The sequence below is a fragment of the Poeciliopsis prolifica genome, unplaced genomic scaffold (assembly GCF_027474105.1).
Source record: "Poeciliopsis prolifica strain line A6 unplaced genomic scaffold, Auburn_PproV2 SCAFFOLD068, whole genome shotgun sequence".
Taxonomy (NCBI): Eukaryota; Metazoa; Chordata; class Actinopteri; order Cyprinodontiformes; family Poeciliidae; genus Poeciliopsis; species Poeciliopsis prolifica.
Window position 1 is genome coordinate 1,085,120 of NW_026562443.1, and position 56,195 is coordinate 1,141,314.

Genomic DNA, 56,195 nt, shown 5'->3' on the forward strand with positions numbered 1-56,195 from the left:
TTTCTTGAGTTGAACCTGTCTGATTGTATGAAGTAGGTTTAGAGGTCTCCAAACACACATCATCTTGCACCAATCTGAAGAAAATGTATGACGGATGTGAAACAGTCACTGACAGTCTGGACAGACTATCAGTCTGGAAAGGTCACAAAGTCTTTTCTAAGGCATTGGGGCTCCAGTGAACAACACTGGGGGCCATTATGCACACATGGAGAAAACTTGGAACAGTGCTGACCCTAGAGTGGGTCACCCACCAAAATTACTCCATTAGCGCATCAGTGACTCACCCAAAAAGTCAAAGAAGAAGCTGCAAGAAAGAGCAAAAACTTCTAAGGCACAGACTTTAAATTACTCTTACTCCAGGCAAAAAAAGAGCAGGAAGGGGTTCTGCTGGTTCTTCCTTCGAATATTATCCTAAAAACATTCTGATGGTCTCCAAGACTGTCAGGAAAATATTCTGTGGACTGCTGAGTTTCAGTTTGTTTGTGACCATAAGCTGACTTGGGTTATGCATGAGTACAATGAACCAAAGTAGAACAGCAAGTAAACCGCTGAATCTGGCTTTTACATGAACCTGAAGGCTTCGGAGTGGCCTAATCAAAGTATGGACTTGAACCATACTAGAATTGTGCAGAATTGGGATTCTGCACTTTAACCTTGCATGAGCAGATTATTCATGCTTTAAAACCCCTCACTGTGGCAGAATTAAAACAATTCCATCCAGAAGATTTGACTAATATTCATACACTGTCATGTAAAGACTGAGTGTCGGTTCTTCCAAACACTTGATGACAGAATTAAAGTTGGCTCACATCTTTTTTTTCACAAATGAAATTGACATTTGAAAACTACATTTCGAATTTACTCAGTTTATAATTACGGTGCAACACAAAAAAGCCACCTATGGATTATTTTCAGCTTCTGTTTTTTTTTAAACAGTTTTACATGTTGATTTTGTGTTGTGCTGTATGCATATTTAAAGCTTTGATTTGAACAGAATTGTGTTGAAGTGCACAAAAGACCCATCTCCTCCACTCCACCACCACAAGACAACTGGACTCCTTGTGTGTTTAGTCTGAATTTGTAGAAGCAGAAATCCGTTACGCTCTGACTTTGATCAAGCTTTTCTTTTTTGTCAATCTTTTTAATTCTAAAATCCAGACATAGTTGACATTCAGCTACAAAGCGAGTCTCCTACTTCCCCCCAGCCATGAGGCATGCTGGCGTGGTTACAGCTAAAATCTAGGTTAATAAAGAATGTGAGCATTGTAGTGATGCTGGGATCGTTCAGCGCCGACACAGCATGCAGCACCAACAGCTGCTGTCTGCAAACTAAAGGGACATGACACATATTTCTCCAGAGTAAAACCACTCTCACATTGTATTGAGCCAACGGGAACGTTTGGAGGCAACTTTTGGATCACAAATAAAGATAATCTTGTTGTTATGGCAACAAATCTCTGGGATCTTATCAACGAGGGCTTAAATCTATTAACTTACAGAAGAAATTTTATTTCATCAGCTTCATTTGATTTATTTTTTTAGCATTAGCATTTTACCTTGCAGCATAAAACACTAGCGGTACTTTCAGATTTTTTATTTTATTTTATTATTTTGGAAACAAAAAAAAATCTATTGAGTCCATCAAAAGTCTAATGGAGCAACAAGAACCTGTGAGTCATTAAGAGGTCAAGGTCAGTGGAGACCAGCAGTGGAACAACATCAGCTGCAACCGCACTCATTTAGATGGTGCAGCAAGACTGTGGTGGGTTTGAGTCCCAGCCCAGTGCCAAGGAGTCTGCAGCAAAGAGGAGGCAGTGTGACATGTGTTCTCCATGTCCAGAGATGGAGGTCCACTCCCTGTTTCACCCCAGGTTTATCTGGAACACGTCTGTTACTGTTGGAACCTTCTTCTAATCTACTGACTTGCAGATACTTGAAGCTGACAATGACCAATATTAAAACAAAAGACTTTCCTTCAACAACATGCCTTTCTGGCCAGATCACAGAGGCATGCATCAACGTCTGCAGATCAGTTTCACTAGTGGATGTGAAGAGGTTCACATCTTTAAAGCCCTTAATGCCTCCAGCTCCATGGGGATGTGTCAGATATTCAACACCTCACGCTGCCTTTCCCACACAGGGAATTCCCAGGCAGCGCTGAGGGTGGGACACCGAGAAGGAACAGCTCAGCTAACCATAGCCATGTTGGCACGATGAGACGAGGTTTATACGGCTAAAGTGAGTCATGCCTTCAAGAAAGACATTCATAATGCTGTTCTGGCATAATGTTACATGGTAAGATACGCTTCATGCTTGAAATTATATTGCGGTTAATCAAATGAGTGAAGAATGTATCTGAAACACTACAAGCACATGTGGGACAATGAAAACCAGGGAAAATAAAATCTGATGGGTTGATCTAAGAGAAGAAGCATTTAGGGTTAAAAAAAAAAAAAATTGTGTAAAGAGTTCCTGAAGGTTCCAAAAGCCTTCGTCCATCAGCTTACACAGAACGCTGCTCAGGAGATCAGAACAAGCACATGGCAGTGAGCAAAGCAGAAGTCACAGTCAAAAATACAATTGATTGTCCCTGGAAAAAGAGAGAATATGAACCATTAAACTTATCTTTGTGTCTGTATGGCTGCATATCAAGCAGGACCACCGTTACTCTCGTGTGGAAGGAAAGTGTTTGAGAATACGTGCAGCAGAAAGAACAACATGGAAGATTTATTCTCAGCACCTAAATGATGTCCAGAGCAGCCAACCTTATTCATAAGTCGGCCAAATAGTAAACAAAGTCCACCTGTGTGTGTTTGAGTTGCAGCACTGTGACAGGAAAATGCCTTCAAAGTCTCTGTGGTGCAGCTGTGGCTCAGTGGAAAAAGGAGTTGTCAATTAGGTCAGGAGTTCTATTCCAGGTTCCCCCTACCATATGTGGACGTGTTCATGAGCAAGGCACTAAACCTCCCCAATGATGGAGGGAACGGTTGGGTTTGCATTGATGAAAAATAATCTACTTAAGTATATTTTCAATAGGCTGCATCTTTCTGAAATATATATCAGTTGGATATTATCAGTTGGATTATTCAACATTTTAAATAATGATATTTGAGTGTGTCACATTAAAACCTCACCAGTTGAAATACATTAAAGTAAAATTCAGGTCGTATTGACAGTAAGGGTGACATGTTTAAACACCCTGGGTTTACATTTCTGGGCTCAATGTAAACCCAGAAACATCATTGCTGTGGTGCCTTCACTGACCTAACTATAACAGGGACAAATCAGTCATTTAATTGGTGCTGAAATGTACAAGGAACACCAAACTGCATGTGCTTAACTGTGACGAGTTAAACATTGGTTTCCCTCACAAACACCTCAATTTCTATGTTACTGACGCGAAAGACAAGTCAGAGAGACGATGGTGATTTTAATTAAATATCCTGTTTCACTGGAAATGATCTAGAAGGAGCCAATCAGGCTCTTCTCATCAGTTTACTTTCACATTGATGACTGTTTACTGTTAGAATGAGTCTAGTCCAGGCACATCCTGTTTTTATCTACATGTGTCACAATCACCACTTTAACATTTCATCAGAATGTAAATGGTCCATCCCTTCATGTTGAGCTGGTGGAGCTTGTTGTGTTTGATTACCATGACCACGACTGGCAGAATCAATCACCATGGGAACAGCTCCAGCAGACACAGTGGGTTCTGTAAACTACTTCCTGTTGCTGCAGCAGTGGAACTGCTGCAGCTCAGGAACATAAAACATAAAACATAAAACGATGAGCCGAAACCTGATGAGCAGAGGTGGACGTTTGCTAAAACTAGTGACATCTCTTCATGCACCCTTACATCATTTGTTCTGTGTGTGAAAATACAGATAGTTGCCAACAAAATTTCTCTGCAGTTTACTCTGGATCCCAGTGAAGTTTCACATAGAAAGGCCAAGTCGTTTGTCGGGCTCACCACTTGGCTTGTTGTCAGGAAGTCTGGCCCTGGCTCTCCCCGCAGGGCTGACCTCAACATGAGAAACAAATCAAGACTCTAAAATAAGTTCTGATTCTGCAAAAGGATATTTTCTCAGGATTCAAGATTCATGTGCAAAATCATTTCCCCCTTGAAAGGCACCGCACAAAAACACTTCGTTCTGGCATCAGAGCGCATCAGAGTCCTCATGAAAAACTCAAACACTCAAACTGCCAAAAGAATGTGGAAATCCTCGCTTGAACGCTGCTCCCTGGAGGACTGTCAATCTCCACCGGGAAAAACATCTCTAACAAATTTGAGAAACAGACAGACAAGTTGAATAATCTCAATTTCAGAAAACGTCCGTCAGCATGAGCACAAGTTTTCGACACATCCCTTCTAGATGCATCGGTAGTTTGCTGTTGCTTCCCCAGAATCTGGACTGTTTGGTATTCACCCCTCAGTTAGAAACCATTACATCATCATTCAGCTCCTACAGGCCCCTACATGGAACATAACAATGTTCCAAGTCGTCAGGAACCAATTCCACCAGTTACACCACATTAATATTTATATTACTAAAACTTGACCAAATAGTTGCTGATCAATTGTTTCTTGATCAAGAAACAGTTTCTGTGCTGTTTGTGTTATCATGTGAAGAAAAACTTTCTTCACATGACAATTCATTACAAAACATTCTGTGCTATCATCCTCTTCCTGTCGTCCTCATGGTGATTTGCGCCAGCGGCAACATCCAGTTGTTGATCATGTGACTCGTGTGATGTCAAAATAAGTGTTTCTATTACATTTTTGTAATAGAATGTAATAGAAACACATTCTATTGTTTTATTTGCAAGTGGAGCAAATAAAACAATTTTGACACAGCTAAAAAACACCTCATAATTTTTATTAAAAAACAGATTTATGTTTGAAATGTCATGTTGCACAATAATATGGTCAATGGAAATGCAGCTAACGTTAGCTTAGAGATCACTGTGACCTGACACTGGGGGAGAGAATGCACGCCTGGTTGTTTGTTTGTTTGTTTGTTTGGTTGTTTGTTTGTTTGTTTGTTTGTTTGTTTGTTTGTTTGTTTGTTTGTTTGGTTGGTTGGTTGGTTGGTTGGTTGGTTGGTTGGTTGGTTGGTTGGTTGGTTGGTGGGTTGTGAGTTGGTGGGTTGGTGGGTTGTGGGTTGGTGGGTTGGTGGTTGGTTGGTTGGTTGGTTGGTGGGTTGGTGGGTGGTTGGTTGGTTGGTTGGTTGGTTGGTTGGTGGGTTGGTGGGTTGGTTGGTTGGTTGGTTGTTTGGTTTGGTTGGTTGGTTGGTGGGTTGGTGGGTTGGTGGGTTGGTTGGTTGGGTTGGTTGGTTGGTTGGTTGGTTGGTTGGTTGGTTGGTGGGTTGGTTGGTTGGTTGGTTGGTTGGTGGGTTGGGGGTTGGTTGGTTGGTTGGTTGGTTGGTTGGTTGGTTGGGTATCTTCTTCTTCATCTTTCTGTTGGTCCTGTGAATACCAAGTGACCTTTTCCATATGTACACTGCCTGTTGCCCAGCAACAGCTATAACAGTCCATGCTCCAGAGCAAGTGGAGCAAATAGATTTTATTTTCTATGGACGTGTTTCTTACTGATCATAATCAATGAGTGCATTTAAGTAGTAGCATTTGGCTGCTATTTAAAGCAGCCAAATGCTGCTTTAAATGCTGTATCTCTATTAATGTTTGATGTGTTTCTGCCTCTGCCTTTAGGTTTCACTGTGTTTAACCATTATGATCACACTAACACACTAACTGCTCCAGGTCAAGAACAGCTGCTTGGCTCTCCAAAACCTGTCATAGTTGAAAGGGTGTAACAGTGAAATACTTCTTCCCACTAAAGTCACACAACCAGATCTGCAGTTGAAGGTCTCATTGGTGTGTGCAGCCAAAAGGGAAGGGTGGAAGTAGTGACCCATTGAAGCTCCGCTGGCCTCCACCCACAAACAGAACCCTGACGTCAGGGTTCAGAGCAGGAAAGCCCCCTGCATTATGCAGAGGATACAACATAAAGATAAACTGGACAAGAGTGGCAGAGGAAGGAAAACATTCCACTCTCTCTGACATCAGCCTGTATTGGGATTCTATTCGTCAGGAAAAGATTTCTTTGGAAAAGGGAAAGTTTAGGGGAGTCCACATTTAAGATTTAGCCTTTTCTTACAGACAAGAGAGAGAGGCTCACTCAGGAAATCCCACCAGTTGGGGGAGGGGTGGTCAGTAAATGGACTTTTTATAAATACAAAAACACATGAATTGATGTAACCATATTGTCTATTTATACAAACTAGTGACATAAACATTGTCATTAAAAAAATGCTGCATAATTATGCTCAGATTAGCATAACCTTTAGCTACCTTCATATGTTGTAGAAACTGTTTCCAATCTCTGAAAAATGTTTCTTTAAATGCAAAATCAGACAGTGATGTGTGAGAAATAAGTTGCAGCCAAAAATAATACAAAGAAAAATATTTTGGATTGTGAATGAGAGTAATCCTGAAATGTCTAACTGGGCTTTAACACATGCAATTAATCTGAAATGTTAACTTGTTAATATCTCAGGATGCAGATCAATCGAATGACCTGTTTTGACCTAAAAGCCTCTCCAGCCGAGTTCACAGCAGCGACTACACTTCACTGAGCCACCAACCATAGAGGAAGGTGAAAGTTTTCCACAGCAGCAGACAGCAACAGAAGCTCAACATTTTAAATGTTCTTGTTCCTGCAAGAACCACAACTGTGTGCATATTTATATTTCAAGTCAGGCATAGCAACCACAGCACTACCATGATTAATCTGATTTAATGTTTAATAAATTGATAGCAATAGTCTAAACCCTGTCCTGATACCTGCTGTTTTCTCCCTGCAACCCATCTCTTTTTGTCAGCAAGTCATAACCTCTCCTTACCTGGAAAAGTTTGGAGGACGATCTGTTTTTATTTCACTTTATTATATTTGTGCCAGTTTTGGGGGTTTTCATTCTGCTTTTGTTGTTTCTTTGAATAGATTTCTTATTTTGAGTGTTATTTCCCCAGCCTGGTTTATTCTTTCAGTTTTGGATTTCCTTTGCACTCAGTGTTAACTTCTCATTCTCACTTATGTCTTTTGTTAGCTTAGTTTCCCCTTTTAGATGTTGGATTTATTTTTGTTAGATTTGGTTATTTCGAGTTTCCTCTTTGTTTTTGCTGTTTGCTCCTCTTCCCAACTGCTGGTCCTTTCCCACATCAGGCCTCACTCGTTCCTTTGTCAGCTGCAGTCTGTCCTCTGTGTTTCTGCCTCTTGGACACATTAGATTCTGCATCTCTTGGTTCCGTTTCATGTTCCTGTTACCTGGTTTTTTTTAGTCCTTCCTTTTCTTTATTAAAACACGTCTCAAACAAAACACGTCAAAAACACACTGAACATGTCAAAATTGGAATGTATTTTCATGATAAGTCCAAATTGTTATGATGATAGGAAAATTATGATGCTGATGACAAATGGTACAACCCATTGTTGTTCAATTTTGTTTTTTTAAGAGTCCTGTTTGTTCTACCGGACAGAGAGGAGGAGCCGGTGCAGGTGAATATTTCTGCTTTCTGAGCAGGACTGAAGTTTATGATGTTGAAGTGGTCAGGATTCAGAGGAAGCACAAAACGACTCCTCTCCCCCGACACTCAGAGGGAACACTACGCATCACAGAGCCAGCAGAGTGTAACACTAAGGACCTGTCTGCAAATTAATTCTTCAAATCACCCAAAACCGACAGATGCTTTTCTGCAGACCAGATTTAATTTCTCTCTTGGGCTCAACTGAAAAGCAACTTCATGTAAGCAAAGATGAAAATGCATATTATTAATGTGCTGCTTTCACAAGAACGGCACTGACTACAAGGGGATTTGGTCGTGACTTCAGGGCTCAATTAATATTATTTAGCAATGAGAAAATTTACAAGGCATATAAAGAGAGGAGAGGTTGTAATGAGACGAGGAGACTGCCAGCCAGAGCTTGTGGGAGACAGCGAGGCATGTGAGAAATAATATTTATTGTTTTTGCAACAAAATTTTTCCCACAGGAGTAATTAGTCTCCTCTTAGAGCAACAGATAAAAGTGTCACCGCGGCCCTGCTCGACGCTCAGCCCTACATGAGCTGGCTAATAGCACATTGCTCTGTTTATGGCAGAGGTGGTGAAGGATCATGTGAAGCCTTATCCCCCCCAAAGGCCTGTGGGAAGATCACACATGCTCTCTATTAATGTCTCCAAGGCAAGGCTTAGTGGCTCACTTTATAAACATAAACATCCTTATTGAGTCACTTCCAAAGGAATACTAAAACATCGCTCTAAATATATTCACCATAAAACCACAATGTTTAATTCACACAACAGTACCAAAGTGAACATGCAGCCCAGTGTCAGTACCTGCTGCTTGTGGGACGACTCTGAATGGCAACATTTGAACTAAGTTGTGTTACTGGAATGTTGCTATAAAGTAGAGCTTAGATCTATATGGACCAAGCCTGAAGCAAATACACAGAATTATTTGCTTGATGATCAGGTCGGGGCAGGGCGGGTTGGGCTCAGATTTCTGTGGCTTAATAAGCCTACAGTACATACAGAACAGACCAGACCAAATGTAAAGTTGTGTTTGTTACAGTCTAAATAGGTGATTAGGAAATGTTTTTTGTCAAGAAAAGAAACAAAGTAAGGTGCAGAGGTTCATTAGACTGTAGCAAAGCAGCTCACTGCACATTCCTGCACACAGAGCCGAGCACTGACAGATCTAAACTCTACTGTAAAGGGACAAAATACAAGTGATCCAGGAAGAAGTTGGTTTTAACACGTTAGATCAATTTTGGATCATTTTACAGAAACAAAAGCATTAAATGTGGGAAGTCAGATTTGATCCATTTTTCAGTCAGATGTGCAGTAAGAACAACCTGTGATGTTGGAGTTATCAGCTCAGGTACGGTTATGGGTTTGACCCGGCAGACTGGGTTAGGCTCACTAAAGCAGGGAACGGAATAAAGTAACTAATGTCACACATTAACAAAATCATAAACTGAGCATGACCTCAATTACTACTCAGGTTTTTCACCTACTGTATGTTCAAAATGCAGTTTGGAAAGAACCAGGTCCTGCCTACTTGCTTCAGGTTGATCTCAATACGAAGTAAAAGGCTGTAGTTGTGATAAGGGAATAAACTTGCTCTGACTGCAGTCATGAAAACCAACATGAGCACTAGAGAAGTTCAGTAAAGTGTGAGCAGATCCTTCAGAACAGCTGTCTGAGAATTCAACTCCTTCTTCAATCTAATAAACTGGCTCACAGTTTCTGGTGCAATAATTGTTTAAAACCAGCCAGCATCTGTCCCAACACTATAACTCCAGCTGTTAGAATAAATAAATGTTCTTTTTATGTTCAGCATCACTGTCGAGGCTGAGTGAGCGAGTTCACCACCTGCAACAACCAGCATTCAGAGGCTGCCGTTGAAAGCCTTTTTAAGGTGACTCAGAAACGAGAAAAGCAGTAAACTGATGTGAACTTCAACTGAAAGGAAGCTGCTTCATCTGAACTCCAATCCAGCTGGCCAGAAAGTCTGCTTTATTTGGGGGCGGTAGGGGGCGGGGGGTGAATGTGTTGTCAAACTTTAATGCAGACCAAGAAATCGAACTCAGTTCCTACTACCGACCTCGGTCTCGGTTCGGCTGAAGTGAACTGAAGGTGCGGTTTGAAAGCGAACGCTCTAAAAGCAGGAAGCAGACTATAGCGCAAGGCATTCTGGGTAAATACAATCAGCCCAATCATGTGTGTCTGACTCGAGAAAGACAAATGGTCTTTTACCAAATACAGAGTGAAAACTAACCACAGAAACTGGAAATGTAGCAAATGTGACAAATTTGGTCCCTGAAGAAACCGAGCCTCCTGGCCCATCGGGTGTGAAATAAGACTTATTGATTTCGGCTCTGTCAGGTCTCCACATCACAATGATTCTGGACCTGGTGCTTTCAAACATGCTTCTTTATTCCTCATCACATTTCACCTGGACATCATAAAAAAGACGGCTTATGTAATCAGTGCATAAATGAAAACAGGCACCAGCTACAAATCTTTCTCTGAAGTATTCAGTTCCACGTCTGGGTGAAAGTGGGCAGAAGAAAACCTGCTATAAATTCCTATCTGCACCTGTCCTGTTTTCATGTTAAATCTGTGTGACACGGAAATAAAAGCCCCTTTAATCCACAGAGAAATTTTAAGCTGAGTGATCACACATGATCTTCCAGCTCCAGTGGCTCTCTTCATCCAGTGACTGGCAGGGTTCGTGGTACGGCCTCTTTGAACTGTCCAGGCCGGGATCAGGAACATGTGGACGAATTCCTCTCCCTGTATTTTTTCATGGGTGTTCCCGGAACACCTGGAGCCGTGAACAGTGCGGTGTGACGTTCCACCAGAGGTTTGGTTCCCAGAAACAGTGTTCAGAAAACGGTATTTTCACTAGTATTCAAGCTTTTCTTTGAAACATTTATTTTTTCATTGAAACTATTAAAAGCTACAATAAACTATTAAAAGCCTCAATTTAAATTGAAAGTAATTTTGGAATTTAATGCAATTTACTGCAATTTATGCGTAAGCCCAGAGTCTCCATCAGCTGCTCTTCAAATGGATTCAATTAGACAAATATTCAGACATTAGAGCCAAATTTTTTATCCAAGTTATGAGCCAACACAAAATAATTCATGACAGTGCAGAAGATAATGCACAACATATTTTTGTTTGCATTTAGCCCCCTTTCCTCTGTTGTCCCTAAATGCAGTTCAGCACATTTGACAGTGGAGTCTTTGTGCAGCGACCTGGTTGGCGTGTCTGCTGTGTGTGGGACAATCTCCACATGCAGAAGCAGGTTGTTGTTTTTGTCACAGTCTACAAAAGGTTTCATCTGCTCACCATCCTGGATGAGACCCACCACTGTTGTCATCAACATACTTCATGATGTAATAATCTATGTTGTACTTTTGGAACAACAGTTGCTGGTGATCATGGTGTAAAGTAGGGGGCTGAGGACACATCCCTGAGGAGAGTTTGTTCTCAGTTCTCACAGAGGAGTGGACTTTCTGCTGATCTAATGCTGTGGGATTTTAGCACATTTTCCAGGTGTTTCAGTGGATATGACATGCGTTAGGGCGATATGGAAACTGAAATGAAACGAAGGGGGAAGGATGGACCGTTGACCAGCATTTCAAGATCATGGGTGTGAGTTCTCAGTTTGTTGTTCATGTGTCATGGAATGTTAGCATACAGTACATTTATTCAGCCTGTCGTTGCCTCTATTCTATTTGTATTGCCTTTCAAGATGACATGTCTGTTCTTGGTGTTGGATTTTATCAAATAAATTTCCCTCAAAAATGCGACTTATACTCTGATGCGACTTATATATGTATTTTTCTTCTTTATTATGCATTTTATGGCTGTGCGACTTATACTCCGGAGTGACTTATGGTCCGGAAAATACAGTAATGCTTTGTGCTGCTCTATCAAATTGTTTTTGGCTGAAATATGACAACATGTTAAAAAATTATTTAAGGCTGGATGTCAGAGACTTTGCAGGACGCTGTAAAGTAATACACATGACTAGAATTGGGTGTTTATTCTGGAGGAGGATCAAAATGTTTTCATGTTCCCATAATGTGATCCTACCACTTTGTGACTATATGAACTTATCTTTTGGATTAATTTGCCAGATCTAAACATTCCCAATATTTTATTACTCATCTAGACTCCAAAACATTCAAGTTCTGTTTTACAAACTTCTTTCATCGTGGTTGCGGCGCGTTTAAACTGATCTTAATTAGAACAAATTGTTTCTCGACATTGTGATGAAATCCATGCTTGTTCTGCTTTGCCTCAGTGAACAGGAGGCTTGTTTTCCAAGCAACGTCAGACTGGATTTGTTTGATATTTTTGTTTCTGGTTGTAATGTGACAAGACGCCAAAAAGCGCTAAGCATGTGAATAACACCTGTGATGTGTGGTCTGTTCAATTCAGTCAACAGTCAATAGAGTAAATCAGGTCTGTTTGAAACATGTGAATACAGTAGAGGTAGGTTTCCTCTAAATTTTATAATGTTTGACCTATAATTAAATTTGCTACAAAAAGTTTGACTTTGTCTCAGTTCAATGGAAGAGGATTATGTGAAATCTGTTGTTTTGTACATTCTTATTAACTTTGTACCATCCCAGTATAAATAATTTCGAACAATTTTTATTTCATCCCAATGCAGAATTGAAAGACAGCGGGCTTTCTTTTATAATGACTGTAGAAATTTATTGTGTTTTTAAATGTATTCATGATGATGATTTACTTTGAAACAGTATGCAACCTCTATTAAAAAAAATAAAAAAGATAAATGTTTTTTACATATTTGGTGAAACTGTCACCATGTTGTGTCATTATGCTGAGGCAGACATTATATAAAACAATTGAGCTCATCCACCTTCTCCCTGTGCAGGACGGAGATAACACACTGAGAGATAACATGGTGACAGTTTTAACAACTATGTACAAAACGTACAAAATAAAAGTTATATACTGCAGTTCTGAAAAGCCATTAAAACACAGAAGTCCAGAGCAGCTCCAGACAGACAGCATTATTGTATTTCATTTACAACCAAAGAGTTTAAACCTGCAGGTTGCTGAGAGCTTGGTGATCTATTTGCACGTTTAGATAGCTGAAGAACCACAAGAGCATTCTGTGGTTCTGTGGTTCATTCCTCAATTTTGAGCTGTTTTAATAGTACAATAATAATCATGTAATCAGAGATAATAGCTCTTGGCAGAAGGACGCCATGTTGTTCGCAGTCCTGGGTAAAAATCCCTGCTCCTTTTTGTTTCAAGTTTGTATTTTCTCCAGATGTTTTCTTTGCAGGCATTTCTTCTTTCTCCGGCACCTTGAAAATTCCCACGGGTCAGTGTGTGCGCCCGGCTGTTTGTGTCTCTGTGTTGCCCTGTTGACTGCCAAAGAAAGTGGATGGTCAGGAGTCAGAGCACCTAAATTAGCCAATGACATGTACTCTTTCAATCTATCATTAAGGTAGTTAAAGTCAAATCATTAAAAAAATAAAAGCAAACATTTCAGACACTGACTGATCTAACCTCAAAGATCTTTACTTCAGATCTGACTGAGTTTCCATCCCAACATAAAAGCCGTTCAGCTCCAAATAAAATGAGCCCAAATCTCAACCTAATAAAATTCAGAAGTTTTTTTATATTTCGGATCCTACATTTCAGTTCCCATGAAATCAAGTCCACCTGATAACAATGACTACTGACAATGGCCTCAATATCAGTAGGAATGAAGTGTACCTCTTGAAATCGGAGATAAATCCTGGTCTCAATCCTTTCCAGTTTCCATACAGACATGGACGGCCATCACACACTGAACACTTAAAACCTCTTGAAAAACCAAAACCTGGTGCTGTCTTTTGTTTGTAGATCTCAGTTCTGCTTTTAATCCCCTCCAGGCTGACCTGCTCATCAAGAGATTACAGCCGATGAATCTCAATCCACTTCTTACTAAATGGTTTCATTCTTTTTTGACAATCAGATCACAGCTTGTTAGAGTCAACACCAGCGAATCAGAGTCCGGGGTTTTCCCCAGGCTGTGTTCCTTCTCCTGTCCTTTCCTCTATTTACACTAATGAATGAATCAGCAGCTGTCTGGGTTTTTAAATCCTCAGATGATACTGCTGTTCTCAGCTGGATGCGCAAGGATTCAGCTCATGTTTTTTTCTGTATTGAAAAGAATCACCAGGTTTGGAATGATAATCAATAAACTAAAACTAACATATACATTTAGTTACACGATATAACCTGGTGATAGGAAGGACTGAGAACTCCTCCCTGCAGTCCATCTAGGAAGAGTGTGACCTCTGACCTCAGTGTGCTGTCTGACCCCTCTCACATCATCTCACAATACCAACTGTTACCATCTGGCAAACGCTTTAGAGTCCCTGCTTGCAGATTTAACAGATCAGACACACAGAGTTTTGTCAGGCTGTTGATGCTCCGGTCTGATTTGCTGGAATGTATGGGAATGAGCAACATGTTTATTATTCCACTGTGATGTTCACAAGTCATCTATCTATCTATCTATCTATCTATCTATCTATCTATCTATCTATCTATCTATCTATCTATCTATCTATCTATCTATCTATCTATCTATCTATCTATCTATCTATCTAATCTATCTATCTATCTATCTATCTATCTATCTATCTATCTATCTATCTATCTATCTATCTATCTATCTATCTATCTATCTATCTATCTATCTATCTATCTATCTATCTATCTATCTATCTATCTATCTATCTATCTATCTATCTATCTATCTATCTATCTATAATGTTAACTTTCTAAACAACCCGATAGATGTTGTGAAAAGCAGTCTGATCTTGAACACTCCCTCCTCCTCCCATAGTTTCAAGCCAAACATGTTCATAAGCAGCCCAACCCAATGTGGCTTTATGAAACACAGGTACTTACTCCTCACAAGTGCAACATTAACACATTATTATCATTTCAAACCAAAGTTAGCTTTGTTCAACTTCTTTTTCTTTTTTTTTTTTTTTTTGCACAGAAGGTTTTGGGTTGAGAATCATTTAGTGAATGTTGAGCTTCTTATTAACTTTGTACCATCCCAGTAGTAAGAAAGACATGAAGGAACAGAAAATGAGAATCATTTTTGCACTTGATTCCAACTGTCTGAGTTTATTAACAATGTCTCCTTATTAGCAGAAAGGCCTCACCAGTCCAGGATGGTTTATAGCTATTGGTCGAGTTTCATTTGGAGCCTTTAATAAAGCTCACCGCAGCTCATTTGGCATTTAAAGCTGCTGCTACGTCCTAACAGTCCAGTTCCCACAGAGTGCTTCAAGGAAAACTATGAAGCACTCGTGATTCACAGAGTGGTTCAGGAGTGGACCAGGTAATCAGGGAGGGAAAATGCATCGTTAAAATATTTGCTGTTATGCCATTGTTACACAAAAACCCACAGGCCTGTAATGACGAGGGGAGAGAGCCATGGCGGCCCACTCTGCCCAGCACCCCGTCAGCCACTGACAAACCCACAGAATGAAGTCGCCGTGCCCTGAACAGCAGTGGAGAGGACCGATGGCGACAGGCATCATGGTAACCTCAGCAGCAGGGTGTGAAGGCACAATCAGAGGAACATTACAGGACAGGAACTGTGTCGTTCCTCAGAGCTCAGCCAGGGGGATGGGAGCAGGTGAGAGCTGGAGCAGAACTCTGAACAATGCTGGGAAGTTTCTGGAAGCAAACCGTAACCATGAGAACACACATGCTTTGTGTTAAAATGCTGTTGATAACCCTGCTTGTTCAAAGCACTCCAAATGGAAAGCATTCTGCTTTTCTTTAAACATTCATCTGTTCACTAACTGGTTTAAAACTGAGTGATCTATCAGTTTCTACATGTTGTGAGGAGATAACAGACAGATTTCACAATCAGTCAGTCAATAATCTGTAATCTAATGAAATCTAAATCAGTCTGTTTGCTTCTTTCTAATGGTTTGTTTTTAAAAAGACTTTATAGTCACCATTTGGAGACAACCTCCACTGCTTAAATTAAGCTTAAAAAATATATAATTACCATTCTTGTAATACTGGTAATTAATTGTCACCAGTACTTACTCTCAATGTGCTTTTCAACAAACAAGAAATATATTTGCAAAGAAAAGATGAAAGCAAAGGAATGAAAAACAAAATATAATTGTAGAAGACATGGAGAAACTGATTAAATGATTAAATCAATTCAATTGAAACCAGTGGAAGAATTTCAGTTTTAGAGTTAATGTGTTACTCTTTTTCTTCAGCAGGTTTCAGAATGGATTCATTTTTTTCAATTTGATGAAAATTTCAGTAAATAGGCTTTTTCTAAACATAAGTGTTGTAGTAAAAGTGACTGACAAAAAAAATTCTTACAGCTTTTCTATCTTTTTGGGAACTTTATGTTCTTAACGACATTATTCTTCATGACCTCATTTTCAACAACCTAGAATTTAAGAACTTCTATTAGTTCAGCAAAGATTAAACGTGTGTTTATATTATAAAGGCAAATAATCAAAGACCTTATTGTTAATATCTACAAGTAAAGATGAATATAACTGAATATTGTCTGTATATTGATCAAAGCTGGTGAGGTTTTTCTTTATTGCATCATACAGTGTTAAACTGGAAAGGGCCTAACATGGAGCTTTGAGGAATGCCACATGTTAAAGGATAAAATGTCTTGTTAAAACGGATCTAAACCATCAAACCGCCAGAGAGAAACAGCATTTTCACTCTTGACAGATGAATGCAGGGAGGCTTATTGAAGTTATAACATTCTTTCTCTAAAACTAAATAAGTAAAACCTGATTGATATCTTCACCTAAAGCAGGAAGAGAAATGGCATCTAGATATTAACACTGCACTGATCTGGGACTAAACCTCAGAAACCAACTCCAACAGATGCTGTCAGTAAGACACAAACTAAAGGAACAGACCGTTCTTATCCTCACTAAATACATTAACACATCAATGCATTGTTCAATGGGTCTGACATGTAAGAAGTTGAAGTCTGCAGCAGATCTCTGTCTCTCTCTCTAGTGTTTTTCTCTCTATTCTGTAGTAATAAAGCCCTGAAAGAACCAGTCAGGATGGGACAACAGCATGTAATGGCACAGATATATTTCTTAACATTTCCCAAAATGTGTTCTCTCTATGAGGACTAAAAATACTGAGGCTGGCCCATGTGGCTGACACATCATGTGGCTGACACATTGAGTTGTAGCATCCTGGTTCCAGTTATTAGAAGCACCACCAGATATTTCTGGAATGTCTCAGCTCCTAAAGTATAAATGCAATAAATATAATAAAATACAGATTCTGAGCAGATGCTTTGATTTATTTTTCTCCATGTACTGTATTCATTCCATGCTACAAAGCACAGCGAATAAATTATGTTATTTTCTGAGGCTTTGAAAAGTCTATAAAGGCCCATAAAGTTGTTTATGTGCTGCTTCTCAGCTGTGCAACACAAACATGTTGGACATGCGAGTGTTTTACTCCCAATATGTCCATATAAATGATGATGTGTCATAAAGAGCAGGAGGAAGACCAAAATGAAGTGTGCAGAAGATGAAAGTCTGAAGTTCCGTCTGAAGGAGCGTTCAGCCTAAAACCGTCTGGAAGGAACTCAGACCGTTCAGCTGGAGGTCCAGCTTTTCTCTAGAGACCCGGATCTCTGAGCCTACAAGGTAAACACTGGCATAGAACGCTGGCGTATTTTATTTCTTCAGTTTTCAAAATGACCATATTCGGCTAATTTCACTGAAAACTCCATTCGTACAACAGCAGAGAACACCATGTTCCCTTAATAGATGATGGACTTTATTCAGACTTTCTGTTTAACCTTTCCCTTCTCCTGGACGTTTTTCTTTCTTAAGACAGAATTAAGTGAAGTTGACTTTTTTTTTAGCTTTAAATCTTGTCAAATTGTTATTTCATCATCAAAAACATACTTGCAGTGTTGCCTTGCTTCTTTCATACATGTTTGAGAAATCCTATAATCTCCATGGCAACCATTCAGCTGTGTGAAACACCTGGGTGGACCTGTAGCTCTGCCTTCAAGGACACAGCTCCGCCTTCAAGGACACAGCTCCGCCTCAGTGCTGCTGGTTCCGAGTTTCAGAGCTTCAGAGGCCTGATTTCAAATTTAAATTACAAAGCTGAATATATTTTAAGCTATATCTGATACATACAGTATTTTTATAAAGTTACAGTTACTTGACTATAAAACTAAAACTATGTGCCTGGAAAATACAAAACAATATCCCTTTAACAGAGAATTAACCACTGGATCTTCTTTGTGTCTTTATTTTGTGCATCCTGCTTTTTCTTCTCAAACCCCCAGTGTGTCATGGCAAATGGCCCCTTGTACTGAGCCCAGTTCTGGTTCTGCTGGAGGTTTCTTCCTGTTAAAGGGGAGTTTTTCCTCTCCATTGTTGCTACTTGCATCATGACTATGAGAGATTGCTGTAAAGTCAACCACATAAGCAGGTGTCTACATTCTCGTCCAGGAGCAGTGAATGCTGCAGGTCGTTGACTGGATGCAGTCTGCTGGGTTTCCTTACATAGAAACTTGTTGAACTATTGGGAATAGTTCAACAATTTATTTTTATGTGATCTCTCAATTCTACTATTTCACATTATTTAAAATTTTCTTCAAAGTTCTTACTGGAGGTGTTTGTTACCTTACTTTAAGTTAAATTTAGTCATTAATCTCAATGAAAATTGAATATTTTTCCCTAAGATGAAAAATGTGTGTGTTTACAGAGCAGGGATTCTGCTGCCCTCTGCTGCAAAGCCGCAACAGAGGGAGGCTGGAAAGCAGAGCTCCTCTACTTACTCTCTGGTGCAGAGTGGGAACAAAGTTGAAAAGGTCCATTAGGAAGGTGGGGCTGCACTTGGAAGAAACTGGAGAGATCCAGTCAGTCACACAGCAAGTGAGTAATTGAAAAAGCATGTTCAAATCGAACCTGTGCAGCTCTGCTAAGTTCTAGGGCAGAGTTCTGTGAAACCAACCGAACGACCGTTCTTTTATCCCTCCCTCTGGCATTCCAAGGCTTTCCCAGATCTGAAGGGAGATGGAGCCAAGTTTACGAGTACAGCACATTCAGGAACAAGGCAGTTTGAAACATAATACAGTAAGCACTTATGAAACAATCAATAAACATTACATTTTGTCCTATGCCTTCATCAATGCTCTGAGTCAACAACAGCTCCGATCAGGTGGGTTTTTATTTTGGATTTAAAGGAACTCAGGGTTTTAGCTGTTTTTGGTTTTCTGGACGTTTGTTCCAGATTTGTAGTGAATAGAAGCTGAATGCTGCTTCTCCATGTTTGGTTCTATTTCTGGTCTGCATACCAGAACCAGAAGACCAGAGAGGTCTGTTGATAAAACAACAGCAGAGTTTTATGTATTGTGGTGCTGAGTCACTCAGTAATCAGCAGTATTTTAAAGTCTGTTCTCTCAGTGAAGGACTTTAGAACTGGGTGATGTGATCTATCTTCCTGGTTTTGGTGACAATACCAGCAGCAGCGTTCTGGATCAGCTGCAGCTGGAGGATTGATTTTTTTGTAGGCAGACCTGTGACAACACTGTTGCAGTAATCAGTGCAACAAAAGATAAATGTGTGAACACATTTCTCTAGATCTTGCTGAGACATAAGTTCTTTAATCCTGGAAATGTTCTTCAGGTGATCGAAGGCTGACTTTGTAACTGTCTCTATGTGTCTGAAGGTTCAGATCAGAGTCAATCACTCTGTCCTCCCAGGCTGACAATAAAGGAAGCATTAAATCAGATGCCCAGATAGCTGACTCCTCTCTTGTCTCTACTCTGAGAGCCGCAGTATTGACTAAAGAACCTGAGTCTGATGTGACTAACATGATGAACGGTCAGAAATCTCAGTCAGGGATCATCTGAAGCGGAGCCACCACAGATCTTTCTGTGGTGCTGAAATGTGACAGTTTATTCTCACTGCTAACCACTTGAAAGGAAATTTGAATCAGCATGTACGCAAACATAACAGCTTCCAAGTGCCAGCAAGTCTCTCTAATTGGGTCCAGACAATGCGCATATTTGAGTTTTCTTCTGGCTTTGGGCGGGAACAGCTGTGCTTGTTTGTGATGATTCAAACAAAATTTCACTGCCAGTTGACATGAATGTTTCTGTGTTTTGCATTCTTTGCTTATTACGCAGATTGGCATTGCTGACAGTTTTTTTCCTTTGTAGCAGTTTTGCATGATTACAACTTTGGTGATAAGCTGCAATCAGTTGTTCAGATTGTTTGTTTTCATTCAATCACCCAGTTCTGGCTAGTAATCAATGTTGGCAAATCCTAAATTACATCTCAGTAATGAATTTGACTAAATTTATTTTGCCTGCAGAAATACCCATAATTCCCTGCAATGACAAGAAGCAGGTTTAGTTTAGAACATCATGGCTCTCCACGGGTTTCTAGACTGGATCTGTATCTCCCTTCAGCAATTTGTGAGGAGAATAAGCAGAATGCTGAGGACGTGAGGCGAGGGTTATGAATGGTGTTAAAAATGCGTAGGCGCTGCTGCAGGTCATGCAAACAAAGCCATCTGCATCACTTTTATTAAATGTTTCTTTGACAGATTTTATGTGTTTTACTCTCCTATCCTGCATAGAATGATCCCAGTTGGAGGGTGGGGAGACAAAAGTTATTTTCCCAAGCAATTAGAACAACTGCAGCGCATGAGAAAGCATGCCCACTGGGTCTAACAGGGATATGTTATTGCATATCCAAGGAATCATGGCGTGTAACACAAAGGTCCATGAGGATGAAGTTACACCACGTTCTACAGTAAAGAATTCAGTGAAAATATGTGAGCAGAAACAGCTAAGGATGGAGATAAAGGGTGGGGGTCTCTGGACATGCATGAGGGTTTAGGCTAAAACTACAGTCATAAAAAAAAAAAGCTTAGACATAAAGACCCTGGAGAGTGAAACGTGCTGTTTATATGACCTAAAAATGTAGTTTTTAAGTCACTACAAACTACATTTTTAGGAAATAATTTATTATAATTTGAAATAAATCACCATGTTTTCTGCATGTATTTAACATGCAGAAAACCAATAAGTCAGACCCAAAACAAAAGTCTGATGGCTTTGAAGTTAACTTCATATCACAAAAGACTTACACTTAAAAAACACAAATCTTACTAATTTAAATAGCTTAATGCACTTTAAATAAGACAAAAGTATCTGACAAGTAGGTTTTCAGCTATGTATAGAAGCTTTTTTTAAATTAATCCAATAATGAGCTCAGCAGATGCACAGTTCCACCAGGTTTTGCTAATTGCTGCTGGCTAGTCTGAAGGAGCTGAATGGCAGAGCCATGAAGGGAGGGGTGCTTGGAAACAGCAGCTGTGAGGAGAAGCTGTGACCATTAAGGCGGGGCTAGGTCCACCCAGGTGTTGTTCACAGCTGAATGGTTGTCATGGAGATTCACAGATTTCTCAGACGTGCATGACAGAATCAAGGCAACACACCAGGTATGTGTTTGTTCTGGGAATAACATTATGACCTCATTAAAGCTCAAAAAAGTTGATTTTAGATGATCCCGTCCCTTTAAACAAGGCAGTGCTCAGTGTCAGTACTGGAAGGAAACGGCTGAGATATATTTAATGAACTGACCTCTTCGCAGTGAGATGCTACCGTTCTCTGTGCTCCTGTGTTCTCTGCAGACCTGAAGAATGCGAGGTCGAAACCAAACGACGTTCAGGCTTCACATACCGTCAGTGGCCGGCCATGGGCCCCTCTGACATCACAGCAGAAACAACATGGCACAGGGCAGATAACAGATTGAGCCGGTTCACCTCCGAAATACCTCCACATGACTCAACACTGCTGCTGGTTCCAAACAACCTACACACTGACCAGAGAGACTCCGACCAGGAAGCTTCTGGTGAAGAACTCCCAACAGCTCCAGCAGAAAAAATGTTCCTCAACCAAAAGACCAACATGATAAGGAAGTTTGGGACAAGCCATGCACTAATGCCACACAAATGACCTCCTAAGTGAAACAGGTGTTCTGTATTTGTTTCATAATAAAAGACAGCTGCAAAGGCAAGTTGGGACCACACAGAGAGAAGAGATGGAGGTAACATTCTAACCACTAATTAGTCACAAAGAATGAGACGCCGGGGGAGCAGGAGTCTGGCCCAAAGCCCGCTACTAATTAAACTAATCAGAAAGTCGTTTGTTTTCTGCTCGGCTTTGTTTTCTTACATTATCTGAGGTCAAATTAAAACAAGCCAAAGAAACAATTTTCTCTTTAGTTTTTAATACAGATTTCCAGGTTATGTTGGTTTTTAAAAATCTGCTCAACTCTATTAAACACCAGGGTTTTGTGATAAAATTATTTAAAATTTCAAAGCTTTTTTCATGTGTAATATTAAAAAAAAACTGTTCAACTGAGAAACAAAGTCATTTGTTAGGAGTACAGAAATGTGGCAGTGCCATGCGGACCGACATCGGAACCCCTGATAGAGCAGAAAGCTGCGGTCCAATCAGATCCCCCCAAATCCAACTAGCTGCCTCCTACCACAGTGAAGACCAGTGCAGGTTCTGGAAACAGGGCCACAGACCCATACAGGACCAATCTAGCAGGTGCACCCAAACTCTCAACCCCACACAGCTGCCCACCCCAAAAAGGGCTGAAACAACACACACACACACACATGCAGCTGACCAATCCCCATCACCACAACCAGCAGAGCAACTAAAAGTGTGTGGGGGTTGAGAGGTGGCTCCTGCTGAGTGTGGTCCTCCAGCCCCCAACAAGTTTTTCTCATCCCAGAATCCTGGCATTTTAACTGTTTCTGCTTTGGTTCCGTTTTAAAATCTCGTTTTAATGCATAATGCACAAGTCAAACATCATCACCACTGATGATCAGATGCCTTTCACAAAACAATCTAAACTCTGCTGACTCTTCTGATCCTTTTCAGCCCAGGCGCAGAGTCGACTGAGAGCGTGGTGTTGGTCGTGTCTCACTGCAGAAGTAGCAGATCATGCACCACACGCTGCGCTCTGGAGAGATCTGCATCCCGCTGCTGCTCTGGAACGGTCGGAGAGCGCAGGAACCTGTAGACACAGAGGAGCTCAGTACCATGTCATGGTGTTCTTGGGTCGTATTTGGTTCCCTGGGAATTTAGACATCTAAACCTAATTCTGCTGAGAGTTAGGTTGTTAGGTTGTCCAGCGACAGCTGTCACTGGATGACAGTATAAGTCTTTACAAGAATCCAGTTCACAATGAACAAGGAGACATAGAAGCAAACAAGCACATAAAAACAGTCTGCAATCGAACAAATCTGAACATGTTTGGACCAGTCTCCAGAGAAAACCCAAAGCAGACATGCAAACCCCAAACGGATGTAATTACTGTGACCAACACAAGATGCAGCATAATTGTGAATCATACAGAGATCATCAAAATCTTTCACAAATAAAAATCTGGAAAGTGTGACATACCGTTGTATTTAATATGCACATACATATTTGTTAAAACTGTCACCGTGTCGTAACAGTCTGAGACAGATAATTTGTGAAAAGATTGATTTTCTTTCTGAGCTATTGTTGCCGCTCCCAACCAAAAACAACCAATCAGAGCCAGGAGGAGGGGCTTAGGACTGTCAACTGACCATGCTATCAGGAAGAAGCTGCAGCTTGAGAAATGAGGGGGAGACCCACCTCCTGGCTCTCATTGGTTGTTTCTACCGGGAAAAAGGCAGAGCTCGATTATCTGTCTCATACCAAACTGTCATATCATAGTCAGTTTCAACATATATGCAAACATTTATTTTTTATAAGTTACTTGCTCCAGTTTGAAAGTGTAACTAAGCCCCCTCTGAGAGCAAAACCCAGCCCCTGACTACAGTTGTAATGAACTTTTAAATAAAGTTAAAAGGCAAATAGTCATTAAAAGAATTTGTTATAATGCATAATTGCTCTTTTACTTCACAATCATGCATAGCTCGTTTGGCAATTCAAAATGAGCAAAACTTTTAAGATGCATAAATACTTTTTAATGCACATTTCATGGCATAAAAGTAGGATCGTCTCGTTCCTTCAGGAGACAAAACACTACCAAGGATGAAGTATGCTGCTGCGCAGAGTGAGAGGATGATGATGAAGATGGTGCCCAGACCCAGGTCCCCCACAGCGCAGGCGTTTGGACAAGCACAGGGGCTCTCCACCCAGATGTGCAGGGGGCCCTGGCTGCTGAGGCTCTGGACTCGGAGGGAGGATGTGGACTGGTTGGGACTGCAGTGGTAATGGGCTGCAGTCATTGGCTGTTCCCTGTGAGCTGGACACAGAGACTGCTGTGATGTCATGATGAAAGCAAAAATTCAACATAGGAAAATGTTTGTGTTCCTGCTCACCAAAGTAAAACACAGTCAGCGTCTTCAGAGTCTGGTTGTAGTGGAACTCGTTGCCCTCGTGCATCCCATAGTTCACATAGCGGCTGATGTGGCCCCTGGCCCCCGGGGACCTCACCAAGCAAGAAAAACACCACATAGCTGCAACGTGTTTGATTTCACTTGATACATAAGAATGAATATTTAACATTTTAAACACATCAATCCTATCAGAATCCCTCAGCACCATCAAAGTTCTGCAAAAATCTGATGAACCACGTCAAGTTCAACATATAACTTAATAAAATATGCATTTTAATAAGCTGCAGTCATTTTCGCAAATACATCTGCACAGTATTGTTTGAATGAGAGCAGATACCCTTTCTTTTGTGTGTTAGGGGTCCCCCTAGTGGTGAATATTCCATCAACAGCTGGAAACAGTCCAACAAACTCAGGAGATGCATATATTTGCTTTGATCAATAAGTTTCAGAATTTTTAAATGATAAATAAGCGTCAAGTAAAGAACTAAGGGCTAAATTAAGCTTTTTTGATTAGACTCAAAAAATAATAAAGCACAACATTTATGACATGTAGGATCTTGAGTCACATTCCCTTTTGATGCATTCTGCTTTTCACAACATTAAAAAATGTGATCATTGAAAAGTCCATTTGTTTTAAACTTCATTAAATAAAACACAATATATAGATTAACTCTCCAGACGGATGTTTGAAAAAGTATGTTTAATTCGTGCTGAACGGCTGTTTCTTTTTCAAAAGCTGATTTTAATCTGACAAGACTCTTCAGGACATACATATGAAATATTGAATATAACTATGTGCCTTCTCTGCTCCAACTTCAGTCATCAACATTCACAAGAAGTAAATATTCTGAATTTTTAACTTAATGACAGTTTTTATTAATCTAACCATCCTATTCTTTCCATCTTAAAAAAATTATCTGGATGTTTATTTTTTTCCATCCAAACCTGGGAGTGTCAAAAATTGACAATAATTTCATGTGCTGTGCAAAGTTATTAAAACTTGTCAAATTTTGTGAATTGACAGTATGGGAAGCAATAAAAGATGAGTTGCTAAAGAATGTCAACACCAGGAGAGACAAAAGGAAAACTCTGTCTTAGTTTAGTCAATAAAATATGCAGCCATGAGATCAAGTGGCAAAATAAAAGGTAGAAAAACAACTATTTTTAATTTATAAAATGTAATGCAATATAAGATAGTCATACCAAATATATAATTTGAATCAACAGAACCAAGGTTTAAACAAATAATAAATAAGTTTATAAGAAATATAAATTAAATGTCAACGAGGACAAAAAAAACTCTTATTTTTTCCCTGTCTTGTTCTACCTGATGATGAGGCAGGCAGCAACACTGGAGCAGGCGGCTCCTGGAAGGTCCAGGTCCAGGTCCAGGTCCTCTGGCTGGGAGAAGTCCTGGCAGGGACTGAAGGAAAACAGGCTCTCCGTTTCCAGGGACTTGCTGTCCACTGGGACGGCCATCAAATGCCCCAAGAAACCATCTGCATCTCCCATGCCTCTCAGGTTTATCACTCCACTGCCATCCTTCATGATGCATTTGCAGCTGTTGACCTTGAAGCAGCCTGGATCACCAGCAGGGTTTAGATGAGGTAGAGGAGAAGAAGAAAGCATGCTAACACACACAGACAGAGAGAGAAGGCCTGCTGGAGGCTTCATGGTGGTGAGGCGGTCCACAGGAGGCTGACTGCGTTGTGACTGTAGGAAAGTAACTAGTGGAAAGGTGACAGGCATTCTGAGCATTCAGCTCACCGTCTTTCCAGCAACATGGCTGTCTTTGTCACATGTAGAAGTAATCTAATATATATGTGGCAAAAATCCAGGGGCTATATACACTAAGTAAACAAAAGGGATGAATGGGTGACGTTATGAAACATAATCTATTAGTTTTAAATAAAAACTGATTTAGGCATTTCACCACCTTGTGAAATCCACTGGCTCTAAATAGTTCTAACTTCCAGTCTGCGTTCCACAAGTCTTCATAGTTGCGTTCAGCACCCCCTGCTGGCCACATTATACATTACACTTCATCCGTAATGACAGGCTTCCAGCTTCCCTGTAAAATTTTTGTGTTTTTCAGTGTAGAATATTTTGGCTAACATTCCCATAAATAAAATATGGTTATATCAGATTAGCACAATGTAAAATTTGGAATTAGAAAGTTTCCTGATTAAGGATGTCGACTTTTTCCAATGTTTAAATAATCAACTTCATAGTAACTTCTTAGTGATATGAAATCAAAATTGTCATTTGAATAAGCAAGTAAATTTTGACTGAAGCATGTAAGATCATTTAAGAGAGCTATTCACGAAAACAAAGTTTTTCAGACAGATTTTATTTTATCAATAACAAACAGCCTTTAAGCTTTGACAGCAAATTTGCGCATGGAGTAGAGGAGGTCTTTCCTCTGCTGTTTCTTTGTGCGCAGACTCTCTTCGTGCTTGTTGAGCTGGCGGCGCATTGCCCTGGTCTTCTTGGGTCTCAGATCCAGGGGCTTGTACTTCTTGCCCTGAAACAACAATGTTAGGGTCAGGAGAGTTGGTCATGCAGCCTGCTGAACGGTTCATCTGACACTGAACTTGTTTAGAATTATCTGAATGAAGTGCGTAAGACAAAAAAGAAAAAAAAAAAAGCTGTGCATCCCAAAGCAACCACAAACACTGTATTCCCATGCCAAAAACAGTATTTCAGAATTAGATGGTTAAAGATGTTCTGATGCAGCAGCAACAATACCAAGATATCAGAGCAGCCATTTTAACCAGGGTCAGTCCTCTCAAGTCTCAGTCTTTTGGTAAGCAGTTGTTGACAATCAGCAAAACATCAGCTCAACAAGTATCATCTCAGACCAGAGAAACTGAACATCCCAAACTGACGGCTCAGTGTGTGTGTATTCATTGAACAGAGACTAAGAATGTGGCTCTTACCTTGTAGAACTTCCTCAGATTCTCCTTCTGTGTCTGATTGATGACAGTCAGGACTCGGGCGATGGATTTGCGAACGACACGGCTGTGAAACAGAGTCAGACAGTTGATCAACCCACTGATGAACACAAGAGCTGAGGAATTTACATCCTGACTGGATGAAAACAGCTTCCTAATGAATTGATTCCATCTCCTCCAGGCCGCTGGGTGCTTCCTCCTCTGAACATGTTCTGACCAGCTTGGCTTATAAATGTCAGTTACACCCGCAGAATTCCAACATCAACACAATAAACTGGAAGATTCCCACAACACTTCTGCAACTCTCATTTTCTTTAAATCAACACCACACTGGTTGAAACTCAGCAGTTAGAATGCATGTTTGTTTTTTTTTTTGTTTTTTATCTGGATTTGGGGTTGTTTAAGTTAACTGCTTCAATGAGCAGGTGAATTTGTAAAGTTATAGTTTTGCTTTCATCCAGGGAGCATCTCTAGAGACTAGTCTTCTCTGATTCTAGCAAAGTAGTTCTGGCAGAAACATCCAACAAGCAGTGAAAAGTTTCCAACTTTCACCCAAAGATGAAGGTCCAGGTCCTCTGGCTGGGAGAAGACCTGGCAGGGACTGAAGGAAAACAGGCTCTCCATTTCCAGGGACTTGCTGTCCACTGGGACGGCCATCAAATGCCCCAAGAAACCGTCTGCATCTCCTATGTAGACGGTTTCTTGAACAAGAAGATTCTAAGATTGAACAAGAAGTGGACTGGAGCAGGGCTGATTTGCAAAATATTTCAAATACATAGTTAATAAGATTTCAAATGAAATTTTATTTCTTTTGAAATAAGATTTCAAAGCTAAACTACATTTTGCTACTGTAGTTCAGCTTTCAAGACAGTAAGTTCTTCAGCCAGCTGCAGGAGTCCCACATTTGACAAACTGGACAGCAGGAGGCGCTGCAATGACTGGGCAGAGAACAGGAGGGTTTGGTGTGTGAGGTGGTTAACACTGCCTGGAACAGAAGCACACACCCCTACCCTCCATCAGAGACTGAGCTGGAATCCACTGAACTCAGTCACTTTAACAACTGATTTCACTAATAGACACTCCAGCTTGTTCCAGTCAAACTCTTCACTAATCCCTCACAGTGCTGCCCATAGAAAACTAGCTGACCTCAAGTCCAGTGGACTGCAGATGAGAACCAATACAGAAAGACATTTAAATTGTCTTTAACAGAGATTTGACAGATTAATGTCTCTGCAGTAAATCCAGATTTTGATCTTTATTTTTAATCATTTCTGACAGGAAATGACAGACATAACCCAAGAGATCTCATACAATGTGCACTACTGTGGAAATTAATCTTTTTACTTGAATATGAACAAAAACCTCATGTCCCAAGATTATGTAGAAATATTAGTAATGGCAGACTTGGTTGCAGCAACCAAATGCTTCTCCCAGCTGCTGAAACTTATTGTACGTCTCCAATGAGCTTTTTTAAGGAGCAGCAGGGCTTCTGGCTGGAAGACCTCTCTGAACTCTACACAGATTCTCTATGAGAAACAAGTCCGAACTCCAAACCATTAAGAGTTTGTTGTCGACCCAACTGTGCATTTTGGATCACTGTCATGTAAAATCATGACGTTTCTAACATCACCTTGAAGTATCCTTTTGAATGAAAAACAGCTCAACAGCATCATGTTCCCAGAACTAAGCTCAGTAATGGTATCGTCTACTTTGGTCTGGACCCCTATACAGGTCTGTGATCGCGCTGGGCACATTCTGTCCCAAAAATAATCAAACTCTTAACATTTCTTACAAACGCCACATCTATATAGAGAATATTCTTGACACATTTGCCTTTTTTAAAAGCTGGTGAATTACAATTATGTTTGCATCACCAAACCCTGGTCATAAAAAAAAAGAACCTTCAGAAAGATCTTCCTGTCCTAACTACAGTGATTTAAATATTGATATGGATACATTTGTCACAACTAGCTGAGGAGAAGCGGAAGCAGTTCGTTTGTGTAGATGTGGATCAAGCAGCACCAGCGGGCTCACACTCACATCTTTGAGAGCTTGGAAGCGGCTCCGCCGGTCACTTTGGCCACCCGGAGCTGGGACAGCTCGTTCTTCAGGTCATCCAGCTGTTTGAGCAGCTCCTCCTTCTTCTTGCCCCGCAAATCTCTTGCCTTGATTTTGGCCTGTAGTCAGACAGGGAAAAGACGTGCTTCAGAAAGCTGCTAGTTCTGCACACAGGCCATCTCCAGACCTCCTACTTCTCTACAGACACAGCTTCCACCGTTAAACTATCCGTTACATAATATACAGTTCCATTGGCAAACCTACTGCGTTTAATTTTAAGTAAATGTACAAATAAATGTTCTATAAACAAAACATACGAGTCATCGCTAGTCCCACCGTGTTCCTCAAGCTAGCTGTTAGCTTCTTAGTAGCACCGCTCGGCAGGAGCGCTTCATAATTAACTATTTATTCCAAAACTTTAGTAACCGAACCTTCAATATATGTGCCGAGAGGTACATAAGAACCTTATATACCACTGCATCTTGAAGAACTCTAGTTAAACAGCCTGCTAAACGTGAAAAATTCATATTTTATTCCGGAGAGTCAGCTCCTCACCATGTTCGTCGTCGCTGCCCTGTTGGAAAGGCCGGACACACCGCGTGCTCAGAAAAAGGAGCTTCCTGAAAAAAGCGAATCGAGACTTTCATCCGAAATGTTCGAACAGCGCCCCTGACGGACGGAGTGTTTACAGCAAGGACTCAACCACCATCACTCGCGCAAAGATAAAGCAACATTTTTAACATTTTCAAGGAAATGTAAATTAAAATGAATATTTTTAGACGAGTTTTGTGTTGTTCTTTGTCACAATTCTTCTAGAACAAGAAATTAAATATCCCCCCTCGCACATTTTAACTTTGTCTTTAATAAACAATGGAATAGGTTGTGTTAACCCCATGAATCTGTGGTGTACTTTCTTTCTACAATGACTACAATCTGGTAAAATTGTTGCAAATTAGATTTAATTACTGTGTGCAAAAATAGAAGAGGAAAAGAATGGCAAAAAGACACTCAATAAATAAGCAGGGTTTGGATTCAGAGATCAGGTTTTGTGACCTTTCTGGGTTTATTTGTAATCATTGGAAAGCAATTACAACTGTACTCAAGGCGGTCATTAAATCATAGAAAAGCTAGACGCAAAGTTGTAGTGATGGAAGAATATTGTGAGGGACAAAACACAGCTTAACTGATGAGATTACAAAGTGTTCCCAACTGTTAATTGCCTTGGAGATGGTTCATCCCACCCAAACAAATAAAATGACTCCAGTTGGCCACCAGTCATTACCAATCAGTTAGTAAAACAGGAAAAATCTGCATTCAAAACTGTTTTCCTGCACCCCAAAATAAAAAAGAAAAACCATACAAGCAACTTAAAATTCCAGAGGAATAATTTGGGGTGCACCGATTGTAGTTTTCTGGCCGATCGCCGATCTTTAAGAAGCCTGAACTGCCGGGTTTAGGTGACAGCAGTCTTTTTGAATGAAATGTTTCTAAACAGAAGATGACAGTGGCTGATGGGGACTCAATGATTGGAGTGCATACATATGAAGATCTGCTTCACGTGCGTATCCGCTGATCTCTGATCCTCCAATATAAAGGACATCAGGGCCAGTTTATCAGCGGGCCGATTTATCGATGCGCCCCTAATTTATAAAGTCTGAAAGCTCATTCATCAAACTGAGAACTGGGGGAACACATGAGGCAGGGGGACTGATTGACAAGCGGCAGCACAAATACATTAAGTCCTGGACAATGTTAATGACAAATACTGTAAACTCCAACTCAAATTATTTACACCCATTGATTTAGAAATATCTCAGTGCATACAGTATGTACATATCTCTATACACAAATAGACATGTTGGAATGTAAATTCATTTACATTAAAGGCAGGTACAGATTATATACATAGTATCCCTCAATTATTTTTGTTTCTTTTCCAGTTGTTCCTGTTGAGCAGATCCATGTTTTAGACTTAGACTTATTTAATGTATTGTATTGTTAGCACTGGGGCTAAAAACAGTAGACCAGCATTAGAAGTTAGAGAGACATCTGACCGGCACTCCGATTGGGGCCACTGTTACTGTAAAATCAGCTGGAACAAAAGCATAAAGAGCAAGCTTTTAGTAATGAGTCACACTACGATTAAAACAGTTTGAATTAAGGCCATTCTGTTTTTAGCTCACCACACAGTGGCAGGTAAAATGTTGCCTTTAAGTACCAAAAAAACTAGTACAAGTCAATTTCACCCAGTAAAATTATTTGATTGAAATTAATTTCAGAAAACACAGAAATAAAACTGACTCAGTCGGAGGAGATGTTTGTTTTAAGTAAAGACAGTCTGGATCCAGAGACACCAGCGTCAATAATTATGTCCATTTTACTTATCAATGTGTAAAATATGTAATCTGAACTTTTTTCAGTTCAACCTGTAATGAACTGAAGCCAATGCAGGTTTAGTCTTTTGTACAGACTAACACTGATAAAAGCATTTTGGATTTAAAACATGAGATGCACTGAATACCATGCCAACACTGTCTGGTGGGGATAGCGTTGTCATGGTATTGCTTTTTTGAACAAAACAAACATCAGATGTGTGGCGGTAAACAGTCTGCCTATCTCTTAAAGCATAACAGAGAGGAAAACATTCAATTTGTGTCAAATGTCAGAGGTAAATTGAGATGCCTACAGCAGATACTAACGAGACTGTCAGTTCCCTTTAAAAATCAATTACCAAATGCAAGGTGGTTGTGTCTTGATAATACTGTGTAGATCCTTTTTTGCCAGGAACACACAGACAACAACTGGTAACAGAGAGCAGGGGGAAAGCTGTAGGAGGTGTTTCCAAGATCAATAACAGGAGCCACAACTCGAAGAGGTCCTCTTCCTGGATAATCTGGTCCTTTATTTCCTTCACTGTCACCACAGCAGTTCACTTTGATGCTCATCAGCTCCAGTGAGTGGAAGAGCCTGAGATGGAAGGCCGGATGATTCCTTTTGGAGAAGGTTTGGATCCAAACCAGGACATCTAGAACAGAGAAGAGACACAGCTGGAATTAGCGTTAACCTGCAGAGAGAAAACTCAAAAATGTTCATACAACAGGAAGTTATTCTGCTCTTAAAATCTAAATTGAATTCACTATTGGTGAATCTCAATGAGACGCACTACTCTGCAACATTTCATTGTGCAACGTAGCTCGTCTAACAAAGGAAACCTCACCAGGTTCTGCCTTATCAATGATGTCAATATGTGATTCACAGCCCACCACAAGGATGAGATTTGCATTTAGGGTGGAAACTGTGGTAATAACTATATAGTAATTATTAATGAACCTGAAAAATGGTGAGTGGCCAGAAGCCCTTATAGTGCTTTATCTAATTCAGAGGATGCCAAGGCATACATATTTACATCCCTATACAATCATCAGCATGCATTTTTTGTAGTTTCCTGTGATAAACCAACAACAAAATGTCCGTAATTTGTAAATAAAATAAAAATAACAAGCAGGTCAGAGCCTAAAAAACACGCATTTCCATTCACATCACAATTATCCTCTATTGTATAAAATTCCAGTAAAATTAATCAATACCTGTGGCTGCAACGAGACTAACATATTAAAGAGTGGTAGAACCACAATACACCCACCAGCTAAAACACTGGAAATGCTTCCAGTTGTTCAGGAGCAATTTAAGCAGGAACTCAGTAAAATGAGACCACAATTACATTTTGTCACCAAAAACTCCCAAAACTAAAGTGAAAGTTAAAAACAGCCCCAACCTTGTACTCTAGAGTTTGCTTCAGCATGTCCTCTTCCTCTCGAGTGAAGTTGAGCAGCACAGACACAGCTCTGATCAGCTGGTATGCCTAACAGAGGAGACACCACTAGTTTAGTGCGTGCTGATCGGATCGACCTGGCAGAATGCAAGTGGTGATGACTCACCTCCGCCTCCCTGGAGGACATAAACTTGAGGACGACGTGCTTGAGATACTCAAAGTTGATTTCCCGTGAGTCGTTGAGGTCAGCGGTGTTGGTCACGGTGGTGTTGGAAGTGGGCGGGCTTGGGGCAGCTGACAGCAGTGGATCCAAATGAACACGCTCCTGTTTTTCTGCTCGGTTTTCCAAACACTTTTCTTTCCCTTCAGCTTCGAGTTCAGGCTTTAATTTCTTGAGCAAACAGAAACAGGGATTTCAGGACAGTCTAGGAATTAATCAGTAGCCTGTTTAACCTATTTTTTTTTTAGTATGCACACATGTGCTTTCAGATAGATACCAGCTCTTTCTGTAGAGTCCTCTTTAACTCTGCCAGCCTCTGCTGCAGCTGCTTGATGGTCTGAAAACAACATGTGTGTTTTATGATGGGAGACAGCAGGATGTGTTTAACTGCATATTAAAAGGTGGGCCATGCAACGGACTGTAGAGTAGATAAGATGTCTGACCCGGTTCTTATCGCTGAGCTGCTGCTCCAGCTCCCTGTTGACCCGGTGGATGTGATCCAGGTCGTCCACGGTGACACAGCCGTTCTGGTCCTCCTCACACACCTTTGGACTCTGAAGCTGTTCTGTTAGCGTTTCCACTTCCACCTCCAGGTACGAGATCTGAATGACACGCGCCAAGCAGTGCTGTCATTTCATGCTTCACATCATTAATCCACCTCAATGTAACCACTAATAAATATTAGTGGTTGAATAATTAATAATTAAGTAATTCTAAATAAAACTTTTTTTTATTCAAGTCTCATAAATAAATGAATGAGACTTAAATAATTATTTTGTAAGTTCTTGTATGTACAGTAATTTGGTACTCTTCACTCTTCATACAGCTAGCCTGTGTTCCATGTTGAAAGCTAGTTAGCGTGAGCTGACCCGTGCCTGGCAGCTGTCCAGCTGCTGTGTCTGGCTCTGCAATGCCCCCTGCAGGCTCGTCAGCTGGGAGGTTTTGTCCAGCTCTGCCTGTTGCAGCTGGGCATGCAGCCGCTCCATCTCCTCCTGCAACTGAGCCAACGAGTCCTGCCGATTCTGCAGCTCTGCAGCACACATACACAAATGCATACATGGATACAAAGGTTAAACCTTGAAGCCACTTCTCAAATATCATAATATCACAACAGCTGCAGGATCTTTTAGAATCAAAGTGACAAAAATCTCAAACATATAATTCAAAAACAGAAATTATCATCTGCTTTGAAGGACTAATGATATATATGTGTGTGTGTGTGTGTGTGTGTGTGTGTGTGTGTGTGTGTGCGTGTGTGTGTGTGTGTGTGTGTGTGTGTGTGTGTGTGTGTGCGTACCATTCTGAAGTGTTTGGACATCCTCATCTCTCAGTCGCAGTTTCTTAGCAGAGGTAGATAACTCCTGTTGAGTGTTCTGTAGGCCCACAGTCAGCTCACCAACCTGACATCAACCAAAAACAGATGACTGTCAGTCCACACTGATCAATATTTCAATATTTAATACCTTGAAATTGAAATCTGTCTCTTTAAGAAGCTCCTGCTGTTTTTGAAATTCAGACTTCATAAAGTCATTATGATATCAACACTTTAAAAACATTTTTACAAGCATTACTCTGAGAAGTAGTTTGTAAAATGAGATGAGATGATGAACAGTTCCAGCAGGTGTTTGCTAATTGCTGCTGGCTACTCTGAAGGGGCTGAGTGGGGGAGTCCTCAAAGGCGTGACTGAGTCCATCCGAAAGGTTATTCAGGATATTAAAGGATTTCTCAAACATACATGAAAGTATCAAAGCGACACTGCAGGGATGTTTTTGTAGAGGGAATTACATCATGTCATGAAGTAAAGCTTAAAAAAGTCGATTTTACATGATACTGCGGTGTAGTTTCAAACAGACCTGTGTCTGCAGCTCCTGCTTCTGCTGTCTAGTTTCTTCCAGAGATTTGGCGATTTCTGTGCTCACCGTCAGCCGGCAGCTCAGCTCCACCTGAGGAAACAAACACACATTTACTCTGCTTCCCTAGAAGTGAAAAAAACGCAAATCAAATACTTAACAAAAGCTCTGCCATTGGACAGGTCTCAATTTAACACAGAATGTGGACAGATTTGCCTGTTTCATCAAAGCTATCCAACTTGAAAAAGTGCTGATTGAACTGAGAAAGTTATTTCCACATGTTCAGTGTAAATATAAATGGTTCTGAAAATATCCAATATTTTTACCCAGAATACTATAAAAAGTCAAACTCATTGAGACAAAACAGTTCTTAGCATAAAAGTCACATGTTTGCTGAGTCAGCAACAAGTTTTACACATTTTTATTAATATTAGTTTGTACAAATAAGCATTTTTTTAATCAAGACTGTTGTAGTTTTTACCTTACAGTTCTCCAGCTCTTCTGCTTGCTGCTTTAACATGGTGTTAGCTTCAACCACCTGTTTATCCAGATCAGCCTGCCAGACAGAAAACAGGCTCTCCATGGTGTGACAACACACAACAAATACATTTTTATTTTCATATGTTTTTGTTTAGCACTTATAGAGCTATTAATAAACATTGATCTATCTCTCTACAAATAACTGCTGCTGACTGTGTTTCCATTGTCAATATAATTTCACAATTTGACATTTTGAAAATGAATGTGCATAATGGAAACAAACCAAATGTGAAAAAGGTTTTGTTTTTTATTAGGTTTTAGTGATAGGATGAGATGATAAATTGATTTATTTAGCAAAACTGCAATGGAAACACTTTTCACATCACACGGGTCACATGCTCAACAACATGTATGTAGCCACTGGTGCAAATCACAAAGAAGACGACAGAAAGTAGTTAGAGGATGCTGACGCAGCATGTTTTTTAATGACTTATCACGTGATGCGTTTCTTTTTTAATGGAAGCACAGTAATTGCAAAATTGTGGTTTGTTTGGTATTAGCAGAATATCGGCAAAGTTTTACAAATTTGTAATGGAAACGTTGCTACCGTTTTCACGTAAACAAAGAGAGAAGAAGAACCATACCACTCTGTCCAGGAGAGACTGTTTGTCTGTCTGCAGAGAGGAGATGTTCTCCTCCAGCCGGCTGGACGTCTCCACACTCTGCTGCTCCAACAAACACAACTGCTGCTCTAGAAAGGCCTTCTCAGAACTCCACTCCCCCTGCTGGAAGAAAACTGGCCTTAAATGTACTTAAAAAAAAAAAAGAAATTTGAACATTTTGACCGAACCTATAATGGTACCATCTCCAAAAGCAAAGGAGTTCAAATGCACTTTTGGAAGATGCAGATCTTTTTATAAATAAATTTCTGTTACTGCACTGCCAATGCTCCTTTCCTAGTAAAACAAGGTCCCCAGGAGAAGTTATGCATACTGAACGTAAAGTAGGTTACCTTAAAATTAAATAGCTCATTAATGTTAAACTCCCAGGACACACAGCTATCTGTTTTTGCCCATACATAAAAGTTCAAAGGGGAAACTGCAAATTTTGAAGTGAAAGAGGAGGAGGCAGTGTTGGGATGTTTACCAGTTTCTCCATGTGCTTCTGTTTCTCTGTGACCTGCTGCTCTGCACTCTTCATCCTCTCTGTACTCTGCACAACCTGCTGCTCCAGACTGGCAATCTGAAACAAGAACATGTTACAGTAAATATGCAATAAATGATTGAGATGCCGGTGAGGAAAGTTAGAGATGCCTGAACCTAGGTGGAATATAAATTCATTCTGCTGATATAGTTAGGGAGTTTTGTTCAACTTCTTATCTGTTGGTTTGTTTGTTGATCTTTTTTTAAAACATAATATAGCACATAAAACATGCCATGGACTAAATGTTCAATCAACGTGAAGAAGCTTTCCTTCAAAGAACAAGAAGTCTGGTTTCAGATCTGCAGTGGAAACTACTGGTCAAAATAAGATGTCATTCAGCACTCAGTATTGATCAGAATCCAAATTAAATGTTAATGAAATTTAGAATTAATATTTGAGGAAAACTACTGATTAAGGAAAGAGGAGAAAAGTTAAAGTAAGAAAGGATTACAGAAAGATAAAGAGGAAGAGCAGAAATCCATTTCTTGTAAGGGGGTTTGTTTATTTCATGTTTTTTGGTAACATGAGCACAGAGAAGAATACCAACATCTATCCTACTGTTTTCATCTCAGTAACATTATTCGCTTTCTAATGTTCCTATTTGAAACTTGGCTGAACTTTGAGGTTTATCAAAAGAATTTCTTTAAAATATATTTAAGATATATTTAAAACCATATATTATTATATTATATATATTCTAAAACCATATTAAAGATTTAAGCATATATAAGTGGCAAAACTTGAAGTGGAGTTGAGCTGTCCTCTGTGTGTTGTGGAAAATTCAAGAATCTCAGAGAATATAAACAAGTCTTAAAAGAAAATTATCATGACCATAATCAAACTAATCCTAGTCATCACAATGTAGACCTACCATGTATTATAAACATAAATGATCAGTAACAGTAAATGAGTCCTGTGATCATTACCAGTAAGTGTGAAGCAGTTTACCTGAGCATCTGTTCTCTCTCTGTAGGCCTTTGAGGAGTCCTCTTTGTGACGAAGAAGAGTCTGCAGCTCACTGATACTGCCACTCATCTTAGACACCTGAGTTCAGACAGGAGGACACACCAAGAAATCAGGAAGATGGACCTAAAGATTTATTTATTCTGTTCATTTAGGATGCATTCACAACAGCTCTGTTTAGTCTGCTTTAGTCATTTGTAAGAAGGTCCAGTTCTCAAGTGGCAGTTTTAGCTTCACCTGGTTCAAATCATGTCACAAAATTCTATTACAAAACAATCAACATATTTTGCTGGCTAATTATTTACTGACAAATCTATAAAATAATCAATAGATCAGTCCTAACTTCTCTTGATGTGAAGTCAAGCAGAAAGGACTCAGCTTTTCCACATGTTGGTGTTTGAAGGTGTAGATACATCAATTGTTACAAATGATCAAGAGTTCACTAAAGGCATACAGCAACTGTATTATGGGTGATAAAATGTTTATTTTTATTTAAAAAAGAATTGAATTGTGAATTGGCATCTTGGAATGTGTTTCTAATATTGTATGAAAAGGACTTAAGTGGCTAAATGAAACATTTGCAGAATGTGGCAATTTTATTGAATTAGATTAATTAATTAATTAATCCTAAGAACAATTGCTAGAAATGTTGATTTATAAAATACCGTTAGTTGCAGCCCTAATGCATTGTTGGTGTTTGTCTGTTTCAGCCTCTTCATAAAGAGAGGAGAACACAATGAACACAATGAACCTTCTCATCTTTTTCAGTCATAGCTGAGATGTAGCCTGAGGGACCAATAGATAAAAAAAACATCTTCTTGGTTTTTGCTGAATACATTACAAGATTCAAATTGTCAAATTGTTACTTGGATCATTTACATCCAGCCTTAGAAGTGAAGGAGGGCATATTTATTTTTAGATAGAGATGTAAAGTGAGCAGATGCATCGCTTCACCTGTGCCTCTAGAGAGCTGACCGTGTCGGCGTGGCTCGTCCTGACAGCCAACAGTTCTGCTCTCATCTGTTCCAGGTTTCGCTCAAGGTCAGTTTTCTAGAACAAAAACAGCAGCAAAGGTAATCAGAATGATTCTGCTAGTTCCCTTCTCATATTTATGTTGACAAAAAAAAAAAAACAGATTGTTAGTCAAAATTAAATCTGACCAAACCTCTCTTGCTTTAAGACGGCTAGAATTATTCATATTATTTCAATTTTCTGAAGGCCAGAAAACATGGCGACAATATTTTTTTAGAGACAGTTTTTGTAACTTTCCAAAAATTCAAAAGTTTAAATAATTTTGTTAGTCAGGTGATACCTTGTCTTTCAAAATGTACATGTATAAACTTTTGAATTGAAGCAAATAATTTAACTGACCTAAAAAGTAAAATACATTTGGTCTGATATAACTTCAGATAGTGAGAAAGGAATGTGTATGTGTCTTTTTTCATTTGGTGCATGCAAATATCTGGTTTCAACTGTATATTATGAATTGCCTACAATAAGGAAGAATTATTTCTAAGTTATGGACAGAATGATCTGTGAAGGGATTATAGGAAGCCTGTTGGGAGAAGCCCACCTCCTGAAGGAGCTCCTGCAGATGCTCGTCCTGGCTCAGATTCCCCTGCAGCCGTCTCTCCAGGGACGAAGCCTTCCTCTGAAGCTCCACCAGCAGCCGCTCCTTCTCCTCCTCTGTCACTGCAGCCTGACCAAACAGTCATGACAAGTTCCCACTCTGTAGTTTTGAACTTGAAGCCTACTAATGAACTTGGCATCTTGGAATGTGTTTCTAGTCCTGAATTGCATGATAACTTCATCGCATGATAAATAAAAACCAGCTTGATAATTTCCATTTGGATGATGTTTTTTTTTTTCGTTACTCTATCTTTTTTTTAACTAAAGACTGGATGATGAGATCTTTAGTCTGGTGCACTGGTCTCAACAAGACCTTTTTTTGAAGGACAATTTTGTTTACAGAAGCTTCAGTATACACTGCCATTTTATTTGAGTTGTTTTAGATATTTAAATGGCCTTCCAGTGTTGAATGTTTATTAGAAATAAAAGTTAATTGATCTTTGACAGGGTGTTCTTGCATTTTTATGCTATTATCAATATGTTACTTGAAAATGGTCTCAAACTAATATTGTTGTTTACCGTAATAACTTCTAGCACAATTTATCACCCAGCTTAACGGTTTTATCATAAAAAGCCAAGTCTTGACTTTGTCTAAGAATTATTTCTGCCACCTTTGTTCTCACCCTCTGTAGTTGTAATTTCAGGGATTCATTGTCAGCCTGCAAATCGTGGAGGGATTTCTCTAGGGATGATGCCATGTTGTGAGACTGAAAGAAATAAAAAGATAATATGATTATGAATGGATCAGAACGTGTGCAGTGCAGAAGTTACAGAGTTCTGAGCTGACCGTTTGGAAGTCTTCTGAAACCCGCTGGATGACCGCCTGCAGATCCTGGCATCGTGTTTCTAGTTCACAGATCTTCTTGTCTGCTTCCTCTCGGAGCAGCAGCAGTTCTTCTCTGCACAAGTACAAACAACAAGTTGATGATCATATCAGGGGTTTGCAGAGAAAACACTGTTCATAGGGTTCCTGAGACACTAGCTGCCCTACAGAGCTGCTGGGGGAGTTACACCTGTGTCGTCTTTTAAGCCAGATAAAACACAACTGCCACATCTCTTATGCACACAGTGTTCACCAACGGAGAAATGTTGGTGAACAAGACGGAGCAAAATGTCAGGACTGATCAGACTTCCCACCATGCATCTGGACAATCCTGCCCTGAGTTAGCGGAAGCATATAGGTATTAAATAAGAGGGGTCCTAGGACTACAGGACTCCTCTTAAACTCCATTCAAGAGGAGTGAACTGACATACATTCAGAGCAAATTATTAGCAGGTTACAACAAAACAGAGTAGAAAATAGCATTAGGTTCTTGCTCTAAACTCCTCCTTTGCATTCTCCTCCACAGCTCTTTTGGCTTCCAAACAGCTCCTAATTTATTACCAGTTCCTGGCCCATATGTTAACATAACTTACAAATAGGAATCTTAAGTACAATAAATTATTTCGCATTAAATGTTCCCTGTATGAGGATCCTCACACTTGCTTAACTATGTATTTTTTCTGTTATGAAAGCAGAGATTCTTACTTGGTAATATTTTAATGAAACTTTTAATTTTTAACAAAAACAAATGAGCAAAATGCTAAAAACAAATCTACGGAGTAGATAATAATAATTTATTGTTATCTAATCTCTTTAATCTTCAGACAAATGCTACTTTTCTGACAAGTGTCAAGAGAGGAGGACAGATGGATCCAGTCTATAAAAAGTCCTGAACATCAATGCCGAGACTGAAATGAATTCTAACACAAAGCTAAATGATTCCTTGGATTCATGGCTGAACATCTCACCGCTCTATTTCCAGCTCTGAGTTGAGTCTGCTGCTGTCCTCATGCTGCTGCTGCAGAGACTGGAGCTTCCCCCGAGCCTCGGACAGGCCCCGCCTCGCTGACTGAACCTCAGCCTCCTTCTGCTGGAGCTCCCGTTCCCGTTGGCTCAGCATCTCCTCCTTTCTCAGCAACTGATAGACAGAAAGATTTAAAAAAAAAAAAGTACCACCTTAAGAAAGCAACATGGATGAGCTTTGTGTAGCTGAGAACAAATGAAACATTTCCTTTGGGTCCTGCAGTGATATAAAGAGACTGCACTAAGTTACAGTGAAGCTCTTTAATTAAGGCTGTAGATCCACTCTTCGCTATTCTAACTTCTCTATTTAATCCCAAACTGTGCTTGAAAAAGAGATGTTGACAAACTTCCCATGTACGCACCATGTGCTTAACTTTAGCAAGCTCTTGCTGCTGAAAGCCTTCCAGTTCATCCAGGTCATCCCTTTTCTGGAAGAGTGCTAAGCTTTGATCCATCATCTCTTCAAGCCGAACTGACAGGGCAGCTTTCTCCTAAACATACAGAATAACTATTTATACCAGAGATTCCACACATTCGCCATTCCATATGTCGGGTGGCAACATACTCCCTGACACTCCCTGTGGGGTTCCAACAGTACTTCTACAGTGTGTGTGTTTGTTGATGGCAGTGTAGGTCCAAACGAGCAGTGCAGAGAGCATTCTTAAAGGGGCAGTATTATGTGTTTTCTCATTTTATAGCTCAATCAAGTAAGTATGTTATCTTTCATTGTTATAAAAATGCTATATCATCAAATATGACCTAAAAGAAATTTGACTTTGTAATTTAACATCTTGAAATTGGACCTTTGTCTCTTTAAGAAAGGCGTGATCTTTCTGAAACTCCACCTTCAGAAAGTCATCACATGTCTACTCTATTAACCCTTTAACAACAATTTATGTCAGCATTGCTCTGAGAAGTAGCTCCTATTATTAGCTCAGCAGATGTGCAGTTCCGTCAGGTGTATCGTAATTGCTGCTGGCTAGTCTGAAGGAGCAGAGTGGGAGAGTCATGGGGGAGGGCTGCTGAGGCTCTTAGGCGGTGCTTCATACTTGACAGTGGAGCCAGGCCCCAGCCAGCCGTTTTGCACAGCTGACTGGTTGCCAACAGAGACTACAGGACTTCTCAAACATACATAAAAGAATCACGCAAACACTCCAAAAATATTTTTGATGATGGAATAACATCATAACATGATGTAAAGCACACAAACGTTGATTTTACACAACACTGCCCCTTTAACAAACCAAATGGATTGTTCCAACAATGCTCAGTCCAGCTGAAGCCATTCTGTTTCTGTCTTCAGCTTTTCAAGAATATACATGGTGTTGACAAGAGCTCCAGGGGTAAAATCAAGCTGTTGAGTTTTTGTTCACACCACAGGGAGCACAAGAGTAGACATTTCACTCTGACCGAGTCAAAATGAAGGGAGTATGTGGTGCCATAGAGCATTACGGTAAATCATAAGGTTGGATGACACTCAGCTCCTGATATCCCGAAGCATTCTCAGAATATTGCCACCATATGTCCATATGTTCGAGCTACGTTGTCTTGTTAACAAGTGCAGCATGTTAACCTGTAAATCTATGCATGGACTGCATAGATTGAAAGAATATTTGAATTTATACTAACAAACCGGTTTCTGTAACAACTGGGCATGCAGATAGCTAGCAGACTTTAGGATTCTTTAAATTCTCCAAGACATTGGTCTGAAGGATAAAACATACCAGCAGGTGGCGGTACTAAAGGATTCAGAGCCATTATATTTCAGTTCAACTTCCACATAAAATTTGAGATGCAATTTAAGATACTTTAAGCTTAAACCACAAGAAAATACGACTTTGATAAATATGTGAGATTATACGTTTTGAAATTTTATTCTATCTAAACAGACAATAATGCAAGCATGGTTGCGGGTTGATAACCTACTTACTGTTCAGTTCTTTTAATAGAGCAAATAAAATGTTATATTATGAACCATGGCCACTTGTTGATGGAAGAGCATTTTAATCATTATGTTTCAAATGTTTGGTTTGTTTTAATAAGGCCCAGAAATATTTACCCTTTTTCATCTCCCTGTGTTTGTTTGCTTGTTTTAATAAGTATGTGATTGTTATTAGTTAGTGGATAATTTTCAATTATGCCAGCTTCAGATTCATGACTATAATGTCATAGATCTTATCATCCCACCTGAACCCCAACTGTCCCCAACCACAGCAGAGCAATAATAGACAGGCTTCTGTTAAAATATCATTCAAAAGGAGTACCAGTCCTAAACATTACATTTCATTTTAATTATGCTTTATTTGAAAAAAAGAAAGGTGCATCAAAAATAGTTTACATCCTTTTCAGTGAAAATTTTCAATTTAATAAAAAAAAAATTCTATATTGGCAGAGCAATCTTGTAACTTCTTATAAATACTGATTGGACTTCTGCATCTTTCTTTCTCTTTCCATGATTCACTCTTTGCCATGATCCTAAGTTTTAGCTTCCTTCTGAGATTCTCTTCCAGGTTTAATAAGGACTGGCTGGGCCGTTTGAAAATATTACTGTTACGCCCAGTCAAAAGAAAGACGACAAGATTAAAAAAATACTTTAAGCCTAAATCTGCCAGCAGTGTGAATAATTTTGGGCTTGACAGTATGTAATGGTGCTACCCACAAAAGATGAAGTAAAAAATGAATCAAACCAAACAGCCCAGTTTTACACCACTTTACAATGAAATGGTAGAGAACATGCATGCAATATGATTCCACTGCACATTTCAGCGCCAAGAAAACGTTCAGGGAATCCAAACTATATCAAAACCTCCAGAAAAAACAACATCAGAAACAATTTGAGGTACTTGCTTTTTCTACATCAGCCATCTTCTCCATCCATTCCTGTAGGAAGAGGGAGAAAGAAATAAGCAAACAAGCTAAACTCACAAACTAACAGTTGCTGTGAGATTTGACAGATACAAAGGGGTTTACCTGATCCTTTTTTTCCAGAGCTAAAGCCATTCCCTCAGCCATTTTGGCCCTGCTGTTCAGATGACACTCATTCTGCTCTTGGAGTTTCTTAATGGATGCTGTGCAGTGACAGTGACAGCAGGAAAAAAAGAAAGAAACCATACAAAGGTTCATATGTAAATGATACAGCCAATAAATCAAAAAGAAGCTTTGTTAGTAGCTGTGAAGGGAGATTAGCTGTTCTTCCTGGAAGCAAAAACGAAAAACAAGAAAAAAACAGGCAAAGAGAAGCGATGCATGGCGTCAGAGAAAAAAGGGCAGAAAGGGTATTGTTAAGGACTCTGTGCAGGGTAAACAAATCCACCCTGGTTAAACCTCAAGTAAATCCCTCAGACTCTCCAAGAACCCCCTACCACACAGGGGTGTCCACACATTGACCTGATGGTCAGAGTGAAGGACTGTGGTATGAAACCTAACCAGATGCTTTTGTATGCAGTTCCACAAAAAGATAGAGGTTTTTTTTTTGCTGGTCTAAAACTCAAAGAGTCAGAAGTTATCAAGAGTTCCCGACAATATTAAAACACTCTACGCCTTTAAGAAAACAATAACATTATCACTGGAGAATCTGAACATCTTTAATTCTTTCACTTCTCAACAAAAGGTTTTATTCGCTCTTCTTTAAAACAAAGACCATATTGATTTCATTTTATTAATCCAGCAGATCTTAGATTGACAGAACAATAACAGCTCAAACCAAACAGACTTTGTGGTTATAACATGACAATAGGTGATGAAGGGCAGGAATACTTCTGAGACTGCTGCAACTAGCTAAACAGCAAATAACCCTCTAAAGACCACAAGGGAGGCAGGTGACATTTGAAAGACAACCTAGAACTTAAAAGCTCTCAGGTTTGAAAGGTCAAAAAGATGAGCTGGAAGTAATTTAAGGTATTGGAAGAATTTGTTGAGAAATTTCACCTCTGGCAACAAAGTCAACAGACCATAAACCACCTGTGCTGACTTCTACTATTTACACATGGGTCAAAGGTGTGGCTGAACTCGCTGCCCTCTGCAGAAGGTTTCGTACTATTCCATCAATAAAGGACACAAAAATCTCCAATTAAATACAAGAAGAAACTAAGGGTGGATTTTAGATTGAAAGAAAAAGCAGCAGCCAAGTGTCCACAAAGCAAAGATTTAAAACTAATCCATACAGAAGTGTTGATGCGCTTAGTGATGCTGAAGAAGTGAAAAGATAAGCAAGAAAGAGAAAGCTGTTTGGGAGGAGAGGAGAGGTACGTACAATCCTGATGCTTTTCTAAAGCAATTTCAAGCTTCTCCTTGGTCTTCTGCATAATTCGTAGCTGCTCAGCGTAGTCTAGTGTCGAGAAGTAGAGTTTTGGGATGGGGTATCGACAACACATACACACACACACACAAAACAGAGGAACAGACCAGGTAAGAGACAGGCAGGGGAGGATATGAACAAAAGAACAAGAAGAAAACAAAAGGGAAAATATGATTGAGAAACAATGGAAGGTAAAGTTTCTAATGATTTTCACATCTGAGAAAACCATACAGGTTTAAAGGCTTCATGAGAATGTATGACCTTTAACCTTTTCTATGGGTGAACATCATTACAGCAGCTAAAGGGAATAAAAGGAGAGAGTAGGGCTAGAAAATAAAAACAGCAACTATTCACAATGGATAAAGAGTACACACACAATTAAACAACCACAGACACGTTCACTGATCCCAACCTGATCTCAGCTGGAAAAACTCAAATGAATAACTGAAACTTACACCAGCTGCAGGCTCATTAAAGTCCAGTCAAAATCAGCTGCTCTGCCTTCAGTTATGAAACATACAACTAAAATGTAAAATAAAGTAATTTAGACTTCATATAATGACCTTTAGTACAAAAATATTGCACAGCTAGTTAAGACTACCATTTTACCAAAGGAATATTTCACTGTCAAATTTCTCCAGAATAGATAAGAAGTCTGTGTAAAATTCACAGAAAATAGAACCGAAAGCAAAGCAATGAACAGGATTCGTAAAAACCACTTAATCTTTCTATCAAACACAAAAAACATATCATATAGAAGATAATTAGAACTTCTGAAAAAAACTGTGAAAAATATGGGTATTAAGACTTGAGGAAAGACTCCAACTTATTTTCTACTGGAATCACAGAAGTGAAGTCACTGCAGACTTCTAACATGGACTGACTGCTTTTGTATATTTATACCTCTGTGCATTACTGCTGCAGGCTGCAGTCCAACTTGGATTATTATTTTTCAAGATATCATGGATGTTTGCATTCAAACATAAAAAACTGATACATTTTTCACACAGCTTATACAATATTAGAATCCAGGATTATAACATGAACTTTGTTGAGCTCAAACTATTCAGATATTTGTCACCTAACCAAACTGTAAAAGGCCATTTTTTTATTTGCAGTTATCATAAGGTTACTTTCCTGAACTACTTTCCTGATTTTTAGGCAAATCAGCCCAAACTGAAGGGTCTGATGTTCTTCTTCAGGATGGAACACCTCTCTGCTACATGACCAGTAGCAGAGAGGTCACACATAAGTTGCAAAACTTATGTGTGATAATTTAAAAAAACTTGATGATCTTTAATCATAAATCTAGTTTCAATGATTATTTGAATAAGTTTGGTGCAATGTTTACACCAGATGCTCTCTCTAGCAGAAATGTTTTGAATTGAATCATTTGTACCTGCTTCATCATCAGTATAATGTTTGTAGACTTTGACCAATGGGGTATTTTACTATTTAGGTGATGTTCTAGTTGAATGTATTTGAGGTTGACTTTCACATCATTATTCTACCAAATAAGCCTTTTATGTAACACCTCTCTGCTACATGACCTCTCTGCTATATGACCAGTAGCAGAGAGGTGTTTAATGTGAAATCAGATGAAGCACAGAACCTCTTTCTGCCATGAACGTTTTCAGCTATTTGGTAATCTGACTTAAGTCAATAACAGATTCATAAAAAGTCAGATTACCAAATAGCTTAGAGAAAACACATGCTTTATTAATGAACGCTGAAATTGTTTCATATCTGTAGAGGCAGCTCTACAATAACAGAGTTTTTAGTATTTAACTAGGGAATTCTGATTGATGTATCTTTGGCAAAAATGGGAATATTTGGCTTCCATCAAGGAAGTAGTTTCCTTTTATCATTGACCCTCAGGTTTTATTGTTTATCAGCACAAGGTTTTCTGCTTTCTGCAAACATTAAATGACTTTCATCTGTACTGAATCAGACTGAAAATGCTTGACCTCAGTCCCACATCCTACCTGACAGCTTGGCCTCCAGCTTCCGGATCTGATCGTTTCTTCTAAGAAGCTGGGCTGACAAGTCGTCCCGGGAGCTGCTGCCGTCAGATGCCTACATACGGAGAAATGGCAAATAGGACCTTCATCAGAGAAAACGTAAAGATATTTTAAGATGGCTACAAAATGAGTCACAAATACAACAAAAAAAGGTAAAATACAAGGTTTATCTTGAGACCTTGTCACAGCATATGTCTAAACATCTTTCCCAAAAATGCTTTTATTTAATATTGCTTAAATATTCTTGGCTAGGAACACTCAGTACTGCTGAATTTTTTGAAGTGTTTAAACATACAGAAAAAAAGGGTTTTCTTAACACATATCATCATTTAATTTGAAAATGTCGTTGTATTAGACGACTGTATTCAAACTGGGATATTGGATGTTCAAAGGGCAGAAACACATGATCCAGTGGTGAGCAGTGGTCAGTTACAACCCTTCTTACATCTGGCAGTTAAAGTCTGCAAAGCAGACCATTTTCCTGCTCTTATAATATTTTATCCCTCGGAAAGAGGGTTTCAAATAATGATTGTTTTAGAAATCAATTAATCTATTGGTTATTCTGACAATTAATCAGACAAAAAATGGCACAATTGTTAAGCTTTTCTTTTACAATCTTAGATATACATCAAAGAGGCAAATAAATAGCTATATATATATATATATATATATATAGAGAGAGAGAGATAATTCATGAATACAGAGCAAAACATGCTTAATAATGACTCTCCCAAATAAAACATTCAGAAAAAATTCATAGCAAATATTTTGGTACACAGGGTGAACAGAAACAAAAACCCAGATGTTACATTTTTAGCTTCATACTGCTGAAAAACAGAGTAATGATCATATTAACATATCAACACAGTGAGCAGAAATTAATACTCTAAAAGTGTAAAAAGGACAACCTGTACAGAATACCTGGGCTGTACCATAAGTAAAACCAAGACACTGCTACTCACTAAATTATTTAGGTGAGCTCAACCTCCACAGTTTTCCTTTGAGAGTGAGAGACGACACCATTCTGAGAGTTTAACATGCCTCCATTTGTTTTATTGAGTAAACAGCAGACCGAAACGCAAGACACACAGTGAACAGTAAACTGTACAGATAAAAAAAATAGTTAAGAGTTTTGTGGTTTTTAAAAAATAGATTACCAAATCACTTAAAACATGGAGGACTTATTCTGATTTGCTTTAAAGGCCAGGAACAATAGCTTAAAAATGGCCTGTGCAAGAGAGACCAACCCAGTGAGAAATCCTTGTTCCAGCACGATGTCAGTCCCACGCTGGTTCGGCTGCTTGAACCTGCCTGACTGGCAACCATTTAAAACAGGGCAAGACTTTCTAAGCATGCACCGATCTGAACAGCCCGGGACACTTTGCATTACAGTACATCACAATATGACACATAAACTCCACCTGAACTCTGGACATTGCTGACATTTAGGCAAAGACACCTAAATAAAATTTATCTGTCATTATTCAGCAGAAAATCTGATGATCTCTGAAGCATTTAAGTTAATTTTAACTGGTTATTTCTTCTCTTGCATTTCAGTAAGTATTTTGGCAATGTTATATTAGTTGCTGCAGTACTTTAGAACAAAGAATTATCATTACTCTCCAATTAGGGAGCATTATCAAGAAAAAAATTTAATACTGTATAAAATCCACTGGAAGCACAGTCCTGGAGCTCTTAAAAGCTTTTATCCAATCTGGGTTATTGTCAGTGTTGGAGCTGGAACACAACTGTGATGAACCACTGAGTCCAGGACACTCAAAAGCATCTTTATGATTCTGTTTATAATTTTTAGATTTAAAGAGACAACTGGGATAATCCTAGACACATCTGAGGTGTTGAACAGAGGATCCCAATTCTGGTCCTCAGGAACACCGCTCTATACGTTTGAAATGTGTAGCTGCCTCAGCACACCTGATCTGAGTCAAACAGTTCAGGTTTCTGCAAAAACTGTTCAGAAAGAATGGACCTAATTTAAATTTGTCCTGCTTTGGCTGTTCCTTAAAACTGATTTTATTTGGCAGATGGTTTTGCACATTATATAATAAATTTTAAAAGTCTCCATTCATACCCTTTCATCAGGAAAGGGTATGAAGCAAGTGATGCAGGACTGGGCTACAGACCAAGATGTGAAGTTTCAAAGTACTTACAAAGTCATCCCCAGAGTCAGCTCCTGCTGAGGTAATAGATTCCTTGCTAATGGTGCGGGGGATCCGGACACCACTTCTGGGGGCTGTGGCTGCCTCCTCTGCAATCTTCTTCTTCAGCTTGGCAAACATGTTCCTCCCTTTAGCGTCTTGTTTTGAGTGCACTTTACAACTTCTGGAGAATTTGTTACCATATGTATGGATGTTAATGCCTGTTGTTCAGAGAGCTCAAGAAAATGGTCTCGTCTTTTCTGTTCCCACTTCAAAACAGGCTTGCGGTGTTTTCATTCCGCTACATCTGGAAGAATAAAAAGGACATTTGACATAATGTATGAACCAACAAAAGAGGTTGTTGAAACTGTATTCCAAATGCAAAACCTGAAGTTAATGAGTTTGGCATAAATAAAATTTGCTCTATGCCTTTATGGTAATGTTCCACGTAAAACTTGAGATACATTGGTTCCAAAAGCTGCACTGTGCACCTACCTGAAGTGCTCTGTTCACTTCAGGTAGGTGACAGCAACCTGAACACCTCCGTTTGATAGATCCTCCAACAACAGGCATTTAAATATTGGGGATACAGCAAGGCGGGAACTCTTTGAAAAAGCTCAGAAAGTTGGATCTTAAATCAGTCGATCAGTTTAGAAGATATGTGTCAGTTCATCAAATCTTATCCTGCTTTCTATAAGTTGCAAAGCTAAATGTGTTGCCATGGATGAGCTTCTGTTTATGCTGACTAAATTTGCGTACATCATTTAGCTGACACATTGCTGTCTTATGAGGGTTTATCAAATTAGGACCGTCTAGGCAAACTGACACATAATGTTTTGACAGCCTCCTAGCTCTGCTGTTTTTAACAATGAGAGTAAATGTTAGCTCTCGCTAGCTTACTGCTTCTCCAGACTCTCTTACCATAGTAATTCCAACTAAAAGTCCACTCGTTGCACTTCCACGTTCTCGGTGGCTTTACATATTGTCCTTTTCGATGTACACTTAAAAACAACTCCAAGAGAAGTAGGTAAATAAAACGGTAATGGAAAAAAAGTCGATGAAACTGATTCGTCTGATAAGCTAGCTACTGCTGGGGAGCGAGCTACACGTAATCAGCCAACCACCAGCTGACTGAATACGTCAGGTGAGGCCTCTGCTGATTGGCTAGCAAATTTTGTAGGCGTGGCAACATAGATAGTAACTGTTTTGGTGAACAATCCCTCAGACCAAGAGGTAAATTCAGCATTTGACAATAGCACAGTATAGAGACCATACATATTAAACTCTGACAACTTGTTACAGAAACTTATGTTCTATCACCCACATTGAACCCCATTGACTTTCTGGAATCCTATATAGTAATATGCAGTAGAGAATCACATTCAATAATTATAGCTATATATTATCTAGAAGTTTGAAAATGGCCACAGACGCATATTCTTGGGATTGTGACTGCAGATAACCACAGTGACAGTTTCATTATACACGAGAAATCATGGACCCAGTGGAAAAAAAATTGTTCTCTTGTAATCAGAAAAGTTATAGATTTGATTTGTTTCCTCTCCTGCACATGTCAACGTACCTCTGGGCCACTTACCTCAGGTCTAGTTTATTACCAATCTGCATGATCAGAATATCAAGGGGAAATCTCTGATTATACACAAAGTCAACATCAGAATCAAAAAAAGAAAACAAAATTATGGTTCTGGGGTAATAATCCAGATTCAAATACAACATGCCAAGAAATTAAAAAGTCGGCTTTACCTTTGGCAATAATCTGAATGAAAAGGCTGATTCCGGATGACATGAGATAATATCTATTATTTAGAACCCTACAACAACATCTTATGGCATAATACTTTTCAGTAGGATTTATTTAAATACAGACAGGAATAATATCCACAAAGAACTGACTTTACATTTTGAAATTGCAGACTGTTACCACAGTTTAAACAAAACGTAAAGGAGATGAGCATTTTTTTATTTTTTTTTACATATTAACTCTCAGGTTTACAGTTTATCCATGGGGTTATATGATGACAACCGGGAAGTGAGACCTGTCAGGATGCAGAGCTTTGAATTGTGAGCAGTGCTTTTGTACATCCAGCTAAATACATCACCATAACAAAATAACATCAAAACAATCTATACATTGCTGAATGTGCAATCTGCTTCTTTTTAATGGAAAACAAAGAAGCTTTATAAATATGATTTTACATTGTCAGTTGACTGGAGTCCTTCTTCTAATACAGCAGTAATGCTCAGCGACCCTCCTTTGCTGTGGTTTCTAGGTGTAACTTAAGCTGCAGAATAACGGCATTAAATGCATCACAGAGTGGGAATAAAAACTGACAGCTGGCACCAAGAAGTGCTCCCTTAACACACCCAAATACACCAACGTTTACATGAGTTCACAAGTGCTGTGCCTCTGCCTACTGAACAAGCTGCTTCATCTGAAGAGCGTCTACAGGAAGTAAGGGGTCGTTGTTCGGGGAGGGATGACTCTTTCGGAGTCAGGCACTGCTCTGAAAAGCTTTGGCTCCCTTGTGTTAACGTCTTTGAAGACCATGATGGATGCGATGTTGCCGCAGCGGTAGCAGTAATTGGGAGCCGACCACACAGTGACCAGCTTCTCGTCAAACATGAACTTGTAGCCTTCGTGGACGAGTTGATGTGCCCTGCAGATGAGCTTCAGGCTGTTGATGTGAACAAACTGCAAAGAGAGAGAGTGAAAGATAAAAAAGCAGGAATTGTTAGCTGAATAGTTTCTGTCCTGAACTATATGTGTGTATATATATATATATATATATATATATATATATATATATATATATATATATATATATATATATTTTTTTTTTTTTTTTTAATCTGACGGAACAATCTGAAGGGTGTGTGTTATTTTACAATTCAAATGCAAAGGGCTGAAAGGCTTTCATCTTGTCAGCACAATATAAACAAAGACAGTTCATGTGGTAAAGGCAACATTTATTAATTACGATTTCATAATATTTCTTCTCTATTTCAACACTGCAGCTGGCTTCTTTTCAGTCTTCCATAACTGAAGGATTCTGTATTGAGTTTTTTCACTTTACAGCTGCATAGACGGCTCTCAGTAACCCCGCTACAGAACTTTTTAATCTACTTTAACTCTTCAGTTTTCTGAACTGTAGTTATTATCATCCATTAAATTCAGAAATTCCACTACCTTAGTTTCAATGGTAATGGATAAACAATATTTATCACAGCTTTTAAAAAATATGTGTTTATTACATATGGGTTAAAACTGTTGCGATGTCATGACAATAACATAGCACATAATTTGCTTAAAAATAAATAAATAAATAAGAGTTCCTCTGCCTCTGCCCTGTGGTTTCACTCCAATAGAGAAACACAACTTGATCAGAAACAACCAATCAGAGCCAGGAGGGTCTTAGCACTGTCAATCACCCCCTATGTATGCTGCTCACACCCTCCCCTTTTCTCTCTGCTACACTACAAGTGGTTCACCGCGATGGAGCTTGCCATTAATCCTCAGGCTAGTTAACATGGCTACCAATGACGGCGGATAAGCAGTTGTTTCTCTGCTATCAGCACATTGAGCAACACATGGTTGAGCTTGATTGACAGCGCTAAGACCTTCCTCTTGACTCTGTTTGGTTGTTTTTGACCAGAACCCGTCTACTTCTGTAGATGATAACGTAAACACTGGGAGGAGAAGGAGGAGTATTATACTGTCAACACATTCATACACTTCCATCTATCTGCCATGCAAATGTTTAAAATGTCACAAAAAAGAAAATGCAAATTAGCCGTGTTTGCATCTATTGGTTTGGAGCGAATCAACCAGGATACACAAAGATGTACACCAGGCTGTAATAACAGTAAAATGTTCTGACAAATGTCTGGAATAATGTTTCAATCTCATATTTAACTCATTAAGTCATTATCAGAAAAGAAAAGAAAAGAAAGAATGTACTTAAAGTGAGCGTAAAACCTTTTTTTTTTTTTACGAAATTGAAGAAGTTTTTCCAATTTTGTTTCCATCAACCATTTCTATTGTGATACTTACAAATAAAATAAACATAGGTGAAAACACGATGATTGTAAAAGTTTTAACAAGTAATCTTTCCTTTGTAAAAGTCACATACTTCAGCTTACAAGGGATGAGATCTTCTTAAGATTTGAGACAAGAACATAAGGACAAGTCTTATGTTGTATCCTTATTAACTCACTATTGGACTGAATAGGTCTTCTATCTTCCAGTTCTTATTGTTGTCTAGCTATATGATTCATTAAAGATTGATGAGCATTTGACCCATTCAGTTCATGTAATGTTTTCCACCACCTACCTCATTTGTAACTTTAGCACCAAAGAGCCAGCCGGCTCCTCTGGGGCTGATGGCCCAGGTGTCTACGTCTTCAGGGTCCGACCACACCAGGTCACAAAAAGCTCCTTTATGAGGGATCTCCTGATTTCGCTCGATGGTTCGAATTTGATCCAGGGTCTTTATGTCTGGAGAGAGGCCGCCATGGACACACAGAATCTGCTCGTCCATCAGCTGACAGACAGGGAGAGGAAACAGAATCACCCTTCCTTTTCAGCTGGATGTGATGAAGCTGTTAGGTTTATCCAAAATGCATTTTTCATTAAAACAAACATGACATATTTCATACTTACAGCTGCAACTGTTAGCATGTCAAATACTTTAGTGCAGTATCGCCAGGCGTTTGCATTCCCGTATTTGGTTTGGCACTCGTCTGTGAAATATGAGACGTTCTAACAGAGTTTAGGGGTGTGGGCAGCTGACGCTTGGCATTTTCTACAAAACTAGTCTCACCGTAAAAGCCGTAGACTTGCGTAATCTGCCTGCTCTCATGGTTCCCACGCAAAAGTGTGATGCGGTCGGGCCACTTGGCTTTCAGCACCAACAGGTAAGTGAAGGTCTCCAAGCTGTAATATCCTCGGTCAACAAAATCCCCCTGGAGACAACAGAGGTTGGTCACACAAACTCCAAACACCACAACTCTCACGTTCAGTCAGACAGAAACCAACAAACCATGAAGATGTAATTGGTGTCTGGAACCTGGCCGCCAGTCCGGAACAGCTCACACAGGTCATAAAACTGACACGAGCAGAGCACAAATTAGTTTGGACCTTATATTTTATTTGCACAAAACACAACCAGATTTTTTTTTTTTTTTTACAATGCAGAAAAAAAAATACAAACCCATCCTGATGAATTTACAGAAAGTATCTTACCTGTCCATGAATATCTCCACATACAGTCACTGGTGTAGAAACGGGCTGAACATTGGACTCCTCCAGCAGGAGATCACACACATAGTCGCATAACCTCTATGGAAAAAAAACATGGTCAGAGGGAAGGGCCTGCAGCAGAGCAACATGTCCACCTTCAGATGGACAATCTCTAGAGAGAAAAGGAACTGCTTGTCACAATTCTATGTTAAGTTTTATTGTTTTTTTGGCTAAAATAAATCAGGCAAGTTAAGCACCTGAAGGACAGTGGTGTCCAGAGTCTCAGGGGACGTTATCCTTCATGTTTTACTTATGTCCCTGTTTTAACACACTTCAGTCAAATGAATGAAATAAATGCTGCTGTTAGACTCCAAACTGGATCTTCAAAATGTTGTCATCTAATTCCACTTCCAAAGCAACTTTATTGAATCCTGGTTGATCATCAGGTGGATTTCAAGAATTTGGTTTTGACTTGGTGATCTCTGCATGGACAGACACCACTTTACATTTCAGAACGTTTATATCCATACATCCCCATCGGGGCCTTGAGGATCTATGATCAAGACCTGCTAAAGGACTTTAGTTGAGCCTCCATCGCCAGGATGGAATATTTATGTTTACTAACACTTCTATTCCATTAAGCCTGAGCTATTTTATTAAAGTTAATGGCAATAATGTGGAAAACTTCAAGAGGAATGAATATCTTTGGAAGGCACTGTTGATCAGTGTTGTTGCCTCCATCGTATGTGACGTTTTGCAGTGCTGAAAATATGATTATGGCAGGTGAGCTAACGGATCAGATTATCATTACCGCTCGAGGGTGACAGATAGAAAAGGTTGAAATGTAAAAGAGACAGAGAAAGCGAAAGGGCCAGCTCTGTCTGGCTCCAGTCTCTTAACATTCCTCAGTGCAGTCAACATAAACTGTTGACTGCACACTATTCACTTCCTGTCCAAAACAGCAGCCTAGCATCATCAGCTATAACCAGCTAACGTCCCCTTCTGACTCTGTTCCTGTTTACTGCAACAGAAAGACAGCGCTGCTAGCCATTCTTAAACACATGTCTGTATAAAACACGTTTCACGAACGTCACATTTACCTTGAGGTCATTTTCCGGGAGGTATTTACACTGTTTGGCAATCTCCGCATATTTATCTAAATCTAGCGGCGCCATTGTACCGCGAAGAGTTGACTCTTGCGCGCTTCCTGCGACGCTCCAGCGGAGTTCCACACACCTCTTTTATTGCGCTCTACCGCCACCTGCCGTCTGTGCGAGCGAACTGAACATGTACCAATTGGAACCTAGTAAAAGTTCAAATAGAAAGTCCTCACATTTCAGATTTCCTCTAAATATGAGATTTAAAGATGACAAATGAAAACTTTATCTCAAAGAAATTAAAAAATTATCAATTTATATTTGATGGAGACAAATGTAATTTGAGCAAAACTATATTATC

At 39.5% G+C, this 56,195-nt stretch overlaps 4 protein-coding genes across 8 annotated transcripts; all 4 read right to left on the minus strand.

Moving 5' to 3' along the window:
• Positions 1-22,569: 22,569 nt before the first annotated feature.
• Positions 22,570-25,851, minus strand: LOC129351593 (uncharacterized). Its single transcript, XM_055020516.1, has 4 exons — positions 25,355-25,851; positions 24,010-24,119; positions 23,715-23,933; positions 22,570-22,709 (listed from the first exon to the last, which is right to left on the minus strand). Exons 1-4 carry the CDS (start codon positions 25,783-25,785, stop codon positions 22,570-22,572), a joined length of 900 nt encoding a protein of 299 aa, XP_054876491.1. The 5' UTR covers positions 25,786-25,851.
• Positions 25,852-26,358: 507 nt separating this feature from the next.
• On the minus strand, positions 26,359-29,700 carry rpl35 (ribosomal protein L35). 2 transcript variants are annotated; one of them, XM_055020525.1, is made up of 4 exons: positions 29,595-29,700; positions 29,022-29,158; positions 26,967-27,048; positions 26,359-26,551 (listed from the first exon to the last, which is right to left on the minus strand). In XM_055020525.1, the coding sequence occupies exons 1-4, from the start codon at positions 29,595-29,597 to the stop codon at positions 26,402-26,404; spliced, it is 372 nt and encodes a 123-aa protein (XP_054876500.1). In that variant the 5' UTR covers positions 29,598-29,700; the 3' UTR covers positions 26,359-26,401. The 2 variants fall into 2 exon arrangements, with proteins under 2 accessions (XP_054876500.1, XP_054876499.1); XM_055020524.1 differs by lacking the exon at positions 29,595-29,700 and adding an exon at positions 29,471-29,512.
• A 378-nt stretch (positions 29,701-30,078) lies between these two features.
• Positions 30,079-50,589, minus strand: golga1 (golgin A1). 4 transcript variants are annotated; one of them, XR_008604754.1, is made up of 25 exons: positions 50,399-50,589; positions 49,490-49,784; positions 47,286-47,376; positions 45,256-45,330; positions 43,974-44,071; positions 43,851-43,883; positions 41,366-41,494; positions 40,949-41,118; positions 39,945-40,056; positions 39,781-39,864; positions 39,102-39,227; positions 38,483-38,578; positions 37,514-37,609; positions 36,509-36,604; positions 36,007-36,147; positions 35,364-35,438; positions 34,886-34,975; positions 34,329-34,431; positions 33,901-34,061; positions 33,475-33,633; positions 33,309-33,368; positions 32,978-33,202; positions 32,815-32,901; positions 31,771-32,064; positions 30,079-31,131 (listed from the first exon to the last, which is right to left on the minus strand). XR_008604754.1 is itself a non-coding variant. In XM_055020526.1 (24 exons), the coding sequence occupies exons 2-24, from the start codon at positions 49,616-49,618 to the stop codon at positions 31,984-31,986; spliced, it is 2,517 nt and encodes an 838-aa protein (XP_054876501.1). In that variant the 5' UTR covers positions 49,619-49,784; positions 50,399-50,589; the 3' UTR covers positions 30,079-31,983. The 4 variants fall into 4 exon arrangements, 3 of the variants coding, with proteins under 3 accessions (XP_054876501.1, XP_054876502.1, XP_054876503.1); XM_055020526.1 differs by having other exon boundaries at positions 30,079-32,064; XM_055020527.1 differs by lacking the exon at positions 45,256-45,330 and having other exon boundaries at positions 30,079-32,064.
• Positions 50,590-51,322: 733 nt separating this feature from the next.
• Positions 51,323-55,967, minus strand: LOC129351627 (serine/threonine-protein phosphatase 6 catalytic subunit). Its single transcript, XM_055020578.1, has 7 exons — positions 55,838-55,967; positions 54,741-54,836; positions 54,538-54,603; positions 54,319-54,460; positions 54,159-54,238; positions 53,830-54,039; positions 51,323-52,190 (listed from the first exon to the last, which is right to left on the minus strand). The coding sequence occupies exons 1-7, from the start codon at positions 55,910-55,912 to the stop codon at positions 51,942-51,944; spliced, it is 918 nt and encodes a 305-aa protein (XP_054876553.1). The 5' UTR covers positions 55,913-55,967; the 3' UTR covers positions 51,323-51,941.
• Positions 55,968-56,195: the final 228 nt, after the last annotated feature.

Coding starts and splice junctions, on each gene's coding strand:
- golga1 (XM_055020526.1), bottom strand. CDS start 49,618: ATGTTTGCCAAGCTGAAGAAGAAGATTGCAGAGGAGGCAGCCACAGCC. Junction 34,976..35,363: donor AAGAGCTGGAGAACTGTAAG/GTAAAAACTACA, acceptor TTGTTTCCTCAG/GTGGAGCTGAGCTGCCGGCT. Junction 32,902..32,977: donor TGTCCTCCAGGGAGGCGGAG/GTGAGTCATCAC, acceptor CTCCTCTGTTAG/GCATACCAGCTGATCAGAGC.
- LOC129351593 (XM_055020516.1), bottom strand. CDS start 25,785: ATGCTCAGAATGCCTGTCACCTTTCCACTAGTTACTTTCCTACAGTCA. Junction 23,934..24,009: donor GCTGACTGTGTTTTACTTTG/GTGAGCAGGAAC, acceptor CTCTGTGTCCAG/CTCACAGGGAACAGCCAATG. Junction 22,710..23,714: donor AGCAGCATACTTCATCCTTG/GTAGTGTTTTGT, acceptor CTGTGTCTACAG/GTTCCTGCGCTCTCCGACCG.
- LOC129351627 (XM_055020578.1), bottom strand. CDS start 55,912: ATGGCGCCGCTAGATTTAGATAAATATGCGGAGATTGCCAAACAGTGT. Junction 54,837..55,837: donor TCCCGGAAAATGACCTCAAG/GTAAATGTGACG, acceptor TTTTTTCCATAG/AGGTTATGCGACTATGTGTG. Junction 54,040..54,158: donor ACATGCTAACAGTTGCAGCT/GTAAGTATGAAA, acceptor CCTGTCTGTCAG/CTGATGGACGAGCAGATTCT.
- rpl35 (XM_055020524.1), bottom strand. CDS start 29,497: ATGTACCTCTCGGCACATATATTGAAG. Junction 27,049..29,021: donor GCTTCCAAGCTCTCAAAGAT/GTGAGTGTGAGC, acceptor TCTGTTTCACAG/CCGTGTCGTTCGCAAATCCA. Junction 26,552..26,966: donor ATCTGAGGAAGTTCTACAAG/GTAAGAGCCACA, acceptor TTGTTGTTTCAG/GGCAAGAAGTACAAGCCCCT.